The sequence below is a fragment of the Pempheris klunzingeri genome, chromosome 11 (assembly GCF_042242105.1).
Source record: "Pempheris klunzingeri isolate RE-2024b chromosome 11, fPemKlu1.hap1, whole genome shotgun sequence".
Lineage (NCBI taxonomy): Eukaryota > Metazoa > Chordata > Actinopteri > Acropomatiformes > Pempheridae > Pempheris > Pempheris klunzingeri.
Window position 1 is genome coordinate 24,023,096 of NC_092022.1, and position 61,377 is coordinate 24,084,472.

A 61,377-nucleotide genomic window follows, 5' to 3' on the forward strand; every position below is an offset into this window, starting at 1 on the left:
GTCATCTTGAGACCCTTTGAGGGATCCTGGCCCTGAGGTTTGGGAAAAACTGGACCAAAGTGCCTAAACATATCTGTGTGGTAAACAAAGCCCGACCTCGACCAGCAACAACAGTAAAATACTGTTTATTTATTATATTAACACTTTATCACTGTACCATCAGTCAGAGGCCGTATTTCTGCAGAAAGTATACTTTTGCTTTCGATATTTGAAGTACATTTTGCCAAGTATATTTTTGTGCCCTTAAGCAGGATGTTGAAGTTAGAGTTCAGACTTTGACTTGTGATTTGTTATATTTGACAACAGTGGAGTGTTGGTACGTCTGCTTAAGCAAAGAGTTTGTAGAGAACTACTGTTCTAGATGACAGCTTGGTTGTGAGAGCAGGAACTTGACTAACAAAATGCACAGAAGAGCTTAAGGTGAAAAGTTTGTGCTATTAGACTCTCACACTGTGTGAAGGTAGCGTTGAGAACGTTGATGGGAGGAAGAGAGGATGTTACCGTGATTCAGAAGAAGTGGGAGGAAGAAGACCTTGGTAATGATGATGAGGATGGTGGCATGCTGCGGTGGGGGGAGGGGCCTCACAATGCCGGGTGTTGACTGTGTTATTGTGTGGTCAGGCTGCAGACTGGATGGGTCTAATCAAATAAACAGACACTGCTCTCTCCACCACACTCCGACCATAACAAAAGCCTCCACAGCAGCTGCATGCAGTCTCTCGCTCTCTCTCTCTCTCTCTCACTCTCTCTCTCGCTCTCACTCATGACGCAAAACCTCATCTCTGGTCCGCTGGAGAAGCTACTCACGCTGAAATAACAAGGGTGAATAAAAAGCAATGTTATTTTATTCACCCTAATTGTAATTGCTGGTACCCAGGAAGGCGTTAGCAGTCAGAACATAGCCCATGGCTCTGGAGAACTTTTTTTTTTTTTCCAGAATAATTTGAGGAACTCATTATTTTCTTCCCACCAGCAGACAGTCTGGCTATTATATCCTCGTGTCAGAGTCATTGCTGTCACAGCCCTGCTGGCCACAGGAAGATAGTAGCTCTCATCCAATTTCACTTCAGCTGTTGGACAGTTGTGACTGCAGCGATGAGATTTGCTGTATTTCTGCAAAGTGACTCACTTTATTATTTTCTCACATTTTAAAATACACGGGGATACACCATGAAGTATGTAGTATACATTATACACCTAACACTGAGTGCTGTTGTCCAATCGGACTGCTTCATACTTGAGTGTTGATTATATTCTGCCCTCCCATACAAACACAGAATCATCCGGTATGCTGCAATCCTAGAATAAAGCAATATTCTTATGAAACATTAAAGAAGAGAAGCAGAGGCTCATACAGAGATGGAGCTACTTCGTGAAGGAAGGCTGCCATCTGCTGGGCAGTAAAACAGCCATGAAATGACAGTATAAACAGTGCATTTATGTCTATTCAGGGCAGCGTGTGTAACAGCAATCACATGACATCTGCGATGTTAAAGGCCAATTCATACAGAATAGAAGAGCTCTCTGTAATCACCATCTAAAATCACAGACATGGGGGTGTTTGCTGTGTGTTTTCGTCACACCAACAGCACGTGTCACACTTACTTTCCGTAACAACATAGAAACATAGGGATGATAGTGAGTGCAAGCAAACCTCTTTATATGCGGTGTCACTTTGCAAAAGAGAAATAGCAAATCAGAGGAGAAGGAGTGACATAGGAGAGACAGAGAGGACAGCGTATCAAACAAAGGCAAGTAAGAATATAAGATCACATAATCCAAGATTCCAAGAGTGATGCTTAATTAAAAAAAAAAACTGTTACCTCTTGTAGCATCGAGCCATGCGGGTGGTTTTAGAGGTCATTTGCGATGGTTTTCTGTGGGACTTTCCTTTGTACAAAGTAGTTGACTAATGGAAACATTTGCACGTACATGAGCTGCAGTTTGAACCTTCTCCGTATCAGTGTGTCTGTCAGCAGCAGCTAATGTGAGGAAGCTGTTTTCCTACAACATCGGGCTGAGCTCACGGCTTCAGCTCTTGAGCCACGGGAGAAATATATTATTGGTAACAGAAAACTGCGTTTTGAATCTGTAAAGTTGAACCTCTGTCACTGTCTCTCCTTTCAGAAGATTCGTCATCAGAGAGCGGCAGTGGGAACGGCCTGCCCGCCCTGACCCCTCCCTCCTCTGCTGTAACAGACGGTGCCATGGTCAGGGAAAGTGAGGTCATCAATGGCAACGGTGGCCCCGCCCCACTGGACTTCAGCACGCCTACTTCCTCCTCCTCATTGTCTGAGGACCAGCAGCCGATGAACCTGAGTGACCCGCCCCCTCAGCGCCTGCCCCTGTCCACCTCGCACCTGCCCGTCACTGTGTCGGCAGCGGCCGCGGCGCTGCTTGGCGCCCTGCATCCCAACGCGCCCGAGGAGCTCCGCAGGAAGTACCCACTGGCTGCCAAACCCCCCCTGGCTCCACACCCAGCCCTCCCTCTTCCACACACCCTTCACACACATAGTGCACACACTCCCAACACACACTCCCAGTCCCACACACACACCGCCGAGCTGCGACTGGACCGAGACGGCAGGGACTACGGGGGCAAGGTAGGACTACACAGCACACACACACATACACACACAATGATTTTATAAAGAAGGGGTTAATCCAACATCACCTCATCCAGTTCCACTCAAAGGTCCAACTAATTTAGTATTTATCCATCCTTTCATTAAGTGCACCATCTCAAACTATTCAGGAACCCCAGGACTGGAATCAGTCATAGACAATATAGAATCATTCACTCCAACAGACATCGTCCACCTTATTACCCAGCTCTGACACCTGCAACAGCAGACCTGTCATCTCTGTTTCCCAAAGTACTCTTGGCGCCGTTGGAGTCTAAAACTTTTTATCTGTAGACTTTCACTCACTATGAGTCAATTATTTATTACTTGAATGTGTTTCTTTTTATTTGCCTCCATGATGTCTGGTGGCACCATCAGAGACCTAAATCTTTGTATTCAAGGGCCTTTTCATTGGCACAAATAATGAACTCCTTAAGCTCGTTAATGGTAAACACATGCGTCTTCATTGAGACGCTCAGACTGAAGTACAAATGCAGTAACACTACTGTATGTGTGTGTCCAGTCCCCCCAGTACAGCTCCGGGGGCAGCTACGACAGCGTGAAGATGGACTTGAGTGCGGAGGACCTGACCATGGGGCGTCACAGCAGCCAGGTCGCCCCCGACGATGACGACGACGACCACGATGACCACGACGACAATGACAAGATCAACGACACAGAGGGAGTCGATCCCGAGAGACTAAAGGCCTTCAATGTAAGTCAGACAGTGTGTTGGCTCAGACCTTTGACTCAGTGTCCCCAGTGGGATCAATAAGGTGTCTCTTCATATTCATAAAGAAAAAATATCGTCTGTTCTTCCTTTAAAAGCCGTCAGTGTCATTGATCACATACTTAGTTGATGGCAAAGACCCTCTTATATATTTTTATACAACTAATGGATCATATGACTCCAACTCTCCAATTCCACGGAGCCTTTTAGCCTCTTTTCTTTAGGTTTTTAGCACATTTACCGTCTGGTTCAGTCAGTCAGTTCAGTCACTGTGTTTCCAGCAGCAGCGGGCAGATGTTCTCAACAAACAAGCTCTGGTAAACCCGCTGTACGCTACCTGCCTAGCACCAAATGTCAGGAAAACAGGATTTGTCCGAAAATGAGGCGAGAAGTCTGCAAACTAGCACAGAATTACACTCATTAATACTAACACAGCATATTTGTTCCATTAATTGCAGCCATTTTGCAACCCAGGAACCCAGGATAGACCTATTTTATCGATATATGTCAATATCAATCTAGCTTACTACAATGTGCTACTGAGTGGCACAGGCCAACCACCAAGCTACAACAACGTTCAACACACTCATCAGGTTATTTGACCACAGATAACAGCACTGGGCTGCCCCACAACTGAATCTGCCACACAGCATTAGCTCCAGGAGCTGAATGGGCAGCTAACTCTACGTTGGCTATCATTAGTCACGGCAATTTCATCAATGAAATGGCTTTAATGTGAATAAATGTAACGTGAATGACACGCTGATACTCAGCGATGAACGTGATTTCTGCCTGAGTCATGTCAGATGAAGACAACACCTCCCATGATCCCGTACTACTGCGTGACATCATCAAGCCACATCTTTTGTAACCGGTTTGATTGAGAGAGCCCGCGGCGGCAGAAATTACGTACTGTGTGTTTAATTGGCCAAGATAATAATGTAGTTTTCACACCATTGACTGTATATGTTTGACGCACATACAGACATACACATGAAGAAGATAAGCTGCGATGTCTGTGGTGCTAAGTGACCGAGATGATTAAAAACCAGTGAAAACATCTTTTCTGTGTTGTTTTCTTGCAGATGTTTGTGCGTCTGTTTGTGGACGAGAACTTGGATCGGATGGTTCCCATCTCCAAACAGCCCAAGGAGAAGATCCAGGCCATCATCGAGTCCTGCAGCAGACAGTTCCCAGAATTCCAGGAACGCGCCCGCAAGCGCATCCGTACCTACCTCAAATCTTGCCGACGCATGAAGAAGAACGGCATGGAGGTACTGTGCATGTTTGTTCATGTGCCTGTCTGTTTGCATGGTGTGGTGACAGGCATCTCCATGTTTTCTGTTATAATAGAACTAATGATTGTTTTCATTTACTCAGTTATTCTCAATTCATTAATCTGGTTTCCATTAAATGTGAGAATATATAAAACAAACACTGGAGAAGTTGGAATCAGAAAATGGAACATCAATTATCAAAATATTTGCCAATAGATTTTCTGTGTTAAATAACACATTTAAAAGACTGTGCCAGTCTGACTGTGGTCCACCTGTTCTAATAATATCAATGATAGCAGTATCAGTGTGTGCTGTGGTAATATCAACAGGCAAATATTGAAGTTTTCTAACTTCCCCAAAAATGCAGCATTATTAGATTTGACGGTTTGGAGAAACCGTTTTAATTCAGCCTGAGCTGAACGGATGAGTTACTGCGTGACACAGACCTGATGTCTGCTCTCAGCACTGAATGTGTGACATGTTGAAACAACAGTAAAAATCAGAGGAATAAATAGTATACAGCTTGTCGGGCAGTGTGGGTCTTTGTTCAGCCAACAATCTTCAACAACCATCTCTCTCTATTCTGTTGTCCAGTTTACAATGGGTTGTTTGACCCATTGAGTCAGTAATTCCCATAATGCACTGCCGCCCTTACTTCTTTGCGCCTGTGTCATTCAGTCAACTCCTGTGGGGAAACCAGAGCGCTAGAAGACATTCATCCTCATGTTTTTATACTGTGTGCACAGAATCTATGCGTTCGCACACAAGAGTGAACTAAACCTTTGATTTAGCGCATGTGCTTCAGTCAGGAAAATGTTCTCCACTGTTGCTTATACATGCTGAAGTGCCTCACTGTAAAGGGGAAGAGACTGAAACGCAAGGAACACTCTCTTGGGAACTTTTAGCAAGCTCACTTCACACAGAAGCAAACGTAGATACTGTGCTGAAGGGAATAAACAGATCACAGGAATTTTGATCGTTTAAAAAAAAAAAATGTCCTGTAAAGCCAGGACCAAACACAGAGGCACACTCTCTGGATTGTTTAATACCACCCATACCATGTTTATGTGTGTGATCCTGTGAGGCCAACATGTACCAGTGTACAACAAACACACAATTATTCTCTCAAAAAAGCATCTGTCTGTTGTTTTTGTCCCTTTTTTGACTTGTATCAGTTTGGATTTAGCAGCAGCTTTTTGTACTGTGTAGATTTATATTATAAAAGAATTCTGTCATCCCAGAGTCATTTACACAAATCATTACACGGGTGGTTATTCCTTTCAAAAGCTCATTAGCCAGAAGTCTGATTTAGTCCTGTTACAAACTGCTAATATTCAAAATGATATTTTGTCCAAAAATCATTGATCGTGTGCAGTTTGTTCGGGCACAGAATTAGCTAAACATTTAAAATGTTCAGTCTTGGTGCGCCCTGCATGCTCTCCAGTTGTTTTCAATTTTCCAAAGTCACAGTACTGTAATATATTTATAACCTAACATATTTGTTTTGTCTGCAGTATCATCAAACAGAATAGGCTGCAGCTGTCACTGCAGCATGGTTAAACAATTATCATCTTCTGTGAAAAGATGAAAAAATGTAAATGGGTTGTAACTATAGAAACAACATGCTCTAATCAAACGTGACACTGTGCAGAATATCTTAATATAAGAACTAATAAAGAATATTCAGCAGCATCTCCTCATGTGCATCTGTTTGGTTCAAAGCCATTTCAGGTCAGGTACTGTTAGTGTTAGTAACACAACATCTGAACCAGCAGGCTGTGTGCAGATAATCAATGCAGTGCAATCTTAACTAGTATTAAAGAATAACAGAAGGCCTCAAGAAAGACCCTCATTGTGTCAGAGCAGTCAGAGAGTTCAAAGGTTGTCACTGCCTCCCAGTAGCTAGAATCCAGCCCAAGTTATGACATTTGTCCAAACTTAATAGATATTTAATGCATTGACTGAATTAGCTGAGTGTGCAGGTTCAACTGTAGCAGCAGAGGCAGAGTGGGTTACTGTACCGATGCAGGAAAGGTGTATGATGGGAGCATCAGGTGACTTTTCCTGGTGCACACAGTAATATTGTGTGGAGTCTGACAGGCAACACGCTGCTTCACACTGAATGTATCTGCTGCCCCCCAGTGGTGAAGCGTGATGTTACACTACGTGTTAAGCACGGCGCTGCAGTCGGAAGGATTTTTGCTGTGGTTATGACACAATAGGCCCACTGTGCTTTCAGATACATTTATGCATTAATCTGCATAATCACAGCATGTGGCATGTGTACAGTGACTCACCACAAAGTATTTGCCACTGTAGAGTGCTCATTAGAGCTAAAAAAAAGAAGAAGGAGAACACTTTCTGTGAATTAAAGTTTTACTGTTTGGAATTAAACCTAGAGACGCTCTTCTAGCTGTCTGGAAATCTAAAACAAACATCTGTCTTCCTCTCAAAGGAATACAGATCACTTCTTTTCTTCAAGTATTTATTTCTTATAATTTATATTTATATCTTATTATTTATAAGTAATTAAGTCAGCACTAAAATATAGTCAGTTAACAGCTGAGGGTGTGTATGTGTCCAGTATTGTCAGTATATAATTACAACGCACAGCTACTGACTGCACAGTCTGTATCCGGCTCCATGTCCCTCTGCTGCCACCATGGCCGAAGATGTTTGATTTGTTCTGTCTGAAGATTCAGTTTACAGAACTAATTCACTCAGTAATTTAATTCCTTAATATGTCGTCTGCAGACTCGCCCTACTCCACCTCACCTCACCTCAGCCATGGCTGAGAACATCCTGGCTGCCGCCTGCGAGAGCGAATCACGCAACGCTGCAAAGAGGATGCGCCTCGAAGCCTATCATGTAAGTCCAAGTCATCCAGGTAGTTGTCAAGTTAGTATAGAACAGGCGTACATGAGGATCATCAGGATTCTTTTCAATATATCAAGATCTCTTGGCAATACAGTGATTAATAAATGATCCCATCCTTATAATTGATAAGAGTGTGGGCTTAAAACAGCTGTATTTCTTTAGGGCACAAAACAGAGAGGGTGTTGTTTTTCCAGTCCAGTGATGAATTACATAGATTCTGCTGACAGCAAAGAGTGGAAGTAGTGAAAAGCAGAAATCTTCAAATTTGCTAATCTTAGATGTGTTTTTGTGTTACTGTAATTCTTGTGTTGCCTTCTTGGCCTGTTCTCACTTGAAAAAGACTTTTCCTCTGTAAATTAAAGGAAAGGGAAAAGTGGATGAAATAGAAAATCCTCCTTTCTAGATAATCATGTTCTTATGTAGATTTTTTCTGGGACCTGTGTTCTTTTATCAGTTGCATTGTTTTATGCACCCAGCTTGCTGAGTAGTATTTCAAAAAGAAAACCCCTCGTCTCTCTGCCAGGATGAGCAGATCTCTCTGGACAAGCCGTCCAGCGGAGGAGGGGGTCTGAGGGAGCCGGCGTCCCTCGCTCACTCCGCCTACTCCCTGGCGGCATCAGCCTTCTCCCAGGACACCCAGCTCTACATCAATGGAGCAGGCCTCAGCTATGGTTACCGTGGATACCCGGGCCTGGGCGCTGCAATGCAACACCCTGTTTCCCTGACGACCGGCACTGGTGCTCAGAGCAACGGTAAGGATGGACGAGCAGTGGGGGACAGAGGAAGAGGGTCTTTATGGCCAGGACAAAATAATGAGAGGAGAGAGCGAACGAAAGAGGAAGTTATGAGGGAAGAGAGGAAAAGATGTGAGTGATGAAAAGAAGCGGCACGAGTGGGTAATTTGGGGCTGAATGAGGAGATGGAGAAGGAGCGGCGGCAGAAAAGAGCAGCGGAAGGAGAGAGAGGGCAGCAGGTGGCGGTGTGACAGCTCACACACAGACATGGTGCTGATGGCAGCCTCACTAGGATATGGAGTCATTGTTATCGGCTATTCACACTGGAGACTTTTACTGATTCAGCTCATCAGCTCATCTGTCTCAAAACAAAGTCATCAGCTCAATAGCAAGACGATTGTGTGAGCGTGGAGCAGTTCATATAACGAAATATTCAGTCATCAGAGCATCATTATGTCTCCGTCTGAAGAGTAACTGAACACCAAAGCAGTGTTTCTATATAATACAGTGTCTTCTATATTTAATGTTGAGTTGTGTGTATTTTAAAGGCCCATTGAGAGACAGGCATTGCACATTAGCTTAGGCAATAAATGCTGTGGTATGTGGGTGAATCAGCTCAGAGGAGAATCCTCCCAGTTAAGTAGCCTGGATTTATACTTGATACTTGGAATTTATTTCAGGGGATTAACGGTGATCTCGTCTTAGATACCTGTGGTTTAGGCTTTGATTTATAGTTGCCTGTTGGATTATAACCATTGACAGCACCACCACAGAGCTAGAGTACGTGATCGGGCTGTATTGTACATTAAATATATTGCCCACATTTTCCCTCTGTGTTTACATTCTTCACAAAGCCCCCCGTGACAGTTCGTCTCATCTAATTACTGGATAGGAGACTCCTGCGTGGCTGTGTTTCTATTCTTTCATTTACTGTGCCAGAGAGCGCCGGTGGGGGGGGGGGCAGCAGGTTTGCTGTGGAAATGACTCTGTTAGATGTGATAGTCTTTCTTCAACTTCCAAACATGGTCATGGTCATCAGGGGGCGACATAGAGCTAATCAGAGCGTTTCCATTTTAATTGCAATCCAGTCTGAATAAAGAGATGACAAAGTGCCGTCAGTATGCTGATGCATATTCAGACGTTCACTTAGAGCTTTATCCAGTCGGTCAGCCACGGCTGCTCTGACAGAAGCGAAGGGGTCGGAGTTCGCTTGATGTTTCGTGCTGGGGCGTGCCCCTCGCTGCATGTTCAGACTGCAGCCTGCACTTCCAAAGTGTTGAGATTGTTTAGGTGACGCCCTCAGTCTGTGTTCGCACACGTGTGTGGACCGAGTTTGGGGCCAGTTGTCTTTAACGCTCAGCAATCGTTCATAGGGGAAAACACAAGCAGCCAATCACGGTTCTTCTGGGCTCCATGTGGTGTCTGTGTCACCACATGCAGCTATACCATAACTCCTTTAGACACAACTGTAAATCCCACTGTAAACTGTTTGTTTAGCTGGCTGAACTCTCTCATTTCTGTTGTCACCTTGGACCTGGACATGGTTGAATTGAAGCCACAGGAGATAAAAATGTTCCATAAATGCAAAGTTAAATGTACAAACACTAACATCAGTAAATACTTCAGAATGATATTCTGACCTAACTGATCTTTCCTTCCTCTTATTCTCTTCCTTTCACCCTCTCTGTCATCCTCACCTGGATCCACCTTTCCCTCCTTTTCTTCACCGACCCTTCTCTCTCTCAACCTTTTCTCCCCCCCCTCACCGCTTCTCCCCCTCCATCCATGTTCAGGGCCCACAGACCTCAGCATGAAATCTCTCTCCTCTGCCAACATGAGTAACTCCTCTTCTTCTGCCGCCGCCAACCACAGCCTGGGTGGGCGGGGCAGCGGCGGCGCAGGAGGGGGCGGGGCGTCGACCCAACTCAGCCAGCCAGAGATCACCGCCGTGCGTCAGCTGATCGCCGGCTACCGAGAGTCAGCCGCCTTCCTGCTTCGCTCAGCAGACGAGTTGGAGAACCTCATCCTGCAACAGAACTGATTTGGGGGAAGTGTGGGACAACACACGCGCACACACACACACACACACACACACACACACACACACACACACACACTTCCTACTATGTTTTGTGTCAGTCTGCTTTCCCTCTTCCTCCTTATTGACGCTGAACTCTAGACCTTGTTTAGTTTTTGCTCTTTGCTCCTTCAATCAGGGTTCACTGGTTCCTCCCCATCTGCCCTCTCCTGGGAAACTGGGGCCACATTTCATTTTTGCAGAAAAAGTGAGAAAATGGGACAGAGGGAGGGAAACCAATCCCACCCCACCATCCCTAAAACAATCCTCCTCGACCTCAATCCCATCGACTCTGCCTGAGGAGGAAAAAAAGAAAACTGAGAAAAAGAAGCGGAGCATTTGGACTCTTGATGAATCTCTTCCTCTCCTCTCTAGAAGCACCTCACAATCAGCACTGCACTCTGAGCGAAGGAGTGTGGGGGAGAGGAAGAGAGGAGGAGGAAGAGGAGAAAAGGGGAGCGCAGGAGGAGCGGGGTGGCCTGGAAGAAGGGTGAAGAAGACTGTACGGTTGTTGATTCTGCTGCTGTGGTTTCAGGAAAGAAAAAAAAAGACTTTGTCCTGCAATTTGACCTTGTGGGCGGTAAAGTGAAGATTTTGGAATTTCCCTGTGGAGCTCCAACACGGAGGGTTTTGGTGGACGGGTGCCCTGGCCGACGCTGCCGTGTGGTGATAACAGTTTAAAACATAATGAATAATGACTCCCTGAGTTAGTACTACTGAAGCTATTTGTTCAATGATGGGTTCTTTTGATTTGAAGATTTCATTTGTCGGGAGTCCAGTGAGTTTTTTGTTTTTGTTTTTGTTTTTTTTTTTATTCTTCCCAAGTGACTGAAAGAAAGAAAAGTGGTTTGACTTAATCTTAAAAGATAGCACTAAAGAAGGAAAAGACTTTTGAGTCCTGGGGGGGCTAAAGGATGGAAACTGGAAAGAAAAGAGAAAATAAGGAGTTGTTTGGTTAAAAAAAAAAGGGGAGGAGAGAAACTTTTTTTGTGCTCGCTTGTATATAAGCTCTCTGTGTCCTATAGCACTTTTCCCTCACCCGAAACCTCACCCTGAAACCTCCATGCTCCTCACCCCTTTTACCCAGGGAGCAACTTGCTACTTATGCATACAAGACGCCATGTTGACCACCAGGAAATACCTCAGATCAGACCTGCCAACTCCATTTTCAGTTCCTCACACACACACACACACACACACACACACACACACATTGCAAGTGAATGGTAACATTCCCACCAGACGCCAGTTTACTTCTACGTTACCACCTGATGTCTTGAAGGTTTCTATACTTTTTTGGGGGGAAGAATCAAACTATATTGCGCAAAAGACCCGTAATGTTGAAACGATGAAGCATTTCAAGAACTGATGTTGTAAACTTTTCAAACACTGAAATCTGTAAACTTTTCTTTCATCTGTGCGGGTCCGTTTGTGTGCTGCTGTATATAATCAGTTCATCTTGAAAAGTTGAGAAGAATCAGAGTTTGAAGTTGACTGGAGCGTGTTTTTTCTGCGGGAGGTGACTTCCTCCTTAAAGGGGAGGTGGGGGTGTGTGCGGAGAGGAGAGGTTTTCTTAAAAGAAAGGAGGCTTAAATGTTGATTACTGGTGGCAATTTTACCTCCCGCTTCTTCTTTTTACAAACGTAGATGTAACGCCAACGAAACCTCAGCATCGTTCTGTTTATCGCCCCCCTCCACTCCCCCCCTCTGTTCCTTCTTCTTGTTCTCTCCATTGGACCTACTCTTCTTCGTGGACCTAAACATCCTCCTCTTCCTCCTCCCCTCCCTGGTCCGGTCAAGGTTTCAGAGGAAGAGGAGGACTGCTCTGTCTTACTGTGTTTGTCTGTTAAACTCTGAGATGGCCATTATTATTATTATTATTATCATTATTATTATTATTATTACTATGATCATATTGATGAACTTTCATGTTGCTGCTGCTATATAAAAACCGGACCTTCTGCCATAGACCTGAAACCTCAACAAAGCCGGGCGTTAGCTAGCCACAGTGCCCGTGAAAACCCGACTGACCAACCAACCTCCTGAGACCTCGACCGCAACGGCAAAAAGAGGAAACAACACAAAGACTGACAGGAGAACTCCTGCCCTCACCCACTCACATGTCTCTTCTCTCTCCGACTGGTTGGTTGGTGTCTTTGTTTTTGCTTCATAGGGCTCGATTCATGTTGTGTTTTGTGACTTTCTAACTGTGAATAATTTCAGCCAGTCTCTTCCCATATTTCCGTCCCCTGGAGGACTCCTGGAGGGATGTATTGACCATGGCACTCCAGAACAGGCCAACAAGTGCACACTTTAAACCACTTAATTAGGCAAAACAATCCAGTGTAGAATACTGAAAAACTGTTTGTTTAGAAATCAATATTTTTTTTGGTTAATTTAAGTCAGGAGAAAAGAAAAAAGTCACTACATGACTTTAAAGAAGAAAAAAATCTCAATCTTAGAATAGTCAGGGTTTTGGGGGGGTTTTGCTTTGAGGAGTTGTGACCTTTGTAAGAAAATACTCTTGTTTTTATCACCACTACTTAGTTTTGTCTCTCGGTACAGTTGCTGAGAAAAAGCCAAATTGTCTGTTTGAAGTTGTTAATTTCTGGGATTAACCCACATGATGTCCCCACGTGCTCATAGTTCCTGGTTCCACTCGACACCTGTAGTACAGAGGAGGTCGGCAAATGAACAAAACGTGACTTATTATATCCTCCCGAGGCATTGCTCTGTGTACTGTGCTTCTACTGTGGTTTCTACTCAGTTCGACTGTCGTGTCGTGATTTGCTCCCTTTTTGCACACTGAGCGAAGCAACAGTCATCTGTGATTTGAAGGGGAGGGGGGGGCGGGCTCTCTGTGTGTATGTATGTTTCCCCAAATTGCACTGTTGAAGTGAGATGAGAGCGGAGGTGGAGGTGTGGTGGGGTTTTTTTTTTTGTTTTTTGGTTTTTTTTAATTTTTTTTTTGCAATGCAGTTGATAATCATAACATCTGATGGTCTTTAGATGGTTTGTGCTGGTGACAGGCTGCCCACAGTGATGCTCAGACGGTAAAATCTGTATCATACGCACTGGATGACGAGTGCTGTGGGCTACAGAGCAGAGGGCATGTGAAAGCCATTCAGTCAGGGGGTGTCAGTCCCACCTCGTGTCCATTAACACAAAAACCTCCATCCAAACTTTCACTGATTTCCATTTCGGGTGCAATGTGAGAACCACCACGTCAAGTTCAGATTGGTTTGAAATGTTGAAAATGTAAATAATCTAATTTATGGCGGATTAGATGTAGAACTGGAAACGCTTTTTCATTTGTTTTTTTTTTCTTTTTCGTGAAATGGGAAGCTCTGTTTAAAGTGCACTGATCACTGAATGACACAAGAAATATGCAAAAAAAAAAAAGAAAAAGTGACCCAGCTAGAAGAGAAGGAGGAGAGAAGGAGCGGAGGATGAAGTCATAATGAGTCAGATATGCTGAGGTGCAACCTTTATCAAACACTCTTAGAGGTGTAGTCACGTTCAACAGCAGTGGTTGGGGCGTTTTCACAATGATTGAAGTTAGTTTCTTAACTAAAATTTCAAAAGATTGTATCTATCAGCCCAGTAGAAATAATCATTAAATCTTGCGAGACCCATTTAGGTACAATCATTTTTTACTCAAATTACTGTTTGAATATTGGAGGGCAGATAGAACTTTGTTTTCCCAGAGTGCATTAGTGGAACAACTGCCTTCATAAAACCCAACATGGGACTTTGTCAGTGACACCAGCATCCTGTCCTTCTGTCCTCCTGTATGGTCTTCACTGTGTTACCGCCAATGTTTTGGTCGAGTCTGCCTGGCTTTCAGTGTCGGGGACCTTCGGGCCACCTGGATCGGTCCAGACGTGCTCAGTCAATCTCAGAAAGAACTTCATTTTAGGATTTTTCTCTTTGGTTCGTCCCCAGTCTGCTCTGTCTGAGGGACACACCCAGTAAAGACAACAGATCAGGGTGTCGTTCTGCTGATTTCTTTTCTCCTCTTATCAGATATTCTGTCTGATTTCTGCTGTTAAGGTGGAGGCTTCATGCAGATCACAGCTGCACAAAATGCTCTGTCTTTTTTCATTTATTCTGCATCTTAGTGAAGGCAGTAATGTATCCCAGAGTTTTCTAACCAGTTCAGAAACACTGAATCCTTGTAATTTTACATGGGGGGAAAAAAATGTTGCATCCCTTGGAGCAGCTACTGTGAACCTGGTCCCTCAGATCGAAGCATGATCGAGGGGTTTTTAATTTCAGTCTCAATTCAGTTGATTCCAGGAAGAATCTCAATCCCAATACTCTGATTCATAAGGATTCAGTCTCAGCAGCTCACTTTACCTCTGACTGTCCAAGATTACACACTGCTGCTGCCATGACCCTCTGCAGTGGGTTTGAAATGGTTAAATGTGGGTTTATTATCAGCACATGAAGGATGATGTCAACTTCCAAAAGAAAGGAGCAGTGCCACAGTTATAATATTGCAGTTGATACAACAGTTTCCCCCAACAGTGGAGCCCTCACTCTCCTCGGACCGTGTTTCTTAAACTGCAGCATGGAGCCTAAAATTAGTCTAAAAGCTGTTGAAGTTTGCTCACATTTCCTCCACTAGTGAGGTTTTATCAGTAGCGTATTCACGTTGGCTCCCCTCGCTTGAAGAATAAGACGCTGTGTGAACTGTGAAGAGGCTCTTTTTGCTGTTCATCCCCCCCTCGTCCTTCCTCCTCCACCTCTAAGCCATCGAACCAGACACATCCGAACCACTGAGGTCGTCACGGAGGGAAACAAAACAAAGTGCCAGAGTTTAATTCTTGGTCAGGCTGTAGCAGACACTGCTTCCCTGACTTAGGAGCATTTGAAGTGATAATCAAGATCGAGATCTCCATCAACCTCAGATGAGACGTTCTCAAGGTTTTCTCCCGAGTGTTTCTGAGCCCAGGTCAGTTTACTTCAAAGCCAGACAACTGCAGAACAGAAAAAACAAAAACAAAAAAAAAACACCAACAGCTCTTTAACAGAAGTGACAATCTTTAGAAAGGTGTAATTTGCTCACTGTTTGATCTCCATCTCTGTCTGTTGTGTACAGTGGGACAGACTGGGAGAGGAATCCGAGTGTTTTAGCCGTAATCAGAGCGTTCGTACTCCTCCTCCTCCTCCTCCTCCTCCTCCTCCTCCTCCTCCTCCTCTTGTTGTTAACGCCTCCACTGGCTGAGCAAGCGGCCGACACGTTTCTATCTGATTTCTATTTTTTCGTATTACACGATTATTATTATCAATGTTCTGATTCGTCTTAATATTATTATTTTATAGATATATTTTGTAGTGCAAGTAAAGTGGTCTTTTTTGGAGAAGATATTTTGTACAATATTCCAACAGCTTCACTCTGTATGCCTATACTGCACATTCCAAACATGGATGTCAACCAACACTGGACCTGACTGGCATCACAACAAGCATTTATCGGCTCATTCGGCAAAGCTTGAACGCTATCAGTCTCATCCGCCTACAGCATCAGACAGGTTTATGAACACAGAGGAATCGAGCTACATGTTGACCTTTATCGTCCAATAGCTGCACTCCTCAGTGAGTGGAGTCCCTCATGGCTTAGACACAAGACGCGTTTACTGAATGTGTTTCCTCTTGAAAATGAAGCCTCTTTTTAAAGGTTATGTTTACACACCATAAACTGGTTGTAAGATTATCATCCGGCATTGATCTGTGCAAAAAAGCATCAGATCAATTGAGGCTCGAGGAAAAGTCGCGGCGTCTTCGTGACCTCTCAGACTTCACACACGGTTGCTGCAGCCGAGAACAGAGCCAACATAACTGTTCTCACTGTAGCACTAAACCTCTAGCTGACTACCTTATCTGCTGTGATTCACCGTTTAGCTTCTGGAAAACCAGCTTGCAGTCTGAGGAGCTTTCAGTCTCCAGTGGACACGACGGCACGCTGAGGACAAGATGAAGTCCTGAAAGCTGGCTTGTTTTTCCAAGTCGAGAGCCCGAAATTAAATAGTTTTTTCTACAAAAAAAATGACTTTCACAAAGGAAAAATCACAAACTTTCTGTGCACCTGTGGCCACAAAGAAGTTTTTGTCAGAGGTTTGAATGCTGCCTAAACAAAATGTTCAATGTAAACCTTTCAATCACTTCTGGGAAGCCAGTCTGTTTGTTAACAGAGAAGAACATCAGTCACAAACTCGTGTGCTGTATTTAAGGTTAGGAGTCCAACTTCATCCATCACAACCCCCCCCCCCCCCCACCACCACCACCATCTTTGACTACACTGTAAAAAAAATTAGTTCTTTCACATTATATTTATTTATTAATTCGTTTTATTTGTTCTCCCTATATGATGAAAAATACCAGATTCTTTCATTTATAATTTGTGATCATTAAAGACATTCTGCTTGTTCACTTTCTCACCTGAGAACATTGATACCACTCTCATGTCTACGTCAAGTTTAGCTTGAGTTTACCTTAGCCAGAGTGGCTCTAACCAAAGGTACCAAACTCGACCCACCAGCACCTGTAGAGCTCACTGCTCAACACGATATGTCTTGTTTGAGTAATCCATCCGTGATCACGTCTAACGGACTATTTCTTGACCATCAGCAGTTGCAAAGCCATTTTTTTTCAAAGATATGACGTTTTAGAGGCGTCAGTAGGTGGATTTGTTACCTTTAGATGGAGCCAGGCTGGCTGGTTTAGTCTTTAAGCTAAGCTAATCTAAGCTAATCACCTCCTGCTGTGTACCGAACAAACGTGAGAGTGGTGTCGATCTTCTCATTTAAATCTAGGCAAGAAAACAATTGAGCATCTGTCCCCGAATTTCAAATTGTTAATTTAAAACCTCTTAAATGTCCACAGATCTAACAGAGGACGTCTTCAGTAGCTACGTGGCAGAAAGGCACACTAACACTAGTCTCCGTCTAAACTTTTAAATGACGTATCTTCTCGGAGCGTGATGCTGCAGAGTTATTAAATCAGCTCAGACGCTTCAGGGAAGCTTCTAGATTCACACGGGAAACAGCAGAGGAGCTGTGATGCCGGCCGGGTCCCAGCAATGATCACACACTTCTTGAACCAGTCTGGTCAGATGTACAGCTCAACACACACGTATTTGAAAAAGTGAAAGGAGAAAAAGTAATGGATCTTTTTTTATTTTTCTATCAGGGCATGGTGTACAGCTACTACTGTAAAAATCAAAAATGGCCTCCCGAGCCACTTTGTTTAACTGTTTTTTTTATTTCTGTTCCTCTTCGGTGGGGCTTCAGATTCCTTCATTTTCAAATTCTTAGCCATATTTTTTCTCTCTTCCTGTCTTCACCTGACTTTCTACTGGACTCTTGATTGTCTTGATTTCCTCGCCGGGGCTTTGTACCTACAGTAATACCAATGTGAAACTTGTATTCTCCTCATGATTTGACTCAGTGGAAGTGTGATGTTTACATGTACAGATTTTTGCGATTCTTTCTGGTTTGTTTTTTGTTCTGTTTTCCGTTTTTTCCTGTCATCTCTCTATCTTCCTCCCTCCCTCCCCCGCTCCCTTTTTTTGCCCTCATCTCTGTTTCGGTTAATCTAACTCCTTCCTTACACACTGAAGGGAAATGGGACTGCGCCTAAATACAATTTTCACTATTTCACACACAAGCCTATCGCATGAGGGGACACGCTGACATTTTGAATTTCAGTCGTTACTTTTCTTCACCGGACACCTGCTTAGGTTTTTTTTTATTCTTATTTTTAGCCCTGCGTCCTTTAGAAATGCCTCGTTAGCATTCGTCTTTGAAATGCCGAAGGTGCAGCCATGTTTCTCGGAGGAATGCTAGCAGGTAGCGTGCGGAGAAAACCTTCAGTTTCTGTGTTTGGTAAAGAAACGTCACACGGCTGAAATTGAAAAGCGAGGAGTTCCCGGACGAAACCGATTGTTTGGGGGGTGGGGTGGGGGGTGGGGGGGTCGGGCTGTGTGCTTGTTTGCCTCTTGGGGGGGGGGGGCTGACCTTTGACCTCTCGGCTAACTCCACAGCACACAAAATCACAGTGGGGCCACAATGACCCTCCACTGGTGTGACCAGGATCCGGTGGAGACGATTCCTCAGTGAATGATAAGCCATTACAGACCCTGTGTGCCGGGTCTCTTAGTCTATTAGTATATTTAGCAAAACTTTAAACTGCAGATGACAAAACGCAACCTCAGGAAAAAAAGGACATCGCTTTTTTAAAAACACATCTAACTGAAGGCCCATTTCCCTCTCTCTTTGATACCATATAAATTCTATCAAAAATTCTTTTTATATTTATTGTGTTTATTATTCTATATAACAGTGGATACCTTTTTTCAGTACCTGTGGCTAAATATTTTGATTCTTTAGAAAAGTGTTGATAATATATGTGAAGCAACTGAAACAATGGAGGAAAAAAAAAGAAGTTAAAAAAGAAATCTAGGATTCTTTTTTTTTTTTTTCGTTTAGTTGACTACGTCGGAGCGGTACGGGCGTGTTTGTTTAGCCCAGCAACGAGAACATATCACTCTGGTCCATGACAAAGAAACCAATGATCGAAAAACTGAGCTTTCTTTTGTGTGATGTCACTGCTAATGCTGAAATGTTTCTGGACTTAAAAAAAATTGTGACCATTTAGTTTTGTTTTTTATGTTTTCTCCCGAGCTGTACGTCACAAAGCTAAATATACTAATAAAACGGTGTGCTATCTATCAAACGGAGCAAAGTTCTTCTTCTCTCTTCTTGTGTATCACACTCTGTGGACCAAAGGGTCACTGATCTCCTTGATGGGTGGACTTCAGTAGTACATTTTTGAGGTACTTCTACTTTTCTTGAGTACTTTTTTATTGTTGGAGATGTGATTTTCACTAAAGAGACTTCCCCTTCTAAAACTTCTTAGATAATTTCATTCAAATAACAGTTTAACCCTTTCATGCACAGAGGTCACCACAGTGTGCAGCTAATCAAAAGCTGTTTTCTTGTATATGCATGAGTTTTGATGGCGTAGTTGCACATCAGCCACTACAGTGAAGCTACTGTATCATCTCATACACTCAGAGTGAAGCCAAGATGGCCGACAGACAGCCAGAAACACCAAGTTACTCATTTGTTTCTGTTCAAACCTTCTATAAAAAGAAACCCCTGCAGGTAAGAAACATATGGTGACATCAAGTAACATCTAAGGAGTCATGCAATTGCTAAATTTTCCAAGTATTGATTTTATATTGGGAGGGAATTCTGATTAATCACATGTCCACTGAATTGTACATCATGCATCACTGGCTATATTTCAACTACTGGACATGTAAAAAATATCTTTATAAAATTTGTTAAAATCTTGTTTTTCAGCCTAAAGATGAATAAAAACACTTCCTGACTGAGGTCATTATAACTCGTGCGTGAAAGGGTTAAGACCTAAAGAGGTCATATTATCCACCTTTTCACAGAAGCAGCAGAGAGAAGTCTTTACCTGGAGACTCTGTTGAGGGGCGCGACCCTTAGGTTGGACTAAACCAGCTAACTGTACATGAAGTAGCTCAAACACGGAGCAGCTGCAGCTTTAAAATGCTGCTCTAACACGGATCCTTCAGTATTAACAATCTAATAATGTCACATAGAATCAGAGAAGAACATTTTGTTGACAATAAGCTGGATTTTGAATGCAGGAGTTTGTTACTTGTTAGTTTTTTCTTCCTCCTTCCTTTTTCACTGCAGTATTGTATTGTATTGTTTCGCTGTGCCCAATGAGCTTTTAGCTTTGTGAACTGAAACTGAACCACAGTCTCTTACTGTATGGAGACGTCTCTGATGTAACTGTAGCTCATGGACTCATTGTGTACAGCGAGAACTGGAGCCTTTCACAGACCTAAAGCTGCTGCTCCAACTGAAAGATTAAGATTAGAGCGCAAAAGCTTTCATGTTGGATTGAAACTTTTTGTCTTAAAACTTTGCTGCCCCGACCAAAAGGATACAGTAGCTGTGGCTGTCAGTGTGTGATCCAGACGCCTTTAGATGGTCATAACCAAATACTCAAACGTGGAAATACTTTTCTCCAGTATTCACAGGATCAATCAGCAAAATTAGATTGTTCCCTGTCTGCTGCTCCAAGCCCTTTGGTTCCTAACTAAGGATGCCTTTTCTTTAAAAAACAAAAAGACAGACACCTCACAAATATACAGTTTCACTTCAAAATGAAACTGTATATTTGTGAGGTGTCTGTCTGTTATTTCCTAAAATAGCTGCTCTTTGTAGTTGTATCAAATGTTGAAGAGGAAACAGGATGAAATGGTGCAATTGTTGTACTATTGATCTTCTTGTTCTATTTTCAGCAGCAGTTTAATCCACATTTGGAGCAGTGGTGCAGTGTTTCCAAATCCTGCTCCTGGGGGCCCACTGCCCTGCATGCTTTAGACGTTTCCCTGCTCAAACACACCTGATTTAAACAATCGGCTCGTCATCAAGCCACCGCAGGAGCCTCAGAATGGCCTGTTCATTCGAATCAAGTGTGTCGGAGCAGTCTGAAACTAACTAGTGGGCCCTGACCACCGTTTCCCACAAGTCTCCAGGTTTCCAAACCCATCAGCTGACTGTGGCTCTCCACAGCCTTGTTCACAGCATGTGCTCCGAAAACACTAAGAGTACGATTGACTAAAACTATAGCGGGACACATTTCCCTGTTAAATGCTGCCTTCTTTAAGTGCTCAGCATAATTTCATCACACTTCTTGTCCTCTCAGGTTTTGGATCTGCTGCTCCACCTGAAGCTCAAAGTCTGGTGATGATTTAAATGCCGAGATGATTCATGTTTCAGAAGCACTTGATGATTTAGAGACAATTTAGAGATTCATTTACATTAAAGGTTTAACACCAGCTTAATGAAGAACTTTACGGTTTTACTGCTGCATCACTAATATGTGGTGCTGAGCTCATCGTGGGACAAACATTTTGGTAAAGCGCTTTCATTTCTTTGTGTGTTTCTGCAGTAATGATGCAGAACTGATGCAGGAATAAAGCTTCAAAGGGAGGAACATCACAAAGGCGGCAGTCATTCGACTCCACAGTCTATAAATAAAAGCCCAGAGGAGGACGGCTATTTAGCTTTACCGGATTTGGACTGCAACTAATGATTATTGCCATTAGTGATTAATCTTTTAGGCCATAGAATAGCAGAAAATGTTGGGGATGGAATTGGCGTTATGAATTGGTGCTGTATAAATAAAGATTGATTGATTGGTTGAAAATGCCAACACAAGGTTCCCAAGGTTCAACTGGTTGTACTTGTTCTGTCTGGCCAACAGTTCAAAACCCAACGGTGTTCAGTTTACTGTCATATGAAACAGAAAACCTTCGTATTTCAAAAGCTGGAACCAGAGAATGTTTAGGAAATTTTGCTTTGAAAAGGACTGAAAAGATAAATGATTATCAAAATTGTTTCCAAATTCGTTGTCTGCTGATCATTGATCATTTCACCTCTACGGACATATGGGTCATGAAGCCCAAAATGATTGAAGATCAAGTTTAAGACTTTTCAGGTGAATAAAACTGTGTGTTAAATGAAGTTCATGACATTAGTCAGTGTGAGGATTCACATGATCAGTGGTGGAAGAAGTGCTCTCATGTTTGACTTGAGTAAAAATACTAATAAATTACAAGGAAAAGTCCTGCATTGAAAATGACTTACTTACTTCAGTAAAAGTACAAAGTATGAGCATCAAAATATACTGAAAGGAGCAAAAGTAAAAGGCCTATTTCAGATGATCAAATATTATATAATTCTATTAGAATTATGAATACATTCATGTATTCATTGCTTCTATGTTGCAGCTGGTAAAGGTGCAGCTGCATGTATTTTATATTCTGGGTTTCTTATTTACTGATGATTTACTGATAATACTTAGTGTTGTGGATCAGGTTCTGTAAAACAACTAAAGCTGCCACATAAATGTAGTGGAGTACAGTGAGAGCATTAAAGTATAAAGTAGCACAAGACAGAAGTACTGAAGCACGGGAGTAAGTGTTGTTAGTTACTTTCCACCATTGTTCAGGACAAAAAGAATCATAACAGAAGAGGGTGGAAATGACAGTTTAGTAAATACAGACATAGTTTACTCAACCAAAATGACCTTCAGGGTCTCTCTCTCTCTCTCTCTCTCTCTCTCTCTCTCTCTCTCTCTCTTACACACACACACACTCACTCATTAGGATCCTCCTCCTCCCCTTCAGTCCGCAGGTGTGTGAGCAGCAGGAGGTGTGCGGAGCGCCAAACCCAAACTTTTTACGCGCCGCGCCGCCGCCTCACCTTCACCTTCCCTCCGCGGATTTACACCTGAGCATCAACTGCAGCAGCCGCTCTCCGCTTCCACACCAGATTACGATGGATTAGCTTTTTCTCGGGAGCCATGCACGTTTTCGGTTCATCTTGGGTCGCGCCGCCGAGACCTCGCAGGGAGCCGATCCGACTTGGATGCCCTCCATTCCCGTTTCCGCATTCCCGCAGCCTCCGTGCGCACTGCAGGCGTGGAGCTCGGATCCATGATCTCAACAGAAAAAACCGGTTCCTCCGGCTAATCTACCCAACTATTGCTGGCGGTGCATTATGTTTCCAGTGAGGGGAAGAGAGGGAAGCCGGAGGACTGAGCGGCTGGAGGCTCTGGGCTGTAAAAGGCCGTTTTCAGCGGACTGAGGAATCCTGAGGCGCGTCTTATTGATCGGTGTAGCGATAAAACCTGGAATAACCCCGCTCCTTCATGTCCCGGGATGGAGAGCTGCTGTCGCTGCTGTATGCCGTGCTTAAGCCGGCTCTGGGACCGCATTTGGCCCGACTTCCGCTACCCCAACATCCCCAGCCACAACCATGTCATCGCCAACCCGGCCGCGCAGGCGGCGGAGATCCGCACCGTGTCCGGAGACATCCGCGTCCCTTCGCCCAAGAAGCGGCCGGTGCAGCTTTACGCGGCGCTCTTCGACTTCGAGGCCCGAAGCGACGACGAGCTGACGGTGAAGGAGGGGGACAAGCTGTCGGTGATCGAGAAGCGGGGGGAGTACGTGCTGGCCAAGAAGCTCACCGGGTCTCTGGAGTCCGGACTGATCCCGGCGAACTACGTGGCTCTGCTGCAGGATGAGTTCGCCAAACACAAGTGAGTAAAAGCACCCTCTGCCCCCCTGGTTTGTTCCCACAGCTCTTCTCCCTCATGATTAGCAGAGTGTCACCTGATCCTGTGGTGCTGATGTGGGAACTGGTCTTTAATCTGCTCTGATTCCCTCTGGATGTGTCAGATACAAACTTAAATCCCCTTAAATGTATTTTAGGGACACATTTCAAGACAGAGTGATGTGTACCAGGTTAAAATATTCACAGTATCTGAAGATTCTGCTTCTTTGAGGGCTTTAGAGAAGTCCTAAAAGCTCATCTTGAAAACCATCCTGGGAATAAAAGCTGACAGCTGGCCCAGGTCCGACCTCTGGGCTCTTAAAGACTGTTGAGAATCTCCACTGAAAGCTTCCAGAAAGACTGAGTGTGATCTCATGACCTGAAATGATGGAATCTGACCTGATGTGACCGACTTATCTGAGAATTGATCAACTATGTCGTTTTAAAACAAAGATGGTTCTCCCATCTCAAATGTGACTTGTTGTTTTTTGTCTTTTATGACATTAAATTAAACATCTTTACGCTCGATGGATGAAACCAGCAAATATGTCAACTCGAGCTTAAGAATAATTGGGGCTACAGTTAATGAGCATTAATTATTAATTGTTTGCTCCATAATAAGCCTGAAAATGTAAATTTTTCCCAAAGTCCAAACAGCATGTTTTGTGTGACCAAGAGTCCAAAACCCAAAGACGTAAACTATCACAGAAGACAAAGACTAATTGTCCGTCAGTCAGCTAATCAGTTTCATCATTTCAGCTCTAGTTCTAATAATAAAACCTGAACTTGAAGGCTCCCGGCATCCCCTCAGCGTTCAAAGTTTGACATAAATCTTTGGAGGTGGAGGGGTGAAGCAGAGTGGAGCTAAATGTAGCCGAGAGCCTGCACGTGTTCTCCGGCCTGCAGCTGCACGTCCTCCATTATTCATTCAGCCTGCAGGGAGTCATCATGTTTCAGCAGAGCTCGCTCTAAGGTTGACTTCGCTGTCGGTGTCCATGTTGCTGACCAAACACGACTCTAAATTGTCCCACTGTCCTCGAACACACTACTGAAACTCCACACTGATTCCTTGTGATGATGCTTATTTTGCTGAGGTGAGGAACATAAAGACTCCAAACTAGTTTTGGTATAAAAACTTAATATGAAGACAAAGTTGTGCTAGTTTTTGACCAGTGGTGCTATAATAATCCTGTCCACACTGACCTCACTGGGCTTCATCTGTTTATTACCTCCTGCAGCATCACTGATGAGCCTCATATCCTCACAGCTTCATGTATATCAATATCTAAGTATGATGCATCATGGTATAATGGAGTTGAACAGCAGCCTCAAACGATCCTAAAGTTGAATCAACACGTCTCTGAAACACAAACTGAACATTGTTCCCTTCATGACGGAGGATTTATCGCAGGGTACCTGATAAACTGGCCACTGAGTTTTTCTTCACTGTGACATTTGCCAGATAACTTCTCACTATTTTCAAGTATGGATGGTACTTTTCAAGTCAAAGTGAAAATGAAATAAATGTCCTGGTCTTTGTTGTGCAGCAAACAAGAGAAAAAACTTTAACACACCAAAAACCAGAGATTAAAAAAAGAAATGTCAAGTGATTTTCTCTCTAATTACTCAAAAAACATTCCTCTGACAAACAAGGCTACAACTTAATATAGTGTGATACAAGAATTTGTGATTTTGAAGAGTTTCATGCTCCCAGAGACTAACACTGTTTCTGGGGCAGCAAATAACAATTATTTTCATCTTCTATCAATCTGCTGATTATGTTTTTTTTTTTTAGTCATTCTGTCTGTAAAATGTCAGATGATGGTAAAGAAAAGATCCAAGAAGATCTAGTGAAATCACATGTTTTCTCAGACCAACAGTCCAAAGATCCAAAATGTAAAATGTGAAGTGATTATAAAACAGTGAGAAAGGAGCAAATCCCACTGAAGGAGTTAATGTTTAGTATTTCTGTTCATTGGCTGATTATTTAAAAGCCAAATTGTTGCAGCTGTAGTTTTAGCTCCTACAACATTCCCTCTGAAACTTCTAGCGCTCCTTGATGAGTTCCTAATGACTTCAGCTTACAGTATTTTAATGGATTCATTTGAAATACAGTTTCTACAGTCTGTTAAAACATCCTGAAGCTGTTTATCTGAAGATCTCTCCTGTTTGTCGTTCACTCTCAGTGAAACCTGAACGTCATGGGGAGCGGTCACACCCTCCCTGATAGTGAAAAGTAAATACGGGTCAGTTTCTCATATCTGAGCAAACAGGAAGCACTTCAACAACACCTTAGCTCTTAAAGACTCCGTCTCTCTGAGTTCTCCTGAATAAATCCCTCCACAGTTTTTACTGTTGTCTATTAGCGCTGGTTATTTATGTTGGATACAGTGCTGCTGTTGTTCTAAGTGACTGGACCAGTTTGTTAAACTGTGTGTTTCTGCAGTGTTTGCCTTCTTTACTCTGTGACTGTAACCTTCAATGGGCAAAATGTGACCCCTGCAATGGTGGAATGTAACTAAGTACATTTACTCAGTAGTGGACAGCTGCTTCTCCTGCTGTTTCATACGTTGACACCGCCGCAGTTCAGAGGGAACTACTGTCTGCTGTCATATAATCCCAATTTACTCAGTTTCCATCCATCATCATTATTCCTATGTGTTAGATGCCTTCACTGTGAGGGTGGAAGTAACAAAAACTAATAATAAAAATGGAGGTGATGAAAATGCATATGAATTGAAAAATGAGGGGGTTAAAATGGGTGAGAAATGAAAAGTGATATATGAAGTGAGCGATGAAGCCGATTTGATAAAGACAGTCGTGGTTTATTGAAAACAGAGCCATGTTTCATTCATCTTACATTTGTCACAACACAAAATTGTTATTTTTCATTTGAGGAAAGTGGCCTCAAGGCTCAGAGTAACAAAAAATAATTAAAAGAATAAATGGAAGTGATGAAAATGCTGATGAATAAGAATAAGACCGACTTTATTTATCCCGGAGGAAATTGTTGTGCCAGAGTGAGGTACAGAGGTCGTCACAAGAATACAAAATATTAAAATACAAAATTGAACAGAAACATAGACACAATAAAATACAATTAAATTAAATAGTCTGTCCCTTTATAAAACAAGAAGTACAAATAATGGAAGTGATGAAATGTAGGCCTATGTCAATTGAAAATGGTGATAAAGTGTCCATTGATTTGATATTTAATTTGAAACTGTATTACTCTGATGATTGTGTCTGTGCAGGTGGTACTATGGCAACATCAACCGTGTGAAAGCTGAGAAGCTGCTGCTGGCTTCCCAAAACAAAGATGGCTCCTTCCTCGTTCGCATCAGTGAGAGTCACAGCGATGAGTACACCATCTCCGGTGAGTGCATCCATCCATCCATCCATCCATCCGTCCATCCGTCCGTCTGTCCGTGACCTCTGACCCCCCCTAGCTCCTCTCTTATTTTCCTATTTTCTTTTCTGCACTTTTTTCTTCAAACCAGGATTCACACTGACTAATTTAACTCCATATGTGTTCCAAGATACTCCAGACCTCCATGCTACGGTGGCTGAGAGAGCTTAAAGCGACTGCATGTAACTTTTACTAAACAGGTTTTCACAGAGGTTACCCAGAGTGCACCGGTACAGGATGAGCAACGCTAAAACATGTAGCACATTAGCACAACAACGACTTTGTTCAGAGCAGCCAAATCAGATTTGTTTCTCAAATCAGAAGTGCTCAGACAGTGGATTTGACATTGTCACTGTGCTGCATGTGACGCAAAAGACACTTTGAAATCTGAATTGAGGTGCCAGAGCATCCAGCCTGATCTACATCTGTAGAGATCCGACTGGAGTAGCAGTTTAACCCCCTCCAACAGTGGCTCTGATTCCATTTGCAAAAATCACATATCTGGCGTTAGACTAGGGCTGGTGGTTAGCGCTGGTGGTTAGCGCTGGTGGTTAGCACTGGTGGTTAGCACTGGTGGTTAGCACTGGTGGTTAGCGCTGGTGGTTAGCACTGGTGGTTAGCACTGGTGCTTGCGTGGGTTTCCTCCGGGTCCTCCTGAGCTCTTGGCCACCGGGCCATGTTCGGTGGGGATCCTACCACTCGCTGCATTTTTTTTTTTCTTCACCTCCTCCCTTCTCTCGACCTTTTTATCCTTCCTGTCCTCCATCCATCACCCTCCCTCCTGCCTCCACTGCCCTCCTGTCCTTCAAGGTCTCCAGCCACTGTCAACCTTAATCTGCCTTCGATTTTCTCTCCCTGCTCCCGTCCTCTCAGCCTACAGAGGGCATGAGGTGACGCGACGGGCAGCCATGTCGGAGATCGACAGTAGACGGCAAAATGACGGCAGTTTTGTAATTCTAGCACTTGGTATTGATCAGAAATGATTGGATTTGGAGTTATTTTTGTTATTTTTGCCACAGACTTGAGCAGCTTTGAGTTTGAAAGAGGCACACACATCTGCGTCCAAACTACATATGGTCTTTGCACATTTTCTGAATGCCATAAGAAAATGATTTTAATAAATGGATGCTGGAATCAGACATGCCGGCCTATTTATATGAGCCAGAATACAGTGCGAAGGAACTGAGGAGGACATTGACGAGACAGAAAGATGGACGCTGATCTTCTCACCTAACCCTCAGTGTTCCTTTGGTAAAATGAGCAGTTGTTCCTTTACATATTGGGGGGAAAATGCCTGAATACAGCAGTTGAAGCTTTTGTAGCAACCAATGATTTCCAGACATTGTATGAAATTAAATAGGAGCTTGAAAATAGAAGGACTCAGTAAACCTGAACAAACCTCCAGCCAGTGTTTGGCTGTAGTAACCTACATTTGTAAGCCCTTTGTCGTCATTACGCTACACACTGAATGAGCCCACAGCCACTACTCTAATGGACCTGTAGGATGTCAGCAGGAGATTTGTGTGATTTGTGACTTTAAAGCCTCTTTTATTACCGCCCTCTCTCCCCTGAAGCCCATTTCTCACTCAGCTCCTCATTACTTTGTCCTTTCTTCTCTTCTCGTCCTCTGGCTTCACCATCTTCTGTATCTACATGTTTTCCATCCCTCCATCGACTTCCTTCCTCTACCGTCCTCCCTCTTTCCCCTTTCCCTTCCCCCCCCCCCCCTTTCTTCAAGGTCCTTTAGTTCCCAGGGGGAAAATGCTGCAGTTACACGTTCAATTTTCACTCGGCTAGCAGTCCTGAAATATGCATCATCAGTTCTCTGTGTGAATAAACGCCTGAGAGTGAAGGCAGAACCCACCACACCGTCCGTTTTATGGCACGATTACACACATTCCTGCCTGATTTACTGCCTCTCCCACACTATCTTCATGTTGTAGGAACATGGTAATACAGTGTGTTTGTGAGGACTAAATCCATGATGTTCATGTCTGTATCTGCTGTTCCTACGTGCAAGTGTATCACATTCAAGTTCTTAATTGTCAAATGCACAATTAAAGTGAAGCAATGAAGTTCTTACTGACATGTATACGGCGCTTCTATAGAGAAAAATCATGTGGAACAAAATGTGATTAGAATCTAAAACGTGGTGCAACAGCAAAAATAAAGTAATATAGAATAAAATATAGTGCTGCGGTAGACGGGTGTGTAGTAAAATGTTTCTGTCTGTGCTGCTGGATTTCATAAACTCATGAATGTGCTGTTTATTTATTACAGTTTAGTTTTTTGAGGGAGCAGAGCAGCAGAGCTTACTACTTTCTTCTTTTTCTTTGAGAGTGAACACACAATTAAGACGATTATCATAAAACAAGAAGGGAAATAAAGCATCAGCATCAGTAAGAAACAAAAGTGAGAGAGTAACAGAAATGGTACCCACCCCCTCAAACTCAATCATGACATTTAAACACAATAAAGAGCTGCAGAGACAATAGGACATGAAAACAGGCTAAAATAGAATAAGAGGTCTAAAATTACAAGAATAAAAGTTAAGCGGTGCAAGAGATGAATAAAGCGTCTGATTTAATGAAAGGCGGCGGAAAAACAGAAACGTCTTCAGGCTGGATTTTAAAGACCTGAGAGTCGCAGCAGATCTGCACTTTTCTGGGAGTTTGTTGCAGATCTGTGGGGCGTAAAAACTCAACGCTGCCTCTCCATGTTTAGTTTGGATTCTGGGGACAAAAGACAAGACCTGCCCCAAACCATCTGAGAGGTCTGGATTTGGCCCTGAACCATTCATCCAGCGGTAGTATTTTAAAATCAGTTCTTTGACTGACGGACAGCCAGTGTAAAGATCTGAGAGCTGGAGCAATATGATCTACTTTCTTTGGACTGGAGCTGCAGCGTTCTGGATTAACTGCAGCTGTTGTGTGGCTGACTTTATAAGGAGACCTGAAAAGACACCGTTGCTGTAGTCAAGCCTACTGACGACGTGGACGTGTTCCTTCCTGCTGAGACATCCTTTAATCCTTGATTTACTCTTTAGGTAATAGTGAGCTGACTTTGTGACTGACTGAATGTGGCTGTTGAAGTTCAGCTTTCTGGTTTAGTTTGTGGTTTCACTGTTTTTTGAAGATGAGCGCTCACTTTTAAACAAAGGCAAAGCTAAACGCAGATGTGGTGTTCTTATTAGCTGACTGTGCACATCAAGCCATCTAGGTTAAAAAGGATGTAGACAGTGATGGTGCTCTCCTCAGCTTAGCTGCAATGTTAGCTAGTCATTACTGTGTACATCCTGGCCAATGTAATGTAATGTGAAATGATGTAGATGGATAAACAGGTAAGAGGAAATGCATGGATTTTTGATTTTAGGGTGAAGTAAGTGTATAAATGATAATAGATTGGGTGTTTTCAATAGAGACGAGTGCAGATATATTAATCATTTTAATAATCTGTTGTATAAAAATTCTCTTATTAGACCCAAAGTACAAACAATAAAATTCCTGAAATGCCGTCCAAACAAGAGTTTTACTGTTATGTAACCGAGATGTCTAAAAAACTCTCTGCCTGTCTGATGCCTCTACTGATCTACATACCAAAACTGTCCTGATTTATTTCCCCTGCTGTTGTTTTTTTCAGCACAAATCTTCATATTTTCTAAGCAAATGAAATGAATAAACTCTGACTTTGACAGAAATGGTCTGATTTGAAGTCGGTGTGTGTTTAGGATCAGTTAGGCTGTGTGTGACCGCTGTGCCTCTCTCAGCCCGCAGTGAGGGGAAGGTGTACCACTTCCGGATCCAGCGCTCCTCCATCGGAGCGTACTTCGTGTCAGATAAGATCTCCTTTGCTACTCTGGGAGAGCTGGTCTCCTATTACCAGAAAAACCCCCGCAGCCTGGGGGTGCCGCTGGAGGAGCCCTGTGCCCAGCAGGTAGGACCCAAAGAGACACAAGAACACTAAATGCTTTTACTTCTGGTACCTATGTTCGTTTGAGGAGCCTCATTGCCATGACGTTACTGCATTTCCCTCCTTTTAAATCTGCACTAATCAATATTTCATACTAACCGCTGGAGCAGATGACGGTGCAGTATAGAATGGGGTTTCTCAAAGTGATGAATGATTCCCTCTCTCACATTTCACCTCATCTGCAGTTCATTGGTTTTATTGCAAATTTTTTTTTTTTTCGTCCAAGATGGCCTACAATTAACCTTTTTCCTTCACCATTATCACACTACTTTTATACGTATTGATTTTTATTTGATTTGGTCTATTTTATTTTTATAGATTGGATTGTACTTCTTAAGGAATCATCACTGCGTTTTGCACTTTTTTCTTTCTTTTTTAAATCCAAAAGTTCTTTTAATGGCATTTTATTAGCTTCATATTTTTTTAGATCATCTTTCATATTTGCATCTTATTTATGTTTGTGTGTTATTATTTCCTTTACTTAAATTCCACCTGCTTTAAATTATTTGCTTTATATTTCCTTCTATCCACATTTTACTTTTTCTATATTTTATATATGTGAACTCACTACTTTTGCTGTGCACATGCACCTCTATTTGTTTATGTGGCCGCAGTGCTGCCAGTATGCTCACCAGCTAGTCTCTGACTATACCATACAACACCTGCTCAGCAGCAAACAGCAGACAGTGGGTTTTTTCTGAAAACAGCTGCTTGCTGCGGCTGATAAAGGTGCTACGAGAGCAGTAAGAGTGAACCAGCAAACAGTAAAGTTGTGGCCCTGACAGATGAACTCCGTATGAAGCTCCGTAAAGCCGAGGGCAGCTAAAGATTCAGGAGTAAAGTCTCTGTTGGTTCATCACAGCTTTCACTGTCCTTTCATCCATAAGAGAGCGTTTACACTAAACCCAGTTATTGGCTTTGAGGAAGTGAGGGACAAACAAAATCTACTCACTTTCCAAAGAATGTTCTCAGTCATGTTTGTACTTGTACTTTGTACTAAATATATTGTAAGTTTGCACATATATTTACATGTATCTGTTTTGTTTAATCACCTTCTATTGTTCTAACTCCCTTTGTAAACATAGTCTGAGCATGTAGATGAGGCAAAAGACAGTTGAGTTATACATGGAGCAGCGTCGTGTGATCCCCCCTAAAACAAATGGACGTGATGAATGCACAGGACAGGAAGTATGAAAGCGTAGTACAATGTTTAATATAGTATAAATATAATACCATACATTTACCAAATCAGAAGCTACAATGGATAGAAATGATATTTGACTCTTTATGAAAGTAATAATGTAGATATCAACTTATTATACTTGATAAAATAGTTACTTTCCTCTGTCAGGACATTAATGACTGTATTGTCATTAATTTTCTCTTTATACACACAAGAATACAAGAATGTGAACAACTCCAATGATAACAAACACACACCTGCTTATCACACAGTGGTGTGTCATAAACCATTTGTTTAGTGTTTGTTTACTGCCTGTCAATGTTGTGACCAGCGAGGCAAAGATATGAGCTGAGATAAAACAGAGTCAGGTGCATGAAGGTGTGCTAAAGACAACAGGAAGTTGGTTGTAGTTTGCTCATTGAGGAAATGAAGGTGCTTTAAAACATTTAGCGCCCAATTTGCATCAGAAATGGTACTTTTTCTCAGAGTCATTACTCAGACATGAGGTTTTTAGATTCAGTCTGACTTTCTGTCCTTTGTGATAACTGTCCATAAATCCTACACAAAAGAATCATCACATTAGTTTTCTGTAGTATCAAAGTCCACGGGCACACTACAAACAGGACCGGCTGACAGATAATCTGGCACACAGATAGGCTAAAGAAACAGGGCTCCCACTGCCAGACTAACACACTGAATGATTAGGTATACCACCACCAGCAGGCGATTCACGCTGACATATTGTCAAGAAATCCGTCTTCTGATGACTTTATCAGTGACGACTGATGGAACAGCTTCTCACCTGCCACAGCGTGGTGCTTGCAGTCTGCTACTGGACAGTCTGAGGAGAAGCAATGCATTTTGGGGCGGTTGGTTATTTCCAGGAAGCTCTTGGCTCACACTCAGAAATTCTTGCTGATCCGGCATTTCTCACACACACAAAATTCACATACTGTGTAGTTGTAACATGCTAGTATGTGATTCCAAAGACTGCTGCTGACTCCATGGAAACATTATACTTACTCTTTACATCACCCAAAGCATTATGGGAACTGTAGTTCCATAACTTAGCACACACATGATTATCTACCAAATAGATTTATTTGTATCAATATTAGTACATTAGCCAATTAGCTGTGCCAAGACCTCAACTTTGGCAAAATGGTGCTCAGTCAAACTGAATTTGCACTTCAGCTAGCAGGAATGGAAAGAACGGAAACTAGCTTTTGTTGTATTTGTATTAAAAACCAGCAGCCTCTTAAGAGTTCCCATTGATGCTGACAATCTCAGTTAAAGTTCACGCAACAAAAGCCCCTGTTTTTAATCCAGAATTTTCCAGTATCTCTGTTCCAGACTCTTACTGCAAAGACAAAAGCTGCTCAAATTAACAAAGTGCAACAAAGACCCTGAATGAATCCATTGCTGCACTGCAGCAGGAATTTAATGAGTCCCGTCTTGTGCTTTATATGCACCAATTAATACCAAGAGGCAAACATATTTGGAGTGTAATTAACCAGCGAATAAAATATTTGGAACACTTTTAGAGTAAAATTATGAGGCAGCGCTGTAATTACACGCACTATCTCTGCACTGCAGTTTATATTAAACCCACTGTGAGCTATTCTTTATTCATGTCTCATCAGCTGGAGCCCAGCGGGAGACCAAGAGCACAGCTCATCAAGGTTTCAGTGTCTGGAGACTTTTTACTGAAAAACAAGAAACCACCTATTTAAGCAGCAGCACACCCACTCTTCACATTACAATTACAGAGCGATGCTTTCGGATAAAGGAACAGTGCATAACATTTATAGATATTACAGACAAGCATGAGGTTGCAACATAAAATCAGTATTTTCTTCTCGGTCAGAAGCTGCTCAGTGATTCCTGCCTCTTCTCTCTTCCCTTCCAGAGGAGGCTGTGAGTCTGAGGCCGTGGACACACTGAGGCAGAAACACACACACACGCATACAATTACAGAACACTTTTGTGTCTGTATTTGTTTCAATTTCAAATAATTTCTCTTTTCATTTTGTTGAATGATTTTTTTTTTTTTACTTTAAAGGGGCAGTGTGTAGGATTTAGTGGCATCTAGAGGTGGGGTTACAGATTACAACCAACTGAATAGCCGTTAGTGTTCTTACGCTTCGTTAAGTATAATTTTTAAATTTTAATTCTCAATCTTCTCACAACACAAAATGGTTTTCCTCTTCTTCCTTCTACGTCACAACACCAAATTCAAGATGCCACAGCGCAAAAGGCCCTGTTTGTCTGCTTTGGGCTACTGTAGAAACATGGGGATGTGACATGGCCGACTCCTTATGTAAATATAAAGTTTAGCACGGCCACTCTGAGGTCCAGGTGATTATACACTTCTGAAAACAACATTGTGAATATTATACTCCATTTCTGCCAATAGATTCCCCTGAATTCTAAACACTGCACCTTTTAAATATTTTATACACTTTTATAGATTTTAATAACAAAACAGAAAACATCAGAATCAATCTATTAATTGTATCGAACTATTGATTTGTATGCGTGCCTTTGCATTTCATGACTCCGCTGCAGCTCACTGAGCATTTTAAAAGGTCCACGGTCCCCAAACATCATCACCGCTCACTGCTGGTTGTTTTGAACTCAACACAACTCATGTTGGGTTTCAAATCATGAGCAGCGAGCTGTGTTTGGGGGTTTTGTAGCTGCTTTTGAGCACTAAAACAGCAGCTCTTCATAACTCAGCATGTATGAAGTGATGTAGATTTGTCCGCCTCACGGCTGCCTAAATGTTTTTGTTTTCAGCTTCAGTCCTGAAGATCATGTTCATGGTTCGGTTGCACTAAATCAAACCAGACCTTAAGTGTTTTCTCTCCTCATTTATGCAGCTCAGTGTCACCAATAATGAGCCCTTAAACACGAGACTAAATCTGCTTTTAGAAACGAGACGCTCCTATTAGAATCGTATTTAAACTAAAGATGTTTACCAGTTAAAAGAGTCACTAATGATGCTTTCAATCACTTTTTATTGACTTTGCACACGATTTTGTTCCCAGTAATTATGCAGCTAAGAGACATAGTCAATAAAGACTGATGAGTCGTGGTTTGTGGCCTAGTTTTTATAACAAGGACATGCCTGACTCTTCTCTTAGCTTCTAGTTTCTAAAAGCAGATCTATCCTGCTGTTTAAATGCCTCATAAACTGCCCAAGTGACTGTGTGAAGGAACAAGTAGTCAGATGTGTCATTAAGTTAAATCACTAAAGCCATTAGTAAGATCGTGCCATCTATAATTATCAGTGAGGGGAGAAAACAACTGAACTTCTAACTGAGTAGGATTAATAAAAACATTGTGCCTAAACTTCCTCCTTCATCCTTTAAACGTGCCATAATTTGCCAAGATGACATCTTAACGGCGTCATGCTAAAAAGAGGGATTTTGTAGGAATCATTTTCATGTTGTGTTGTTAATTTCAAACTAAATGTCCTTTTATTATTTCATTTTGTTGTAGACAATATAAAATAAGCTTTTTTTTAAAAATTATTTATACAAGCTACTGTTGTGGTGTTCAGAGAAAGAAGAATGTATCACGTTTATTTGAATGTGTCCAATCAAATGAAAAAGATTGTGGACGTTAAAACAACAATGATGAGGCAACACGGGGGGCTGACCTTCGTCTTTCACCTGATTAACACTTGAATTAATTTTTTAATATACACTCAAGTTGATTTGGAGTTCTTTTTGTGATGTACGACTGATGGTTAATGTTATTTAAGTTATTATATGTTTTTAACCAATCATTTCATTGATCAGTTCATTTTATGATTATCAAAGCACTTGATCGTTAGAACAGAGTTCTCTGTCTCACCTGATTGTTACTCACAATAAATTTGTCATAAAATGTTTGAATTCATGTTCTATTTTTGTTAACCTTTACTTTCATTCATTCATTCACTCATTCATTCACTTACCTCACACGGTGCTACTGATCTGTTGGTACGTCATCAACAGGGAAAAAAAAAAAAATGGGAACATTAAGAATTTTCAGGTCGTGAGAATGATTTTAATTTGACAAGGTGAGAAAGAAGCAGGCGAAGAACAAATATAGCCAAATATTTAAAGAGTCTATTGTCATGGTCCAGGTTTTGTCCATTGTTCAAGAAGAAAATAGTTCTGAAAAGCACATGCGAACAAACATTAACACCTTTGTGTATTGGGGGGGGGGGGGGCATTTTCAAGAGATCCATGAACACAGTCAGACGACCACACAACCAGCAAGAAAAATATTTACAACGTTGGAAAACAATGTAATATGTAATTTAATGAGATCTCAATCGAAGTCTGTTGTAATCAAAAGCCATCTTTTGCCTCACCTCCTCTTTTGCTATTTTAAAACAAACACTGGTTTCCTGCTTTCCTGATTCTGTGAATTATGTGACTGAGCATCTCTCCTATTTTCACACAGTCCACCATTTCTCTGTGTCTCAGCTCCTTGCTCCACTACAGTGCAGTGATTTTTAAAACCGATGGACTGCAGGATATTCAAAATGCACAATCCCTCACTGTTGGAAAAGGAGTTCATGCAACTGAGCGGCACGTTTGGTTTGCCATACTTTGCGTGTCTGCAGCATTGTCTGCCCACTTGTTTTAAATGGATTTGATTTAAAGTTGTCTGGACTCACCCTGTCGTCTCTGTGCAGCGGGAGCTGTTCGACATGGAGCCGTGGGAGAGACCTCGAGAGGAGTTCAAACTGCACAGGAAACTGGGAGAAGGACATTTTGGAGAAGTGTGGGAGGCTCTGTGGACCACAGAGAACAAGAAAGTGGCCATAAAGACGCTCAAACAAGGTACGATGGAGGGAGATGCTGTGTGCAGTATAAACTGTAATGGTAAAATCATGGGGGTTAAAGGTACACTGCAGCTTTGTTTAATTCTAAACCAACATTGCAGTGTTTACACTCAGTGTTTCTCCCAAAGACTCAGTGTGTACAGAGTATAAGATATATAAAAGAATACAAGAAGAATCTGGGATGGTAAACGTGATATTTTTATGAGACAAGGTGACAGATGGACCCTCATGGTCCAGGTATTGTCCATTATCAAGTTAAGTCAAAACAATCACAAATCTGATCTTAGAAAATGTTGAAACCAGCGTTGCTTCCATCTGTGTTAGCTTTCAGTCGTCTTCTTTGCAATTTGTTGGAACGTTTCTTCTGGTCTTGACTTGACATGTTACACCACCTGCAGCTCAGTGAAAGGGTGTGAAGCCCTTGGCAGGAATTTGTATTGCGTCATCTCCATACAGAAGATATAACCTCAAAGTATTGCTCCATAGCGCCACTAGTGGTCAAAAGCACCACAACTGAAGCAGTTAGGACGGAAGGCCGTTAAAGAGTAATTTAACACACTTTTATGGACCTCCAGATAAACATCTGGTCTTGGTGCAGTGATGTACAGGTGTACTCCAGGACCCCATGACATCACTGCTTCACTGGTGTGGTTACAGGTGCCACAAAGCACACGTCTGAAGGAAGTGGACGTGGCTGGTCGGCTGTGGTTCGATCCCTGGCTATGGGTCAGCAGGTCGAAGTGTCCTTGGGCAAGACACTGAACCCCAACTTGCTCCTGAAGCAGCTTCAGTGTGTGAATAGTGTGTCAGTGTTAAGTTTTCAACACAGCATGAAAAAATTTTGGTCCCATTCACAGAGAAATAGACGATGAAGGCGGGTACATTGTGACTAACCAACCAGAGGCGTCACTGCTGGTTCCGAAAAACCACAGTGGCCAGGAAGCAAAACTCGAGGCTCGGACACACAATTGTATTAATATCCGTGTCTTGTCTTAACTTGGCTTAACTTTAATAGTTTAGTTTTCATTGCAGTACAGTTGACCAATGAAATCAGTCCTGAAAATGTGTCAGCATCATGTTTTCAGCCTGGAGTTGGGTTTCTCTTAAAGTCTGTTTGCAGACCAAACCCTCAAGAAGTGTGACAGACTTTCAAGCCAATTTGACATGGTGGCCATACAGTATACTTACAACATTTACTTTTTTCCCATAGACTGTGAAAGAGATTTTTTTTTTTTGGTGTGACAACCTGTAAAATGATTCATGTCATCATCAGAATTTGATCCATTCAATATGATAACATTTGGAAAATCTAGAAGAACCACATGAATTAAATCTTTTTTTTCTTCCCTATTCAAGTTAGTGGAGTGCCAACCAAACGTCAGGCAGCTCAGCAGACCTGAGACTCCAGTACATATGCTCTAGGGGCCTAACAATGCGGAGAAAGAAAAAGAAACTCTCATAGGAATGAACGAGGCCAGTGCTGTATCCATTTGTCTTTATACATCCATGGAGCAGACTGACAATAGCTCTGTATCAGAAAAACACAAGGGACCACATTGGTTGGGCCTCGTGCCACAGAAGCTGGTAGGAAGATAAAACCAGATATGAACTAGGAAGTCCAGTTTATCAGAATAAAGAACTTTCCTCATTAGTTTCTGTTTAAATGAAGCTGGATGCTGCTACTCTGAAGTTTTACATGTCCAAACAATTGCAAGCCAACAGAAAAATTGGCCTGATATATGAGTACATACACTAAAGGATGGCTTATAGTTATACATTAATAGACAGAGAGAGAGAGGTGGAGGTTATTAAAAGAGTGAGGGTAAAAGAAAAGCTGCTTAAAAAGTTTTGCAGGAATTAATGAAGGGTTAGAGGGAGAAAATGAGAACTGTTGAAAGGGAGCTGAATTTAAAATATACATATATATATATATATATGAGGAGATGGAAGGTAGAAATGTCACTTATGTAAAGGAGAGAGACTTTGGGGAAATGTGGGAAGCTGTGTGGAGAAGAAAGAGAAGACAGATGTGGTTGTAAATGAATAGAAATCATAACGAATGACATGACAGTGAACAGTGAACAAAAGGACAACCAAGATAATCGGGTACGGAAGAAACTCAACGGTTGTTCTGTATCTCCTCCTCCTCCTCCTCCTCCTCCAGAGGACACAAAGCAGGACGAGTTTGTGAAGGAGGTCCAGGCACTGAAGAGCCTCCATCACCCAAAGCTCATCCAGCTGCTGGCCATGTGCTCCAGAGGAGAGCCGGTCTACATCGTGACCGAACTCATGAGCAAAGGAAGCCTCAAGTCCTACCTCGCCTGTGAGTGCCGAAACACACACACACACACACACACACACACACACAAATACCTGCACACATACCTGAGCCAGGATCACACACTGAGGTTCACAAAATGCCTGTAATATTCAGAGTCCACGTCATCCGCTCTGCAACAGGAATCTGATGGTAAATTACTTCCTTACCACCAACATGTGTTTAGACTGGTTTGTTGCCTGTTTCCAACCACCAAAGGCTTTCTGAAAGAGGAGACTCCGCTCTTGGTGGTTCAGAACAGGGAACTTAAATTTGCTTTTCTTGGATTTGAGAGTTTCAGCCTTTACCTCAGAATCCTCTGAACCTCTGAAACAGTATTTAGGCCAAGTGACGTTAAATCTCTCCCCATTAAATCCAAAGCAAATGGAATTATAATCTCTTAGTGAGCAAGTCTGAGGAGTTTGACTCGTATTTCTCATTCCAGTAGATGGTTTTTATTGCCTATGCTGTATGTGTGTGTGCGTGTCAGGGCTGTATTTATCTCCCTTTTGCTTAGAATTAGCTTAATGGTGGCAGAACACTGTCTACTTCACTGCTTCTAACAAAGGAAGAAAAATGACCTCCTTCAGCATCTGGCAAGGAGGTTGCAATGTTTTACACATTATATTAAAGTTGTTACTCTGCAATAAAAACCTCACTTTACCTGCAGTAATTATATTTCCTCCTACTCCTGCAAAAAAAAAAAAAGATCTGCTTTGTGTTAACATTCGAGAGCAATTTAATACCTTTGAGCATGATGCCGTCACAATGCAAAGAAATGCACTCAAACCAGGCTGGTTAGTTTTGTTTGGGGAGATAAGTGTGATGCTGCACATACTGTACACTGTTCATACATTAACTAACTGAGAAAAGGATGGATTTAGTGTAATGTTCAGATTATTTTGTGAAATGATGATTACGTTATGAAAACAGAAAAGCTCAAACGTCACAGAGGTACTGTACTACTGTAAGTATGAGACACAACCTGTGTGTGTGTGTGTGTGTGTGTGTGTGTGAACAGCTGCTGAAGGCCAGGTGCTGACATCAGCTCATCTGATCTACATGGGCAGTCAGATTGCAGAGGGCATGGCCTACCTGGAGGACAGAAACATCGTGCACAGAGACCTGGCTGCCAGAAACATCCTGGTGGGAGAAGATCTGGTCTGCAAGGTGGCCGACTTTGGTCTGGCTCGGATTATTAAGGTAAGCAGTGAGAAAAAGAAATCCTAAATCTTTATTTAGTGTTCTTTTTAAATATGTATACTGTGCTTTGTTTTTCCTGTGTAAACTCATGTATACTTAATGTACAAGTCCGCGCTCCTTCCGTCTCTCTAGTATAATGGAGCAGCACTCAAAACAGAATATTTTATTCATGCAGAGCACCAACACATTGAAAGACTTGGTATCAGCTAAGAAGAGACGGCCTAAAGGCTCTGTGTATAATACGTAAACATTAGTTCATCACTACCACATTACGCTAGAGACAATAATATTTACTGTAAATAAATCAGACCTGCAGAGAAAGTCTTCATAGCAAAAGTCAGCGCTGCATTTTATCTTGTAAAGAAATCTTTAATCCAGTGTAATTTTTCTGCCTGTTGTGAGTAAACCAATGGTTGTTGTGTTTAGAGGTTCTTGTTTTTGCCACTGACTGATTACAGAAAGGATCTCTACAGATAATAGACCTGTAAGATCCTTTGTGTTTAACCAGAAACAGCCATAAAAAACTGTATAACTCAACATCTGTGTAACACACAATAATACAAACAAAGTAACGGACCGAGGCAGCAACTCCTCTGTTCTGAATATAGAATTATTGTTTTTGTCAGTGGAGTCTGGTCAGTTTAAGGTGCACGATAATAGCTTCCTCTGGTTAAACCAAAAGGATCTTCCAGGTCTGTTTCTGTAGGGATTCATTCTATAATGTTATCGACACTTCGAATTAACAATCTGAGCCTGCTTGTGGTTAAAAACAAACACTTTTAGTTGTCCGTGCTTTGATTAGGCGCGATTACCCCGAGCCATCACTGCCCCTTCTCAGCTGCCATCATAGGCGATCCACTGGAGCAACTACCACAACTTTTTGTCCTCACCAGTGATTTTGGATTATGGATTTCAGTTTTAAAGCAATTAAAGCAAATCCAAGCGGTGCAGAGGGGATAATTCAAAGGAGACATTGTCGGCTGGGGATTCATGGGAAATGTAGTCTTGAATGTGAGAAACTCAAAGGACTGCACAGTGTGCCGTTAAAGCAACCCATCACCATCTCTGTCTCCAGGACAGTGTGTATACAGCCAGTCGAAACACAAAGATCCCGGTGCGGTGGACGGCTCCAGAGGCAGCGATTTACCAACGGTTCTCTGTAAAATCAGATGTTTGGTCATTTGGGGTCCTGCAGTATGAGATGATGTCACGCGGCAAGATGCCTTATGAAGGTACAGTGTTAGTTTCTCTCTACTTTTTTTAATGGAGAATTCTACCATTATATACACTTAGCGTTGTGTCGGTGTGATCTCAGTATGTTAAGCTGTTTATCAATCAGCTGAAAAGTATTGGAAGTATGTACTAACTAACCACTTACATAATGGACAAATGGGTGTGCAGGAGTGGTTTTAGTGTTTTTCAAAGTTTGGTAACACCCCTCTCAGTTTATTATGTGTTTTAAAATTAAAAGTATTTCAAAAAAATGGGTAAAAAATACACCATTTTATTTTTTGAATGCTAAATAATTTCCCTAAAACAGCTGGGCACTGCAGGTTTTTAGCGAATATTACTCAAACAGTAGTGCATTTGTTTGGGACTATGTCTAGTGGCGGATTAATTTGGCCACATTCGGTGCTCTAGTAAGTATTTGGGGAAGCAGGACAGTGCATGTGGGATTGAGTCAAAAAGAATTTCAGTGTGTGTTCATGGTAATGAATGAATATATTAACCACCAACAGTGTGGCTCATTGATGTGTTTTTAATCGTTTTATGGACGACGCTGTCGCACAGAGAGATATTATCAATATTAGCCTTTAGCGCTTGGCTTTAATGTTGTTGATGTATGTATGTCACTATATCGGCTTCAGCCGGAGGCATTATGTTGTTGAGTTGTCCGTCCGTCCGTCTGTCCGTCCCATTCCAATGAACTAATAATTCAGGATTTTCTAAAAATTTGGCACAAATGTCTGGACGCACACATGGACTGATTAGATTTTGGTGGTCAAAGATCATTGTGACTTCACAAAATACGCTTTTGGCATTAATTCAAGAATTAATTTGTTCTGATAGAATTTCGAACGAATATCTAACAGCATAAAATGATATGACGGCATTTTATATCCAAAAGATCAAAGGTCAACTTCACTGTGACGACATAATGTTCTGCATTTAACATTAAACTTAGAAAATTACTTACAAATCTCATGAAAAGACCAAAATCAACAGTGAATGCATCCCCCAACAAGTATTGTGTGATTTTTAAAGCCTGATATATCTTCCTCCTCTGTGTCATAGAGCCACTCTATTGCACTGGGTCACATGTTCCTTCATTCCCACGAACATTCAAATATCTACTAGGGCATCAAATGACAATCATAACACTTCCAAGATAACTTGATATCTTGGTTCAATGTGCTGCAAGAGTCATGATGACTTTACTTTTCAAGGTTGAGATGTTTCAGCGATTTGCTGGCTACTAAGGAGTGCTCTGATGGTTTGGTTTGTGCCAAAAAGAATATAGGTTAACTCGCATGTTTTCATATGACTCCCATTTAGGAAAAAGCAACAAGGAAGTGTTGGATCTGCTGTCATCAGGGTTTCGGCTGCCTTGTCCAACCCGCTGTCCACAGAATATTTACCGCATCATGATGGACTGCTGGGCTGCTGAGCCCTCCAAGAGACCCTCCTTCCACGCCCTGCACAGCCAGTTGGATACAATATATGCCAGGATATATTTCAAGACTATAGAGGTATAGAAGGAGGAAGACATGAGGAGGGGGGGGAGAGCAGATCCTCTGCATCTGGTCACTGACCGCAGGATGGACTGGAAATATGAAGGAGGAGGGGACGGGGGAGGGTTGAACAATATTCTCCTCTACAGTCCATTTCCACAACAGGGTATATGTACTTAAAAAACACCAAGGTGTGAAAGGACCGGCTGAGGAGGGAGGAGAGCATCAGTAGTGGACAAATGGAAAAGAAATGTTCGAGATGGAGAGGGGATGGAGAGATGCTCGCCGAATCAAAGAAGGCAGCGAAGAATGGTTCATTTCTTAGGCTAAAAGAAAAGGTGATGGACAAATGAATGACTGGTGTGTAAATACTGTCCTACCTAGAAACACTAAAACCATCAGCACATTCACAGAACTGACTGTTTTCAATTTTATACCCTTTTTTTGTTTTATAAATAATATTTTATTACTTCTGTATGTGCCACGTCTGTGTATGCACACTTTGAAATGTTATGAAATCACAGGCCAGGACTTAAATGAATCACTTGTCTTTTGTCTGCAAAGTCAGTGCTAAAATCGAGGTTATGTGCAATAATTAAGTGCTTGCTGGGTTTTTAGCCACGCTAGCGGCCTGCTGCTGGAGACGCAGATGCTGATCGCTCTGTTGGTGCAGCGCTTTGGTCTATAGTGAAACATCTGGACACAGATTTGAACCCAAAGGATGAATCAAACAACAAGCCAGAATTTACTCTTGACCAAAACTTTAGTTCTTGAGGTACAGTATATTATGAACTAATGACCAAACTAGAATCAAAAGTATTGTCCCACCACCTGTACAGCTCAGTGATTTAAAAAAAACAAAAACAAAAACAGACATAAACAGAAATGTAAGAACACCATTGTTTGGTTTTACAGGCATATTTCCTGATGATTTACAGCCATGTACGGTGACTTCCTGGATTCTCCACTGATTGCAGCTTCGCGGTGATGATGAGACTCTGGGAAGTCACTGTGCCTGGCCCAAGGCCCAGGAACAGAGCTGGGCTGTGGAGGGATTGCGTAGCAGCTGAATGGGGGGTACTGCACCCTCCAGGACCAACGCATACGACACTAATAGTCCAAACAGCATTTTTCTTATCTCCAACATTGGAAAGGGAGTATCCCAAACCTCTAAAAAATGATTCTTTATTAGCAGAATTCGATTCTTTCAGTCCCGTAACTTTTGGAAAGTGTAGAAGAGTATGACTGAATGACTGAATGATTACATCCTGTGAGTGGGAAGCCAACAGGGAGACGGCTGGTTTGGCCAGCAGAAGTCACACACTGAGCCAAATCAGTGTGCCTGCTCCATGGATCCAAAACGTTGGCATATTAGTTTGTCAATTACCATATACGCCAAGCAGTACTGTGACAAACTGAAATTGCCAATCATCAGCACTTTGACACATGTTTGAGTTGAGCTCAAAGCAGCTTAGACGAGAGAAAGCTAAGCTAAGGCCAGCTGAGTCTGCAATGTCCTAAAGTAGCCACTGTCCAGAGGATAACCCATTTGATTTATGTGACCAAATGGCTTTTCCTCTGCCGACACCCTCGGGACAACGTTACCACTTTATGCCCATTTGACAGAAAGATCTGTGTCAAAGTTTTCTCTTCTTTTTTCATCCATGCACCAGTGTTTGTTTTGTAGCCTCACAGGGCCACTAGCGTGGCTATACACTGCTCGTCTTATTGTTAACCACGAGCATTAAGTATTTTATTGAGCCTACCTGTAACAGATTACAGGAATTTGAGACGGTTCTGGCATGATGTTACATATCTAACACATCTGGACACAAGTTTCTCTAATGAAGTATGGGAACTGTTTTTATTCTCCTGTGATAGGTTTTTGGGGGCTGACCCAGTGCTTGAAAAGCCAGTGGGCCATGGAGCCATGTGTACAGGCCTTAAGTTATTAGACATCTTGTAGAGGCCCACAGTAATGGCCAGTTACAACTAGAGTGCCTATGTTTACAAAAATGAAGAGCCTAAGGCAAAAAACCTGCACAGTGAATCAGCCATATCCAGAAGACTCTTTTTTTTGGGGGGGGGGGGGAATTTCTGCACCACAAAATTATACAACAATGTTGTGATGCAATGCAATTTGAGAACAATGCAACTCTTGTCTTTTATGCATGGCATTTACAGCAGATAAAGCCAAGTTCAGGAAACTTCAGCCATAATCACCAAATCAGAAGATTGAGTTGAGTTGTATGTTTTAGGCCGCGTGCCATCAGGTACCAAACACCAGTAGTGCAAAAAATAAAGTATTGTTTTGGAATGTGTCTGTGGTTGATATCATGATATCTACTGTTTTCGTCTTGTGCATGCAAAGAATCCACTTGTTTCCATAAATAGAAAGCATGTAGGATGAAAGTAGAACTGAATGTCAAAAGAAGCTTTCTAAGTGCACTTTAAAGGGGAAAACCTTACTTCTCCAATTACATGAGGAAATATTGTTACTTAAGAGAGTGAATGGATGTGAAAACAACAGCGTTGTTAAATTCCTTCTGTTGTTTTTAAAGCTCCATATCAATTGTTTTAGAAGTTTTATGTTTTACATTACTGATTTTTCTAAAGCATACAGTAAGTTTTCGATTGCTTAGCAATTGACAGTATCTAACTTTGTATTCACCAAAACTCCAAACTTTCCTTGTAGCTTGTTATTGATGTTGCTATGTATCAGTGTTAAAGTCAACAGACCATAATTCAATTAGCTATTAGAAACTAGAACAAAGCCCATAGAGTCATTTTTACATTTCCTTTTCACAATCTCAGTTTGGGATTATTTTTTTCCCTGTGTCCAGTTCTCCATAAGCCCTGCCTACCAATGAGTGTGATGCTTTTTAGCAGGAATGACAAAGACATTTGCTTTTATGTTTGTATTATAATATAGTCATTGAAAAAGTTCTGCATTTAGTCTGAAGAGTATGAAACTATTCCTCTGAGACTACGTTTTAATCGGTGCACGCAAACACATTTGTTTTTGGCCTACATGTTTTTTAAGATTATTCCTACACAACCACACAGTGCTTACACAGACACATAGCAAATAACTTGGATCTGAAACACAACACAGATGTGCCACCATAACACATGCATACACATACATCTCTCTCTTAATTAAAGAGTTAGCGCTGTTGTGAATTGGTGCTCTATAAATAAAGATTGATTGATTGATTGACATACAGTACAATACATGTACACGTACGCACATGTCTAGCATGTGATTGTTCTACAAAAACAAATCGCTTCTTCGCCAATTCAAAGGAAATACTTCATCCTATAGCGGGAAATAAAAGAAAAAGACAATATATAGATAATAGATAGATAATATTACATCATGATGCCACAGAATGATCAGAACTCTAAGTTTTCACTTGCCAGGATGTCCCATTTATTTATAGCTGAGCTATTTGCTCTATTATCATATCTGACTGCAAATAATAATGTTTGAAAAATAAAATGAAGGAGCAAAAAGCCAGTTTTTATAGAATCAAATATATAATCCTCACTAAGCAACACAACAATGTTCATATTTTGATCATGTTGAAATAATATAAAGTATAAAATAATATAGAGAAAAGTGTCCAAGTGGAAGTGGAGCAGGTGGATGGGCTGAATAGGTCAAACAAGGTTAAACAGTGAACCTCAGAAACCTCAGAAATCATAAGACGACAGCACATGGTGACCTGTCATCTCCTCAGGTTACAGATCTTGGCAGCAGATGCTACATATTCCAAGAATATCTTTTAAGCTCTGCTCACCTGGCCAAGCGGGAAGGAGGAAAAGGCTAAACGCTTTAAACTTTAAATCAAATGCTGCAGACGGAAGTCAAAGCAGTGAGCTTTCATGGGGGCCATAGAAGTATCAGTGAACATCTCTGTTGTTTGTCTCAGAGCTGACACCTCGTCTGAACTCTCACAGCAGCTCCTTCCTGACTGGAAGGAGCTGCTGTGAGAAGATAAAAACACTCATCTCACAAATATGTGATCAGATTTCTCTGGAGTCGGTTTCATGCACCTACTCGCAGTAAAAATCTGATTGCAGAGGTCACTGTGATTCCTGGTCCTGATTTTAGGTGTAGTTCTAAATTCTGGTGTTGGGTCATTGCATCCCTTTATATAATAAGGAAGCTGCTGGAAGAAGATTATTTTTTCTATTAGAAATTATAAAATATCCAAAAAGAAGCACTGAGAATCCAGAATAAACCGATATGATATATGATCTATGGTACATTTTGGTACTGATTGACTAGGATTGTTCACACCTTACTGTCACTTGTGCTTTTACATTCATGACGCGTCCGTCTGTCAGATGATAGGCGGGTCCGCGTGCGCTTCATTACCGCCTGTCATCAGGAAGTTGTTGGAAGTCCTCTCCTCAGGGTGCTGCAGTCACAGTGCGAGCAGCGCACACTCCCACACTGTGAAGGCATTCCCGGGATTCCTCTCACCTGCCCGACAGGTGGAGCCGGCTCCGGGCCGACGCGCTCCGAGGCACCAGGAGGGGAAGGCGGCTCGAAGAGGGGGCCGTTCATGGTCATCTATGGGTGAGTGTCTGCGGAAAGCTTGCCCGTGTCTGGAAGCACTGTGGCAGAGGATTTTCAGCGACAAAAAGGCTGCGTCTGGAGGAGGGGGAGGAGGAAACAGTGTTAGTGAAGGAGGAAGGGACAGCAGCAGCAGCGCTGAGGAGAGATCACCGAGTCCCACACCGAGTCCCACACCGAGTCCCACACCGAGTCCGCCTCCGCAGGACAGGGGGTCCGAGGGCGGCTCCCTCTACACGGCCTTGTGGTCGTTTGAGTCCCGGCACAAGGATGAGCTGTCTTTCCAGGAGGGGGACATGTTCAGTGTCATCAGCCGCAGGGGGGACTGGTGGAGCGCGAGGAGGATCGACAAGAACGGCTGCGTCCTGAGCAGCGGGATGGTGCCGCACAACTACCTGAGCAGGGCTGACTCCCTGCAGATGCAACCGTGAGTGCTCTTCTACTTTCTTCTAGCTCTGCAGCTGTGTGCTGTGGGGGTTTGTGCCGTGCACCACTTCAGAACACCTCTGATTCAGCAGCTCAGACTGTGATTTACTGCACATGTCACTTGCTGTGGAATAAACAATATTTCAGGGAAGCTGTCACGGGTCATATTGATAGTAAAGGGGCAAAAGTCATGAAAACACCCACTGGATTTACAAGCTTCCCCGAATAATAATAATGTCAGAGCCCTTGTCACCAGGAAGCATCATGTGGAGTTTGAACTAACGCAGACAAGTGGACAGAAGAACAGGATACAACCTCAGCAGCCGCTTGTGTTCAGCCAGCTCCTGCTTCATCAGTCTGCTGGGTGCTGAACACATGCACATCCTCCTTACAATATAATAATAATATAATATTATAATACATAAGCACGTCTATCATCACCTCACTGGACTGTTTGGAGCTCTGGATTGTCTGGATGTTTCTACCAGCAAGTGAACATCCACACTTTTTTTTTTTTTTTTACTTTTCACATCACATCACGTCACATCACAGAGGTTATACCCCCCCCCAACCATCTGTTGCAAGCAACACTGTGAGACATGCCAACAGCAGCTTACATAATGTCAGTGCCATGTCTGTGTCTCTTAGCAGTGATGCAAACTGGTACGCAAACACTACGACAGTCGGCCTCACCACTTCTTGTTTTGTCTTTCTCCCCGTCTGTTTATTGCTTCAACAGAATGGGAAGTGTGTAACATGGTTATTCCCACATGTCAGCAGGTGCTGGAAAGCTGAAAATGCTTATAGAGTCGCTGTTTTTTCTGATTTTTGTTTTTTTCTGATTATACAAATGACACAATTTTACATTTGAGCGATCTATTACCATCTAATGTTCACTTTAAATACCTCAGCCACGCTGATTGCGGATTCTGGTTTGTTTGCTTTCACTTTCAACCATTTACAGGTAAACATCTGAAACCACTTGCCTAATATTTGCTTTTGTTTATGGTCTTCTCTCTCGATCCAGATGGTATTTTGGGCCAATGAACCGCTTTGAGGCCCAAAGCAACCTGCTGGGACTAGGAAATGAGCAGGGAGCTTTCCTCATCCGACTCAGTGAGAAAGATGGCGTGGGATACGTTCTTTCAGGCAAGACGAGAAGGAGAGGCGTGTGGTGTCAGTCAAATACAGTGAGAGGAGATGAAGATATATTTAAATATAAGGATGACAGAGAACATCACACATCACCTGACCTTAGATAGATGATCACAGTACCAATCAGCTTATTTGGCCATTCTCCCACAGTCAGTATCAGCTGAGCTTCACTGAGTCTGTTCTGCTGTGTAACTGTATGCAGGCTGACAAGCTGCTCGCTGCAAGGCACAGAAAGAAAAAAAAAAAACCTATTATTTCAGTGCAGCTGGGAGGGAAGCTAAAGGCACAACTTGCCTATTTGTTAAAGAAACAGTTTGACATTTTGGAAAAAATGGTTACTTGCTTCCTGGCAGGAAGTTGGAGAAGATTGATATGAAACCAAAGCCAGAAGAAGTTTAGCTTAGCTTAGAACAAAGTCCTCTGACTGAATCCACTTACTAGCATCTCTGGAGCTCAACATGTTGTGTCTAATTTTTTAGATCGGTATAAAAACGATGTGTCACTGTGCTGTTTTTCTGAGGTCGTGTGCCAGACTATTTCTTGCCTGGAACCAGTAACTTCCTGGAGTCTGAGCCAAGAAATTATGTGGCACGTAAGCCCCAGTAAAGTGGCAAATTGTTATTCTTACTTTTCTGTTTTGCACAGTATCAATCTTCTCATCTAATTCTCTGCTGGACAGAAAATAAGCATCATTTCCAAAATGTCCAACAATTCCTTTACTAAGTGCAGTGCGGCACATGCACACACAGACACAGAACAAGCAGAAAAACATATAAAATGATGATGTTTCCGTACTAAACCCAGACACCAGCAGATAAACAATGTGTGATAATTAAGTTCTCTGTAAAAATTCTCTTCCTTCCTTCCTTCTCAGTGCCCACCCATGCACTGTATTACAGTCACAAGGCATTTAACTGATGCCCTTTCAAAGAACAACAGCACAAGCGTAACCACAGAAAATGTCAGTATTTATGTTTTCATGCAGCCTACTAATCTGAACCTTTCAACATAACCTACAATAGTGGCCTCAAAAGTGGGGTGTGGAAACCTTCAGGGGTCTGCTGGGCTTCACTCTCTGGCACAGAGGTTAGGTATAGGTTTCTCCTATACACAGTTTAAAAGAATCTGTTTTTATAACCTGGATGAAGGGAGGACTTAATGCAGGACTGTTGGATCAGACTAAAAGGGTTTTGCGAGGTACCGAACAAGCTGACAATTTAATTCATTACAGTTACATTATAAGAGTTTGTCCTTATATACATTCCAGTGCTATAAAGAATCTCTTTAAGGACATTTCCAGTCTCCATTGCTCCGTAGTCTAGACGGTAATAAACACAAGCAGTCAGATGATCAGACTAACATTGTGTCCATGCTTTCGGATCTCTGAAATCTCTGAAATCTCTGTGGGGCCTTCAGCAGCTCCTTCAGTGAAAGACTGTTACACCCCAGGTGTAAGAAGGAGCGTCAGACTGTACAATGCTGCATCATAGCCTGCTGCACCAACCACTAGCACAACCACTACCTAATGCACTTTATTATTACTACCCAATCCTGGGCAACTGTGCAATAACTGTGCAATAATCCACAATCTACATAATTCTTCTGTATATATTTTGTTTATTTAATTTTCTATTTCTTTAACCCTTTAACCTTCTGCTCAACCATATGGTAGAGCACATTTTGACTCACTATATCTTATTGAAAACATGTTTTACTTACGACATCTCAACCGTTTGGTAGAGGCCAATATTTCAAAAAATGTGGAGTCTGTTCATAAAAAAACATTGATTTTTGTGATAAGTGCCCCAAGGAACTAAAATATATAAAGAATAAATTTTTTCATAGCTTTTTTCTTGGTGAGGAGGTTAAAGGGTTAACTATTTCCTTCCCCCTGAGCTGCAGTAACAGCAAACTTTCCCCACTGAGGGATCAATAAATGTTATCTTATCTTATCTTATCTTGAATATGCAAAGTCATGATAACTGAGAGATGATGGCCAAACATACGAAGAATAAGTTCCAAGTTATGATGAACCGAATCATTTAAAGTTTGTTTTTGATGGAAAATATTAGTTAGTTAGTGGCAAAAATAACGATGAACATTTGGAAGAACGGTGTTAGGAGCAACTTCCACCACATTATTGCTTCAGTTTTTTCTTCTGTTTTGTGCAACAGCTTAAACAGCAATCTTTGGTGTTTTCCTCCCACTGTGTGTGTGTGTGTGTGTGTGTCTCTGCAGTGAGGTCCAGCAGTCGGGTGAAGCATTTTAAGATCCTCCAAACAGACGACAGGGATTTTCACGTGGAGTACACCCACCACTTCAGCTCTCTGATTGACTTGGTGGAGTACTACTGCGCCAACAGCCTGAACAACACGGGCACGCTGGGAAACCCCTGCAAACGGGTACGACAGGCCGCGTTGGCTGTTTTGGTATCGTTGCGCTTCTTCAAGTTTGTGTTCCTCTTATTTCATGGTCATGTGAAAACAAGAAGTCATTCAGCAACATTCAGCGACGACGTCCTAAAAATATCACTCCTATACAGTTGCTGTGAGAACGTTTTACATTAAATAGATGACATCAGTCTGCAAGTGGATTTATAGGGTAGGTTTGATTCTGGTCTGTCTTAAAAACAAACTCACCTGCCCACATGTAGTCAGCGTTGCTTGGCTGTAAACATTCTTTCTGTTCATACGGGCCATTGAGCAGTGCCTTCCTAACATGCTGCTGAAGTGATGGGAGTGTTTTCAGTATAGAATCCACTAAAGCAGGCTCTGTAATGATGGAGAAACTAGCAAGAGTAACTAGATTATCCAACCAAAACTATCCAGCCCCTCCCCTCCTCAGGCTTTGCTCTAAAGCCTCAGTGAGTGTGTGCTTTATGCTGGGCAGTGACACACACTTCGGCTGCACTTTCTCTGCCGATTTTGCACAATCATTCCAAATGAAATGATTGTGCAAGCTTCTAAAGTCGCGTACTCTGCCTTTAAAACAGACTTCCATGCAAGTTCCCTGTTATCACAACAGTATTTCTTTTGTGTTGCATCAACTTCACTGGAAACAAGCAGTCACTACACAGGAAAATAATCAACTATTTTGGTAGTTGATTAATCGTTTTGGTCTTTTTTTTTTCAAACAAAAAGCCAAAACGTCCTCAGTTTTCTCTCGTGAATCATGAGGACTTTCTCATTTACTTTCTCTTATATGACAGTTAACTGAATATCTTTGGGATTTGGACTATTTGTTCCACAAAACAAGACATTTGATGACTCCCCCGTAGAATAAACACACGTTGTAATGGACATTTTTCAGTAATTTCCAACATTTTATGGATTTCATTGACAGATTTTCCATATGTCATGTTTCCACATTTTGCGGTGATTCTGAAATTGAATTAGTAAATGGGGGAAAAAAATCATTACATCCAATATATAATTATTGTAAATCATAACCAACATTTAAATCCTGCCTAGAGACATGGATGTGAATGTATAAACTGTATTTGTGTCTCTTTTTGACCCACAAGTGTTTGTATATATGTTTCCTTCATCAGAAAAAGCCCAACACCCCTTTTCCAGTGGATGAATGGGAACTCCCAAAAGAGGAGTTCACCCTGGAGGAGGAGCTGGGCAGCGGCTACTTCTCTGACGTGTACCAGGGACACTGGAAAAACCACATCAATGTCGCCATCAAGATCATCAAAAGTGGTATTTCATCATCTGTTGATTTAATAGATGGACTGGAGGCTGTGACAATCCATTCCAGACCGTCTGTGATTCACAGATGTGCATGTTGTTTGGCTTATAAACTTTAAAGTTAAACTATAAAGGTTGTCCATATAGGCTTATATCACGGGTTGCTAAAACAATTAGTCAACATAATTAATCAGCAACAATTCTAACATCATCTGACTTATTTTATCGAGCCAAACTGGCTGCTTCCAGCTTCTCTCAGATAAAATCATGCAAATTGAAGACATCATCTTGGCTTCTGGGAAAGTTTGATGGGAATTTTGACATTTTTAAGACTTTACTTTACTTTACTTTACTTCTAACTAGATTAATCAATGATTAGAATAATTAGTAGTCTGGTACCCTTTTTCTTGCAGCAGGGATTTCATACATGCTGCTAATTCTTGCTCCTGATGTATTCGTGACACTGTAGGAAGTGGCTCATTTCTCTAATCTTACAGTGTGTCATGGCACATGGCACCATGTTATGGTCTACAGTGGCTGTAATATAATCCTTTGGGAATATGTGAGTAGTGAAAGTGTTTGTTTTTGCCGCTGACAGGCTCAGATTGTCATTCTTAGTGTCTGACAACAATATGGAAAGGATCCCTTTATGGAAAGAAAGCCTTTTTGTTTAACCACAATCAGTCTTTATACCACTTTCTGTAAAGCTACCAGACTCCTTTGACAAAAACAGTAGTTTTACCTTACAGAACACAAGAGTTGCTTGTCTAGTTGAGTTTTTATGTCTTAAAAACTCCAAAGTCACACAATAGCAGCAGCCCCCATGCTCTGTAAGGTACAATTACTGCTTTTGTCAAAGGAGTCTGGTGGCTGTTATAACGGCTGTTTCTGGTTAAATAAGAATCGGCATGCAAACCCTAAACCAGTCAGGAAGTATCTTTTCAGTAAACCCAATACAAACTAGCTTTTCCTCTGTAATCCAGATGGAAATCTGACTCGACTGCAGCGGTGTGGACCTGAATGTTTTGTGTTTGTGCAAAGTCCTACAAATGGTGACTCAGATGTTTCTCATGTTTGCACATCCATCACAACTATTTATGCCCATAATTGTGTTTGGTGAAGTCTATTATGAACACATGAAAACTGACCTTTGTTGTCTTTTTTTGTCATTATTGATAACATGTTGGACCACATTTGAGTGAAACTAGGCGTGGTTTAACTGGTAAAGCGTTGTTATGTGTGGAATTGAGGTGACACGCAGTTGGATTATTCATCATTGTTGTCGAACAATCAGTGAAATTCTTTTCAGGTTAAGTAGAAATTCATCATGTTTTTGGCATGAAGGCTGTGCTCATGCTAATGTCTGTGTCACTGTTGTGTCCGTGGAAACAATAATGTGTTTTCACCCAGGACAAATGGATCAAATGTGTGTAAAAGAAGGCTGTAGAGAGACAAGTGAGTGCAGATTGTGGGAGTAATCAGGAAACACAAAGCAAAGCCACTAAACTGCTGTCTGTCAAGTGGCTCACTTATCACTTATCACTTATGACTCATTTATTGTAGAGTAATAATGTAAAACTCCCCATCCAAACAGGAAGTAAATGGCTTTTGTGCTTCATCTTTTCAAAGCGTCACCGTTTAAAACATACCTTCAGACTGAAACTCAGGCCAAGTTATTGAGGATGGCTCTTGATGACTGATGTGATCTGACAGCTTATAACAGAGATCAACACTAACTACTCTGTTCCAGTGTAGTAACACCCAGGGCTCACTTCTTCTTTCCTTCTAGTAGTTTTTAAATCGCACATGTGACCTAAGTCAAGTGATGACATTTTGCGTCCTTGAAGCAAACATGTTGGAAAGGGAACTGAGACGAGACTGACTCTTTACAACGTCAGAAAATTGGAAAATTGTATTAAGTGTTCTTCACTGAGCCCAAGGAGGCCTATTCAAAGTGCTTGCTTTGTCTAACCAGCAGTCTGGAACCAAAGATATACTAGTAATACTACTAATGGCTTAACTGTTGGTTTAACTATGGTTACCTGTGGTTAAATAGGCCTAGAGCAGCGGTTCAGACCAGAACTAAGTGTGTTATAATTTAGATTTAAGCGAGGTTTTAAGCATGAAGTGGATACCCTCAACTCATTTTAGATTCTGGCAGAATTTCTGCCAAATCAGTTCTTGTTTGACGTTCAGTTTGAGGACACAATGTCTGATTGTTTGCCTGATCGATCTGACAGTCAGATGGATTTCTGGCACGTCAGACATTTTGGCCAGCTGTCTGCAGTGTGAGCAACATGACTGCTGTCAAAAGAATAACTGTAAAAAAGTACCATTAATAACTGTTAAAACCCCTGATGAGGTTGTTTTAATATTTTTGGAATCATATTTACATGTTAAGTCGAGCGATTATTGTCAAAACAAAACAGATATACTAACTCAGCTGCATGAACATTTCTGTTCTTAAAATTATTTAAAATGAGGTTACAAACCACAGAGTGTCCTTCGACTTACTGGCTAACCTCCACATTGCTAAAAGTCCTACCCTCCCTGTTCCTCTCTAGTCTCTGTTCCTCTTTTCATTCTCTCATTCTCCCTCTAGACTCGGAGTTGAATCACCGTGAGTTTCAGAGGGAGGTTCAGATCCTGAAGCGTCTCCGCCACCGTCACCTCATCTCTCTGTTTGCAGTCTGCACGGCCTCGTCGCCGTACTACATCATCACCGAGCTGATGGAGAAAGGCAGCCTGCTCAACTTCCTCAGAAGTAAACCTCAGCGGTCTTCTATGTCCGTCTTTTGTGAGAAACTATCAGAGTGTCATGCCCCGGGGTTAAGATTGGGGTTAGAGCTCTGTCTGTAAATTCAGTTTCTGTAAATTGATCTATGACTGGCTTTGGAAAACACACTCAGTTGTCAGCTTACTAGGTGAGAAAATGATGCAACAGGTCTGCAATAAATCCTCCTTTTTATCGTAGTAGTCATCTGGAAACAGGTCTAGAGCCATGCTAGCAGCTTGATGTTAAGCAGGTACGATGTTTGCAGTGCTCACCGTGTTAGTCCGGCACAGATTTGCTGCTCAGTGGAAGTACAGTTTGTGGTTATAAACCAAATTAGCATTAACAACTGGAATTCTGTCCAGATGATGCTGTTAGACGAAGTGAAGGAATCAACGTGAGGTTTGATGTTCTGCTTTAGGTTAAAAACCAAAAAGCATCAACATGAAGGCAGACTCCACCAGAACCAATAGAAACTACTGGTGCTCATGGAGGTGCAAGGAGGAACTGTCACATTTCACAACAGATCAGTAACTGACTCATGAACAAACAATGATACTATAAAATACTCACACCGCTGTCTTTGGGTATAATAGTGTGGTACAACTAAGCAGAAGACACATTTGAGATAATGCTTCTACTTTTGGAAATATATCCAGACATGCAGTTTGTGCTGGTTGGGCTTGCAGAGCAGCATATCAGCTTCTGTTTACAGAAGGAAAGTGCAGCTATTTTTGAGAATAAAATGCCAAACATGAACATCACTTCCTTAAATTAAAAAGACAAGAATTAGATTAGATTAGAAGTTAAAAAAAAAAGAATAACCAATAAAATCAACATGCGGCAAACACAAAATAAACAGCATAAATAAATATTTTATGTCTGAAAAGAGGAAGGAAGCTGTGAATAATGTTTAACCAGTAAACTTTATGTTAAATGTGACTAATGCAGCTCAGTCTTAGCTGTGAGGTTCTGTTTACTGAACAGAACTTCCTGGTTCTGAGTGTTTCACCTGTGGGGTTTGTCTCTGTTTCAGGTTCAGAGGGGCAGAATCAAGACATGGCATCCCTCGTTGACATGGCTGCCCAGGTGGCTGATGGGATGTCATACCTGGAGGAGCAGAACAGCATCCACAGAGACCTGGCGGCTCGAAACGTCCTGGTGGGAGAGAACTACATCTGTAAGGTGGCAGACTTTGGACTGGCCAGAGTGATCAAGGTAGGGAGGGAGGCAGGGAAGGAAGGGAGGGAAGGAAGGGAGGGAAGGAAGAGGGGTGTCTGTGTCTTTGAAGTGAAAAACCAGTTTTTAAGACAAAGATTTCTCCCCCAGGAGCCGTTCTACATCACAGAAGATAAAAAGATTCCGTACAAGTGGAGCGCTCCTGAGGCCATCAGCCACGGGAAGTTCTCCAACAAGTCAGACGTGTGGTCTTTTGGAGTGTTGCTCTATGAGATTACCACCTATGGAGGCATTCCTTACCCAGGTTGGTGGGATTTCTTGGATTCAGTGATACTTTCTAGCACTGTTCAAGTTATGACATGAAATATCGAGTCAAAGTCCGTGTGGAAAATATGTTTCCATGTTTGTCCCAGAGAGATCAAAGTCTGCAGGAACATCATGATATTAGTCAAATCAGTGCACAGTCACTCCATTCAACTCCTGCGTCTTTATTGGCATTTGATTTATTAATCATTGTTATCGGATTCATTGTTACTGGAAGGAGGAGGAGAAATATATAAACCTTATTTGAGTTTCCCTTTAAATTTTGAGTTCCTTTTTTTTGGGGGGGGGGGTTGGATGCAGTGGATCTATCTGCAAACAACACACATCGTTGTCACATAGACATAAACCTGAATCAAGGCCTGAATCGAGTGTGTGATCTTAAAAGGATTCAATCATGCAGCCCTACTGACAGACTGCTAACAGTTCAAGGTGCTACAGTATAATTATTTTCACGAGATGATTAAATAAACTATGCACCACTTTGCAGGAGCTGATTAGGGAACTGCAAGTCAGATATATTTATACATGGTACGGTAAACCTCTGGGTCCAGCTGTGATATGTAGGGAACTACAGTTCCTACTCAGCCACACACTCACCACCTATCAACTCCCAGAAAAATCAGTTCTCACCTTTTGCCACTAGTAAGGTTTTTATTCCTAGTCACTTATCAAACCACCAGTGAAAACACTTTTTCCTAAAGTGTTTTCACTGTATTGTGTAAGTATTGTAGTTCACTTCTTTTTCCTCTCTCTACCCGCTTCACTTTCGCTCCATCAGCCCTTAGCAACCAGGAAGTGTACCAGCAGGTCACCAAAGGCTACAGGATGCCAGCTCCGCCCAAATGTCCCGACTTCTTCTACCAGATCATGTTGAAATGTTGGAGTGCCGAGCCAGCCGACAGGCCCGACTTCAAGTCCCTCAAGGTCCAACTGGAGAGCAGCTCCTACGAGTTGGAGTGATCCACCTCCACCTCCTCCACCACCACCACCTTCCTGACTTCCTGCAGTACATACTTACAGCCACAGGGGGGCAGCACAGAGTCAGACACTGAGCGAGGATCATGAGTTTTCTCACTAAGGTCTCTTTTTTTTTTAATGTCTAGAAAGACTTTAATTTTGTTTGTTTGCAATGTTCAAACATGCAAAGCCCAATGTATGTAATTTAGTCCAATTCCAGCTGTTTAATATTTTCATGATGTGATTTTTGTTTTTCTCAGAGATGAAACCATGTGAAGAGTAATCAATTAACCATTTCAGTTTTGTGTGTAAGAAGAAATATATCAAGAGACCCTGATGGGCTTTTTTCACTATTACCAAATGATGAATTAGTTAATTAAGACAATAATTCTGCAGACAAATGCAGCGCAGAAGCTTTTCTTACAGGCCAAAGCTGCCGTATTTAGTTTATTTATCCGGCGTTGAAAGCAGTTTGAAAAGCAGCAGATCCTTACGTTTGATAGGCTGGAACCAGAAATCTGTTTTTAGCAGACAGTTAATCAGTTAGTAAGATTAATTTTCTGTCAATCAACAAGTTGATTCATCGTTTCAACACGTTGCGAAGAGGTTCTAAGGTTTGTTATATTTTCCTATAGAAAACAGTTTTGGGTCTCTTATTTTAATTTCTTTATGAATCTTTTTGACTTGAGACCTCATGGAAGGAAGAGGAGGAACACAATCCTCCTCTTCAGAGTGTTATCTTTTTTTTCTTGTTAACTGTTTAGTCAGCTGCTCTTTGAGAACGTGAGATGAGAGGTTCTTTCAAACGTTTATGTTCCTTTGACAACTGGACAAACAGAAATCTTCAGAAGAGCTACTACATGGACCTTGAGGTGAGACAGCCTCCCTAAAGAGAAACTGATACCATGTGAAAATCAGTTTCTAAAGAATGAAACAAACTAACTTTGCCAGAACAAAATTCTTACTTATTGATCCTCGTCAGCTGTCTGCAATATTTAGCTGTGGCCAGCAGGGGGAAGCACAGTCACAGTATCTCAGCATCTTCCTCTCTAATGAATGAAAAGTGAAGTTTTAATTGCACTAATTAATCACAATTCACCCGAGTTCATACAATCTTTAGCCTTCCAGTATTTGGACTGTTTCTCTCCTTCTAGATATAAACTGCAGAAATGCTAAATGAATGAGTAGTCACATGGAAAAGATAAGATCAGCTGTCTCCCATTTACCTTTTGTATATTTGTATTGCATTATTTTGTACAGCAAGGGGGGAGGGGGGGGTCCCAGTCCCCAGGTGAAGGACTGCTGCCATAGATGGCATACGTGGACTATGAATCACAGAGCAACACTTCTGGAGAACAAGCAGAAAGCTCATGACGAAGTGGATCGAAGGCAAAATTGAAAACAAAGCGTGTCCCCACTAATCAGCATCTGTGTCAAACTGTGTCAAAACCATACAGCCATCAATAGATGGAGTGACGTGGCCTTTTGGAAATACTTACAATACAAATATTAACGGTCTTATGAGTGATGTTTGATCACAGTTTGTCTCCTCTTCTGTAAATGCTGTCCATGTATGCTGCTGATGAAATGTCTCGTAACACCTTGTTTGTATTTTCACGTGTGTGTGACTGGTTCACTGCAGCATGAGTGCAACAGCAGTTACTACTGTCCCATTTAAACGCGTGATGTGCTTATCAAAGCAAACATCTATTGTGAAAGTGCTGACTCAACACTTTCAGCCTGGTGCAAACACAATGCGACTCTCTGCACATATGTACAGTCCTCTGTATAGGCCTCTTTTTATATTCTGTCTGTTTTTATGCCCTTTAATGTGCAGTGATTTTATAAGTAATGCAACAATGATGAACATGTGTCATGTGGTTGTTTGTAATTGATTTTAAAGACACTGTCAACATGCAATTGTGCGTTTAAAGGAAAGTGGTTCTAAGCCATAAATCCACCAGCAACACATACTGTGTACCTGTGTGTGTGTGTGTGTGTGTGTGTGTGTGTGTGTGTGTGTGTGTGTGTGTGTTACATTCCCTCCTGTCTGTGTGAGTTAACTGGGTCACTAATGTCTAACATCATCTCCGTCTCTCTGCTCACCAAGTTCAAATGTTCTGTGTTTAATGTGTGTTTAGAGGGTTTAATGCTTTTCATTAGGGGGACTTGCATTTTGTCTCCAAAAGGCCCCACAATGTGACTGTGTGAACAGATTTATGTCCCCATACATGAGACACACACACACACACACACACACACACACACTTTGCCCTTAACAACGAGTTCTTTGTGTCATTCCAGTGATGAAAGAGCATTTTTAGAAAGTACATGTGCAAAACAACCTGCATAAACCACATGTGGGCTTAGTCAGTTGTGTGTGTGTGTGTGTGTGTGTGATACTTTTTAAGTCTCTGAGGTGTCTTGGGTCAGCATATATATAAATATATATATATCTATATATAAATATGTGTGTGTCAGTGTGTTTGCACGAATGCACGTGTGCATGAGTATGATATATGTGACTCCCTGTCCTCCTGTCCTGCAGAGTCATGTTGCTCAGTGAACTCAGTTCAAACATGTGAATGGAGAGCAGTCAGAAATAGAGCAGACCCTCAGATTACTCCCATGTGGACCCAGTAACCTCAACAGGAAAACTGAGACTCACGATCTGATCCGAATTGTGACAAATAGGTCAGGAGCCCTCTGAGTGATAATGAAGGGTTAACTACCAAACCTCACCGCACCTCAAACATAATTTAGACCGATGCTTGGCCTGCTGTTAGAAACCACTGTCAAAGGTACACTGAAGTGCAGTATAAAGACGTCACACGTCATGATTTCATGGCTGTTTGTTCAATATGGAGCTTTTATTAGGTTATTATACACTGTTGCCCATAAAGTTGGAATAAAATGTTTTTTTTACCTCTTCTCGTGAAATGATTGTGACAATGTGATTTATTCTTGATAAATGAAGTTTATATCTTCTCAACTTTAGTGATCAAACTCTTCCAGACAGACAGAGGACTCATTGTTAACATGTACAAACTGAAATCGATCTAATAAATAGGACTTAAACCAGCTTAATGCAGCTCCTTTTATACCAGTGAACTGTTCCAGTCTCTGTAACAGGATGTGA

At 41.9% G+C, this 61,377-nt stretch overlaps 3 protein-coding genes across 4 annotated transcripts in view; all 3 read left to right on the forward strand.

Moving 5' to 3' along the window:
• Positions 1-10,283, forward strand: part of LOC139209894 (nucleolar protein 4-like) — a 137,923-nt gene extending 127,640 nt beyond the window's left edge. Inside the window, exons 6-11 of the mRNA XM_070839783.1 lie at positions 2,128-2,603; positions 3,148-3,339; positions 4,440-4,628; positions 7,386-7,499; positions 8,032-8,260; positions 10,036-10,283. Coding sequence (XP_070695884.1) covers positions 2,128-2,603; positions 3,148-3,339; positions 4,440-4,628; positions 7,386-7,499; positions 8,032-8,260; positions 10,036-10,283 — 1,448 coding nt within the window. The remainder of the gene's footprint in view (positions 1-2,127; positions 2,604-3,147; positions 3,340-4,439; positions 4,629-7,385; positions 7,500-8,031; positions 8,261-10,035) is intronic.
• Positions 10,284-22,671: 12,388 nt separating this feature from the next.
• On the forward strand, positions 22,672-43,171 carry srms (src-related kinase lacking C-terminal regulatory tyrosine and N-terminal myristylation sites). The gene is made up of 8 exons (XM_070839455.1): positions 22,672-23,477; positions 26,746-26,867; positions 30,667-30,833; positions 36,746-36,893; positions 39,060-39,218; positions 40,234-40,415; positions 41,491-41,647; positions 42,972-43,171. The coding sequence occupies exons 1-8, from the start codon at positions 23,098-23,100 to the stop codon at positions 43,169-43,171; spliced, it is 1,515 nt and encodes a 504-aa protein (XP_070695556.1). The 5' UTR covers positions 22,672-23,097.
• Positions 43,172-47,698: 4,527 nt separating this feature from the next.
• On the forward strand, positions 47,699-58,417 carry ptk6b (PTK6 protein tyrosine kinase 6b). 2 transcript variants are annotated; one of them, XM_070839454.1, is made up of 8 exons: positions 47,699-48,159; positions 49,186-49,307; positions 51,552-51,715; positions 52,864-53,017; positions 55,608-55,769; positions 56,815-56,996; positions 57,111-57,261; positions 58,060-58,417. In XM_070839454.1, the coding sequence occupies exons 1-8, from the start codon at positions 47,732-47,734 to the stop codon at positions 58,239-58,241; spliced, it is 1,545 nt and encodes a 514-aa protein (XP_070695555.1). In that variant the 5' UTR covers positions 47,699-47,731; the 3' UTR covers positions 58,242-58,417. The 2 variants fall into 2 exon arrangements, with proteins under 2 accessions (XP_070695555.1, XP_070695554.1); XM_070839453.1 differs by having other exon boundaries at positions 57,108-57,261; positions 58,060-58,414.
• The last annotated feature ends 2,960 nt before the right edge of the window (positions 58,418-61,377 follow it).

What these genes read in the sequence shown, in the direction of transcription:
- srms (XM_070839455.1), top strand. Translation starts at nt 23,098, where the DNA reads ATGGAGAGCTGCTGTCGCTGCTGTATGCCGTGCTTAAGCCGGCTCTGG. An exon ending in CATAAAGACGCTCAAACAAG is followed by an intron (nt 36,894 to 39,059) that starts GTACGATGGAGG and finishes CTCCTCCTCCAG; the next exon opens with AGGACACAAAGCAGGACGAG. An exon ending in CCTCAAGTCCTACCTCGCCT is followed by an intron (nt 39,219 to 40,233) that starts GTGAGTGCCGAA and finishes GTGTGTGAACAG; the next exon opens with CTGCTGAAGGCCAGGTGCTG.
- ptk6b (XM_070839453.1), top strand. Translation starts at nt 47,732, where the DNA reads ATGGGTGAGTGTCTGCGGAAAGCTTGCCCGTGTCTGGAAGCACTGTGG. An exon ending in CCTGCTCAACTTCCTCAGAA is followed by an intron (nt 55,770 to 56,814) that starts GTAAACCTCAGC and finishes TCTCTGTTTCAG; the next exon opens with GTTCAGAGGGGCAGAATCAA. An exon ending in GACTGGCCAGAGTGATCAAG is followed by an intron (nt 56,997 to 57,107) that starts GTAGGGAGGGAG and finishes TTTCTCCCCCAG; the next exon opens with GAGCCGTTCTACATCACAGA.